The sequence below is a fragment of the Ips typographus genome, linkage group LG12 (genome assembly GCF_016097725.1).
Source record: "Ips typographus isolate SLU linkage group LG12, UJ_Ityp_2.0, whole genome shotgun sequence".
Classification (NCBI taxonomy): domain Eukaryota; kingdom Metazoa; phylum Arthropoda; class Insecta; order Coleoptera; family Curculionidae; genus Ips; species Ips typographus.
The window spans coordinates 6975769-7047857 of record NC_138433.1 but is presented as its reverse complement, the minus strand read 5'-3'; the positions used below and the strand labels follow the sequence as shown (position 1 = coordinate 7047857).

General features: G+C 35.2%; 4 protein-coding genes and 1 long non-coding RNA gene across 5 annotated transcripts; 4 read left to right on the top strand and 1 right to left on the bottom strand.

Annotated features, from left to right (window-relative positions):
• The first annotated feature begins 18489 nt into the window (after window positions 1-18489).
• LOC145736208 (protein CFDP2-like) lies at window positions 18490-18936 on the top strand. The gene has a single exon (XM_081990511.1). It carries the CDS (start codon window positions 18490-18492, stop codon window positions 18934-18936), a length of 447 nt encoding a protein of 148 aa, XP_081846637.1.
• Window positions 18937-44874: 25938 nt separating this feature from the next.
• On the top strand, window positions 44875-45216 carry LOC145736207 (uncharacterized). The gene has a single exon (XM_081990510.1). It carries the CDS (start codon window positions 44875-44877, stop codon window positions 45214-45216), a length of 342 nt encoding a protein of 113 aa, XP_081846636.1.
• A 4911-nt stretch (window positions 45217-50127) lies between these two features.
• LOC145736206 (uncharacterized) lies at window positions 50128-50469 on the top strand. Its single transcript, XM_081990509.1, has one exon. It carries the CDS (start codon window positions 50128-50130, stop codon window positions 50467-50469), a length of 342 nt encoding a protein of 113 aa, XP_081846635.1.
• A 6116-nt stretch (window positions 50470-56585) lies between these two features.
• On the bottom strand, window positions 56586-66437 carry LOC145736758 (uncharacterized). Its single transcript, XR_014180098.1, has 3 exons — window positions 57546-66437; window positions 57336-57486; window positions 56586-57282 (listed from the first exon to the last, which is right to left on the bottom strand). It is a non-coding gene; the product is annotated as an uncharacterized LOC145736758 (long non-coding RNA).
• An 820-nt stretch (window positions 66438-67257) lies between these two features.
• LOC145736205 (uncharacterized) lies at window positions 67258-68577 on the top strand. The gene is made up of 5 exons (XM_081990507.1): window positions 67258-67265; window positions 67323-67501; window positions 67588-67727; window positions 67788-68074; window positions 68122-68577. Exons 1-5 carry the CDS (start codon window positions 67258-67260, stop codon window positions 68249-68251), a joined length of 744 nt encoding a protein of 247 aa, XP_081846633.1. The 3' UTR covers window positions 68252-68577.
• Window positions 68578-72089: the final 3512 nt, after the last annotated feature.

Sequence of the window (72089 nt, the reverse complement as noted above, 5' to 3'; positions counted from 1 at the left end):
GGGGAAAATTCCACATTTCATCAAAATCTTTTGCTATACTCAGCCAATCTTCTTCTTTAGATGGAGGTTTTAAATATGTTTTTGATAAAACATCCCAAATGGCACTTGCGGTCTCCTTTCCAATGGCATGCACTGTAGAGTGGCCAATATGATACTTCCAAGCTATAGATTGCATGGAAGATCCTTGTGAAAAATAGCTAGAAAAATTTGATTACTTCAGTTAAGACTTTCTGTATATACCTGTTGTCGACATGTATTTACTTACTGCAAAGTCATAGCTAGCCGTGGTTCAGGGCATATTGTATCGGGTAGTTTGCGTTTTGTTAAATATGGCGTCAACTTTTCCAATAGTTAGTCAAATAGATTTACACTCATTCGGGTGCACTTAAAAAACTGTTCACTGTCATTATGTTTCATGGGAATAAAATAGCTTTTATAAAACCCTAATTTATCCCGTTGCTTATTTATCAAACGAGTTTTTACTGTTCTCTTTCTTTTTGATTTTTTTAGTAATTAACAACACAGGACCACACCAGCAATAATTATTTTATCATCAACATCCATTTTTCATTTTTCAGAAAATAAAGTAAATATATGGAATAAAGTGACGGGCTTGGCAACATGACAGAATAAAAAATTGGATCACGTCGTCCACGCATGTGTAAAAAAAGCAGACAAGAACAACACTTTTTTTTACCTTACGGAACTGTTAATACTCTGTATCCTTACGTCAAGCTACCGCTTACTTTTTATCTGATACCTCATACTGTTGCGGAACTCTGAACCCGGCTTAACCGTCGAAAAAATGACTTGACGTGACAACTGACGTTGACATCTATCAGCTGTTACAAACCGCGATATTTAAATTCAAAATTTATCTCCACAATACAAAGTGTTACAAATACGCGTGTTATTTACAGACAGGGTGCCCCAGAAACCCGTTTTGAGTGGTTAGGGCAAATTTGACCCTAGAAAATTAGGAAAACACGGTTACATGAGCTACTAGGTCTACTACGATGCAATGCATATAAATTTCTTGAAAAACCCATTTTGGAAATGACTGAATTTTCGTAAGGGTCAAATTTGCCTGAAACACCACCACTATGCCAATGGGTTTTACGATATGTTGGCCACTTAGTGCAAGCAAAAATCGGCCTCAACGATTTTATTTCTACAGTTTTCCTTTGGCTCTAAATTTGACACTTACTGTGCCCGGTTTGTACCAAATATCAGGGCCGTACCTGGCCGATTTAAAAAAATCTCTCAAAGAAATTAGAAATCAGGATTTAGAAACGTTTTCTTGCAGTATTTGATAATAAAACGTATTTTTGAGATTTATGACAGTTATTTTGACAATTATCACGTGACATTTAACTAAATAGTGTTCTGCAATCACGTGACAACTGTCACTAACGTCGAAACTGTCAAACCACGTTCAAAAGTTGTAAAAATCAGGATTTAGAAACGTTTTCTTGCAGTATTTGATAATAAAACGTATTTTTGAGATTTACGACAGTTATTTTGACAATTAGCACGTGACATTTAGCTAAATAGTGTTCTAAAATCACATGACAACTGTCACTAACGTCAAAACTGTCAAACCATAATCAAAAGTTGCAAAAATCAGGATTTAGAAACGTTTTCTTGCAGTATTTGATATAAAACGTGTTTCTCAGATTTATGACAGTTATTTTGACAATTATCACGTGACATTTAGCTAAATAGTGTTCTACAATCACGTGACAACAGTTATTAATGTCGAAACTGTCAAACCATGTTCAAAGGTTGCAAAAATCAGGATTTAGAAACGTTTTCTTGCATTATTTGATAATAGAACGTATTTTTGAGATTTATGACAGTTATTTTGACAATTATCACGTGAGATTTCGCTAAATAGTGTTCTACAATCACATGACAACTGTCACTAACGTCAAAACTGTCAAACCATGACCAAAAGTTGCAAAAATCAGGATTTAGAAACGTTTTCTTGCAGTATTTGATATAAAACGTGTTTCTCAGATTTATGACAGTTATTTTGACAATTATCACGTGACATTTAGCTAAATAGTGTTCTACAATCACGTGACAACAGTTATTAACGTCGAAACTGTCAAACCATGTTCAAAGGTTGCAAAAATCAGGATTTTTTTTTTTTTTTTTATTACTTCTAGATACATCAGCAATCTGCCAATAAGGCAATGAGCTTTACATTTGACAAAGTTAATGAATGACATGTAGAGTTTCACTCCAGTGAGTGATCTCTTTATAAATAGATTCAATTGCTACAACCTAACTATGTTTAAAACTAATTAACTAATTAAACTATTTGAGTACACTATAGTCTTAGTATTACACTTATTGTTGATTAGACCACCCGTTTGGACAGATCAGATGGCAACAGACGCTTCAGTCTGCGCTGTTCCCCAGCCTCGTCCGATTTTATTTGTCTACCTAATGCGTTGGGATGCACTGACAGTCTCTCGCTGTATCTCACACTGTATCGTTGGACAGTTGCCAATACGGACTCCAATGGAATGTCGTGTAATATTATTTCGTTGGAAATGTAGAAAGGCGCATCAACAATCATACGCAATACTTTGTTCTGGAACCTCTGAAGTATAGCGATGTTAGAGTCACTAGCGGTACCCCATAACTGAATACCATAAGTCCAGATGGGCTTAAGAATGGATTGGTAGAGCAACAGTTTGTTGTCCAAAGAGAGTTTCGATTTGCGGCCTATCAACCAGTACATCTGACTCAGTTTCAGTCCTAGTTGTTTGCGTTTTGTGAATATATGTTTTTTCCATGTAAGACGCCTGTCTAAATGCATGCCAAGATACTTAGCTTCTTCTGCTTGTGGGAGCTGACAGTTATTGATTTTTAGTGGCGGACAGGTTTCTTTCCGTAGAGTGTATGTGACATGAACGGACTTCGTTTCGTTGGCTTTTATGCGCCATTTTTTTAGCCAGATTTGCAACTTGTTAAGGTTCAGTTGGAGGTTTCTTGAAGCAGATACAGGATCCGTATGGGAGGCCAAGACAACAGTGTCGTCAGCGTATGTCGCCACCGAAGTCGTCCTTGTTGTGGGTAGGTCCGCAGTGTATAATAAATATAGTATCGGGCCGAGCACGCTACCTTGGGGAACACCAGAATGTATGGGATATAACTTGGTGTATTCGTTGCCATGCTTGACTTGAAAGTGCCTCTCCGATAAATAAGATTCTAAGAGCAGATAGTAACAATGAGGAAATAGTTTCTTTATTTTTATCTGCAGCCCAGTATGCCACACTTTGTCAAAAGCCTGTGATATATCAAGAAACGCAGCGGAACAGTACCGTTTCGCGTTTAGATCTCTGTTGATATGACATACCACACGATGTACTTGTTCTATTGTTCCATGCTTGTTACGAAATCCGAACTGGTGATTTGGAATAATTTTTCTTTCTTCTATTACAGTGTTTAGTCTTTTGGCAAATAATTTTTCGAAGACTTTAGAAAGCATCGGTAGTAAACTTATGGGCCTGTATGACGAAACTTCCTCAGGCTTTTTCCCTGGTTTAGGAATCATGATGATTTGGGCAACTTTCCAGGCGGAAGGAACGTGATTGAGTCGCAATATGGCATTAAATATATAAGTTATTAGTTTAAAACAATTTTCGGGCAACTCTTGTAAAACTTTTCCAGATATTAGGTCAAAACCAGGTGCTTTCTGTGTATTAATTTCGTTCATAATTGTTTGCTTTATGTCAGCGATCTTGAACTTCCGATGACGCACATGTTCGGCTGCACAGGGACCATTTAGAAGGTCAGTTATATCTTTCTCTTCGGTAGGAGATAGTTGAGAAGGATGTGGTGTAAAAACATATTTTAAATGTTTTGCATAAGTCTCGGCTTTATCTTTATCACTTCGCGCCCATGTATTGTTGTCGTTTTTTAAAGGAGTATTGTGTTGTTGTGGTCTTTTTAACCTTTTAGTTGCTTTCCAGAGTGAATATTCTGTAGCTTCTGTTGGTGTCAGATTTTCTAAATACTTTTGGAATTCCTGGTTCCGGTTTTCCTGAATAAGATTTTTGAGTTCCTTGGTAGCTCTATTTAATTTTCTTTTATTGATTTCTGTTCTGTTATATTGCCATTGCTTCCTTAGTTTTCTTTTTTCTGCAAGCTTGTCTCTAATTATTGTTGGGATTTTACCATTAATTAAACGTGTTGTAACTGGTGGAGTTGCAGACCATGAGGCTGTTTGTATATTTTGTGTTAAATTTAATACAGCGTTTTCTATGTCTATTTTACTTTTTAGTGGCACGTCCAAAGAAATGAGGCGATTCAGATTACTTCTAAACGCGTCCCAATTTGTTTGAGAGCTATGCAAAAACGGTTGCCTTTCTTTGTTTAATATTTCTGTGTGAACTGTTAAGATAATTATGGAGTGATCAGAAGATAGGTCAAAACAACTTTCTACATTACATTTTTTGGCGTCGACTCCTTTTGTGACACAGAAGTCTATAACATCTGGTATTTTATGGGTGTCAGATGGCCAGTATGTTGGTTCACCAGTAGACAAACATTGTAGGTTATTAGTTTTTATGGCTTTAAAAAGTTCTCTTCCTTTTGAAGTTGTCAGTCTTGAGCCCCATTCTGGGTGTTTTGCATTGTAGTCCCCTCCTGCAAAAAATTTATTTCCTAACGTTTGGAAAAAGGCTTCGAAATCTTCTTTTTTGTTAAGGTGTTTAGGTGGACAGTATACAGCAGACATAGAAATTGGCCCATGTTTTCCGTCAATAGCCACAGTAGTGGCTTGCAGATAGTCCTTGGAAAATTTTTCACTCTCATAGTGTTGAATATTATTTCGTATAATGATTGCAGTGCCTCCATGTGCCTTATTGCTTGGGTGTTTCGTGTGATATAGGTTGTATTTGGGGATGTGCAAGTAGTGTTTGTCTGTAAAGTGTGTTTCAGATATCATCATAATGTCTATGTTTTCACTATTTAAAAATGTTTTTATTTCTTGGGCGTGTTGCTGAAGGCCATTGGCATTCCAGATAGCAATTTTAAACTTTAATATATCCATTAAGCTAGTTTACTTACAACGACAGTAAGTAAGTTAAGCATGGTGCTCATTTGTTCCATTAATTCACTCATCATTTCTTCGAGTTTAGTGATACTATTTACAGGTAAATGATTTGTTGGCACTTCTTGTTCATTTTGTCTTTGATCACCGTTGACTACTTGGGCATAGGATTTTTCAGGTTGGTTTTGCTGACTTGATTCTATTTGAGTGTGGTGTCCTAGATTTCTGTTTTTTCTTAAAGTCGGATATAGTTTTTGTTGTAGCTGTTTGTGTACTAGGCATCCTCTATAGTTGGCGGGATGATCGCCACCACAGTTAGCGCATTTCACTTTGTCGTCGCGCGTTTTGCGAGTACAATTTTTGGTTTCGTGTTGGCCTGCACATTTGACACATTGAGCGAGTTTCCTGCCATACGTTTTAGTATGACCATAAGATTGGCATCTTATACATTGAGGAACTATTCTTTTTGTGTGTGGAGGTTCGCATTTGATAATGTTGTTGCCCAGTTTGTCAATGTTATACACTTCTTTATTATTTTCTTTTGGTTTTATGTCAACATAAAACATTGGTAGCGGATCTTTTGTGGTGCGGTGTCTAATATTGTGTACATTTACTACTTCATGTCCTTGATCGGCAAAACTTGCTTTTATGTCTTCGGTGTCTGTGGCATGATGCAGTCCTCTTAAAACAAACCGAAATGTTTTTTCACTTTTTGGCCTAAATGTGTGATATTGTGTTTTTTTAGAGTCCAGTTCTTTGATTAAATTTTTAAATTGTTCGATATCAAAGACTTGAATTTTTATTGTTTCATACCCAGTCGTCTTAACGGTGTATTTGCTGTTGGTTATTTTTTTAAGAAGTTCGTGAATGTGTTGAATTACACCTACATTATAAACAGTTACAGGTGGTGGTTTTGGGGCGTTGTTTAATTCAGTTGTATCTTTGTTTTCTTCATCACCATCTTCTGATAAATTGCTAAATTTATTGTTGGTTTCTATTGGTTTTTGAAGCCAATAGTCGCTTAGTCTTGTTTGTTTTCTAGATAGCGCTACTTCGGGACTTCTTAAGCGTTTCTTGTTATGTACAGTAGTCCAGTCTGATTGAATCTGTTGTATAAGAGATGAAGTTGAAGGTTGAACAGGTTGAGATAATATTGGTTGATGTTGGCCTATTGAATGAGGGGTTACCACTGGCTGCGTTAATGGAAGCGCTCCTTGTTGATATTGAATCTGTTGCAGTGTTGTTGGCCCAGATGTATGATTTTGGAGATTAGCCATTTTTGGCCAATCTCTTTATTAAAATTGATCTATTTTCACATATGTTTTATTACACCTGTATTGTTTATTTATATTTTTTCCGCACGACCTTGCCCAGATAAGTCTTTGTTATTATTTAGTTTATCGCTTCGAACACTATTATAGATTATACTCGAAAACACGTCCGCTCTTTATGCTCGACAGAAGTGAACTCAAAAAATCAGGATTTAGAAACGTTTTTTTGCATTATTTGATAATAGAACGTATTTTTGAGATTTATGACAGTTATTTTGACAATTATCACGTGACATTTCGCTAAATAGTGTTCTACAATCACATGACAACTGTCACTAACCTCAAAACTCTCAAACTCAAGTTTGAAAAAAATCAAGCGATTTTTAATTGAACAAGCATTCTTCTCCATTGAAGAATTTACTTCGCTTCAAACTATTGATATTAATACTCACACATTATAGCTATGTATTGATAATGCACCACCCCATAACATAACAATCGCAGGTACTCTAAGTTTATGTTTTGTTTTGTATTAATTTAGTATTATTGTTTAACTTTACCTCACTGTAGTAAAGATTTTATGCGCATTTTATTTTATACAATTACCAAATTTAATGTTGACTAAATGTATACATTTCCGAATGTTTGTAACATGTTGTATAATTAAAAAAAAAAAAAAAAAAATTGTGGATTACAATATTCAAAACAAAATGTGTGCTTTTAGCATTTCTATTTAGTAGAAGTTTGTATAAAAGTTAAGCTAAAAAAAAATCAAATAGTTTGGAGAAAAAATTGAATTTTACATACTGCAGCATGCTATTAAATTAATTTTTACATGTCTTCTAAATCGGAAGTAAAAAATAAAATCCACACTGTAAAACAGCGGATTGTGTTATTTCAATGTGAAGGTCAAGCATGCCCGATAACGACAAAAAATGTGCCGATGCGCTAAATGAAACTTCTAATTGTCGACAAATAATTTTTTACTTATTATGTGTAGTACCAGCTTTAAATAAAAGCATAGTGCAGAGTTAAAAGAGGATTTCGATATGTTTCCACCGGTGAAAACGAACAGTACGTAATAAACCGAAGGTTATTATTTGGTTGCTTGCAAAAATCGCGACATTAGTGGAAAATAAAGCAGATTAATTAGTTCTATTTGACACCGCGTGCCGGTGTGACCGACTTGCTTTATTGCACTCGTCTTGTCGGATCGCCGCGAAGGTGTCGATAAGAAAACTGCTGATTGATGAATTTTAATGTTTTAATATATATATTTTTTTAAATGCACATGATATTTTACCTATATGAAATAACAAGTCGAAATGTTGCATTGGCTAAGAATAATTAAATTTGATTTTACTATGATGAAATGACAACTGATTTAAAAAGTGTCCCAAGATCTTTTTGAATACCCACAGTTTGTTTTGACTACGAATAAAAAATGATACATTTGTAATAAAGTATTTCTGAAGTGATATTTAACACATTCAACACAAACTGCTCGAATGAGACGATAGGACCCACACATCATAATAATGTGATTTTATTTTTACTTTATTTCTGCTGAATTTCAACCTGTTAAATGATTTTAACCTGCCATTTAATTGAGGTGAAAAACGCTAGCTGAGCGTAATATCTTATTATGTAAGTGGCACATAGAGTTTGTTTCTTTAACCGACCCATTGTAATGAGTTTTATGAGTACTAATGTTTCGACTTACATGCAGTTGAACTATTTTTGGTGCATCTGTACGAAGATGTCCAGCTCAAGATTCATGATTAAATGAAATAATTATTGAATTGCCAATGAAAAAATATTGGTATCTTTTATAAAGGAGTAATTTAAATACTCAAGAATTCAACAGAAAAAACAGTATAATTCAATGTTGGTAGGAGTATTAGCTCTCAAAGTAGTTGTTTCTGATTTTTCCCTTCTCAGTTGAGAAGTTTCTGATACAGAAAGGTCTGTACATGTTGAGAAATATTTGTTTTAGTGCCACACAGCAATACTGTTTGCTGTTATCGATGTTAGGGCGGTGCATGAATGTTTCTTAAGGAACAAACCAAAAATACTCGTTGAATGCGAAATTAGTAGCAGGCTGAAATGATTGTGTGTATGCTAAACCTTATACATACGTTTATTAGGTTTTGAAATTGGGTCTTTGAAGCAAATTGATACTAGACTTCTTTAAACTCGGATATAAAAAAGGTCCATATGAAGTAGCTAAACTTGTCAACATTTTCAGGCAACGGAGATTCCTATTCCTGACAGCAACCGGTTATACGTTATCCTGGAAATTTGCGTATTAGTTGCTTTAATCGTTTACCTTAATTCCGTTTATAGGATCGTCTCATTACGAGGTACAATAAGTTGTACAAATTACAAGTTACAAGCCCGATAAAGTCAAAATGCTCATAATTAAGTTATAAAAATGATTTACTTTTATTTGCTTAAATGAATTATCCTAAAGTAGGATATATTTTGTTTTTTTGTGCACATGAAAAAATGCGATATATAGGTACGTACCTAACCAATTGATCATGTAATTCTTTTCTTATGCCGCAGGCAGATGGTGATCACTTTGTTATTTAAGTCATCGCGGTACGAACGTTCACAAAAACTGCGTATGGATAAATATCATTGTAATTCCATTTTGACATGCAAATTTTTAGCATATGAGAATAATTAAGAAAAATGGCCATTGTTATTATAAAATTTAAAAAGTGTACACTTGAGTTTTATATCGTGATTTTTCATTGTATGAGTAGCTGGATTAATTGAAGACTTTATTAAATAAAACTGGGGTAAATACTTATTGAACATTGACAAATAAAGACTGTATTGCACGGTCAAAATGTCAACAGGCTACTTATTACCTATGCTGATTTTTATACTATTTGGAAAATAGTAAGACAATACATGGTATATTATGAATTATACCACACGAAATAAAGAGTTACAAAAATACATCAGCTCTTGGACTAAAGCAAAAGCGAGCATCGCTGATTATTTCTACTTCGTCCGGCTGATAATCCGAATGATGACAAACTTTAGCCTTGATTAAGTTTGGTAAGGCAAAGTGAAACTAAGACAAACAATGCAAATTTGTGGAGTTATTTTTAATATGCCAGAAATGATTTAAGTTAATCATTTAATACTTGCTTTTGCATACTAATAACATATTTTTCTTTTTACAGAAATCAATGAAGGAAAAGCATTTGATTGAGGACATTACATCCAATTTTTGATAAAACAATCTTCTCCAAAAGGATTTGAAGTTAATTAGAAATGGTTAATGTTTCTGTATTTTTGGAAACAGGCAAATACGTTCTACTTTCCATAAAATGAAAACTAGAGCGTCTTATACTTACAGAGTTCAAACTTTTTAGTTTCTGGACCGGATTCCTGATTATTTTTACATGTCAATTCACTTTATAAAGTAATACGCAAGACTGCATGCAAATTAGAATTTGAATATAAGTATATTAGGCCTTAATGAACACATATTAACCTTTGTTCTTGTTTTTATTATATGTAAACAAACCACTTGAGGGAGCCATAAGGAGCCAATGTACTACGTGACGCTGTGCAAAGCCAGTATTGGAAGACCAATAAAGATGACACTTAACCTTATCACCAACGTCAACCACGTGATGTTAATGGAGCCTAAGCAGGAAGGACTATGAAAAGGACATTGCTAGACTTCAGCTACTGGACTATTTGGTGGCCAGTGAAAGACAATGTGTTAAGTCATAGACAGGGCAATTTATGATTGTGTCAAACATTTTTGTGCGAACAATGGCGCAATACAAATCGCAAAATCAAAATTGCGTATATTGAAGTATATGGTGCGTAGTTAAGCGCTCCCCAAGATTTCAAATGTGTTATGTTAATTTAAGGGTTACTTTAATGATTAGGATTACTATAATTTTTAGGTACGACGAAGCGATGACGGAAAATGGAGAAAGTAAGCTTTTTAGAAAATATATGATAAAAAGTAAAATTAAAATCAAATTTTCGCTTACTCCATTTTTCTGATAATATTGTAATATGATGAATTTTATATAAGGTTAGCGTTAACTTAGATTAGTAATTAGAATTGTCAAATGTAGGAGTTACTTCTCTTAGTTTAAACTGGAGGGCCAGTTTCATGGAGGAGGGGCAAATGTCACGAATGAAATAAATCTAATTTATTTCACTCAACGGAAACATTCAAAAATGTGAAATTTATTACTTGAGCGGAAACATTAAAATTGTGGAATGCGGTCAGAGTGCAACTGCAATTATGATGCATTTGCTGAATTGCGAAATATGTGGAATGTTTTCCAAGTACCGAGGGTCGAAAGGTCGTCACGAGTTGTCGGCTAGACGAGACCAGGTCTGGGAGTTTTGATTGGTGGAACCAGTGTCTGGAATGCTATAAAAAGGAAGTTGTACCCTAGAGAGGGGTTCAGTTCAATTCATTCCAGTCAGTCCAGTTTTGTTGTGCACCACGTCGGAGAAGGCAGTACCTAGCCAGAAAACTCCGCTCACGCCACAGAATGTAGTCGTCCTGAATTCTGCAACCCGCACCGGGTTTACAAATTAATTAAATAGTAAACCATATCTTAAACTATAATAAATCGCGAGTGCCAAACCCTCCAGGAAGCTGCCCTCATAATTGTTTAACAAATGTAAGTACAAATTTGTTATTGTAATATTTTGTGCATGTAAAAGGTATTGTTTAAAGTGTTACTTTGGGAATTATGTTTGAAGGTTTTATTCCGATTCACTAAATTGATCAACCAACCATCTTGTCAATTAGTTTTAACTGTCATTTAGTTATTAAATTATATTTTCCTACCAAGTGGTTTAATTCTACCTCTGAAACAAGATCTCGGTAAAGGCGTTTATTAAAGTAATAAACGCACGTCTCGTTTAACTTGTTGGGCCTTTACAATTTAAACGTGACATTATGACAATTACTTCGAAAATTTTTAAAAACATCTGCTAATAATAAAACATCTGTTTTAAGATATAAATCTGAATACTGCCCCAAATTTTCAATGTTCTTGTCCAAACAGTTTGGGCATGGTAATAATCTTCATCACTAATGTTTTCATCATTGAGCTGACTGTAAAATTTTTCTTTGCTTGGTAAGGTTTGGTTTCCTGCAACTTATCTATATGGTCAATGTAATCGTAACAGAAAACACCTTTTCTTGTTAATAGAGTATATTGGTTGTCGGTCACGTAAAATTCTTTTTTTATTTGTAAATCAGCAGGATCCAGTGTGATACTAATTCACTTAATGATGCATTTAAAAATCTCAAAGAATCTACAAAGCGAAACTTGAGATTAGTTTCAGAATTGTAGATCGTGAAGGAAATATCTTTTTCCTTGTTAAGAGGTAGAACGGTAATCCTCTCATTTTACCCAAATTTTTTAATAAAGAAGTGAGAATCATACCCAGATAAACAATGGAAAAACACTTGCGTTAAATATTTTTTCACAAATATGACAATGCCCATTCTTCTTATCATAGTCACTACTAAGATCCATTGGAATAATATTTTTTATTTTAGATTTAACCAATTTTGATAGAGTTTGCATTTCGTTTGAAAACCAATCTAAGCAATCAAGACCTCGATATGTTTTATAAAAAGATCATCATAGTCACACTTGAAATAATAGCCTACAAATGCTGTGTGTTTTTGATAGTGCACTTCATCATTTTGTCGCTCTAAAATCGACTCGAAATCAGCGTAAATTACAAAAGGTGTTGTCTGTTTATAGCAATAATTTTTGAACTCCACATAATCATAAGGCGGAAATGTAATTTGACTAAAATTTTTTTGCTCACATAAAGTGGTATGGTTTTTTAATTTATCATTACTATTAAAATAATTTAAACATCTATCACAAACAAATTTTTTACATCTATATTTATTTATCTGTTTAAATAAAAGCCTAGACAAGTCTTTGATCCAACAATAATGGTATTTCAGCTCCGTCTCATCTTCTTGTATAGCATAATCAGATTTAATGGTATATTTGTTTTGAATTAAAAGTAAATTGACATGTTTTTCTAATTTTTGACTAGTGAGCCTGGCTGGAACGGTAACATAACCCTGCTTTTCCAACTCAAGCATGTACACGTTAATTGAAATTTTATTGAGTTTTTCAAATTTTGGAATATTAGACAGAGACATTGCTTCGATACCATTAGTTTTTAACACTCTTTTATAATTTGGATAAGAAGAAACCCTGTCAGAATGTTTATGTACTGGGAAAAGGGCTGCCATTACACTCCAGAAAAAACATGCATTGTCATTATTTTTAATATTAATGCAAGCTTGTTTATTCGCAATTTCCTGTGGAAGTGGTATGTCGTGTGTATGACGAGCCACCATTTCCAACTTCATATTTATTAATGTTTATTTCTAAACTGACAATTTTTGATAACGCCCATCCACTATCCTTTTCTTGAAATTCCTCTTCCTTCCTTTGAAAAAGTTAAAATTAAAAATCACTGGGTCAAATTTGTACTGCCATCAATAATAAAATTTGAGGTATTAAAATATTTGAATTCAATTTTTAACTCATGCTGCCGTTTAATAATGTATTCACCACAAAATGTGCTATTTACTTTAATCATATTATATTTTTTTTTAAATGTTTGAAATTCGACGCTTAAATAAACCTTCTGCATCAACAAAAAAACCCCCAATTTGCTTATGTACTAAGTTAATTGAAGAGTCGGCTCGAACAACGTTGTAACCCGCAAATTTTATGAAATCGACTTTTCCATGGAATAACGTTGTATGGTACCTGAAGCAAACTGTCTACACATAAAATCTCATCCTCTCTCAAAATTCCCCTTCCAATAAAATATTTTAGTTTGACAGTTGGACAATTTCCGCGTGACAACGTTACAACTAGCAGCGCCACAGGTTTCCTTGGCGTATACTGCGCATAATTGCGGGAGTAATGTTCTCGCCTTCGTTGCAAAATAAGTTGAATCGTGGTAAAAAAACGCAAATCAAACGTTGCTGAGTGGCAGAACATAAAGTCAAAAGTAGCCAGAGATAAAGGAGAAGAGTATTTAAGTAAAATGAAGAAAGTTATACCGGCAGTGGCCCCACCAGAAGAAGTAAGTTGAAAATCGTTGTAACTGTTCTATTTTCGCGCCCGAATTTAAATAATATGTTTTTGCAAGATTTCTATATTTTGTCTAGTATAACCGTGCAAACAGTATTTTGAGTATATTCTCTTTCTTTGCAGAATGTTGTGTGTCGGTATAAAAGGGGACGTTTTGCTGCAAAAGTAGAGGGCAGTAGAAGCATTCAATTTTTTCAAAATTCAGAAGTCTTACCTACAATGAGCAATCTCATTTTCTTGCCTATCAATGTTTGGAGCTGCGTGAACCGTTACGGCCAAAAATAAAAGACCAACCAAATCCACGCCGAAAGTGTACAGTTTTTTATTTTCTTCCTGTTGACAATGATAAGGTACGAGTCTGCCAGAAAACTATCACCGATACCCTTAAAGTTACCCCTCGAAGAATACAGATTTTGGTAGAGAAACTGAAGAATGGAATGGATATTAAAGATTTACGAGGACGTCATACAAATCGGCCACATGCTGTTCAAGAAAATGTCAAACAGCTGATCAGAGAGCATATTTCATCTTTTCCTAAACAGGAAAGCCACTATTCACGATCCAAAACTCATACTAAGTTCTTGTCTGAAGATCTTAACTTAAACAAAATGTATATGCTCTTTTGTGAAAAATATCCAAGACATAAGAATATATCAATTAGGACTTATAATGATATATTTGCGGAGTTGAATCTAAAATTTGGACTTTTTGCGATAAACATTATATTAAATTGTGTGCTGCTAATACTGAGGAAAAGGGACAGAAAATATCGCAAGTTATGCAGGTTCATCAAATGCGTGCTAAAGCAGGGTATGCACAAATAAGTAAAGATAAACAGCTGGCAGAAAGAAATCCCTCCAATATTTTTGTTCTATTCATCGATTTGCACAGGTCTTATTCTGTCCTACTTTACATCACTCCAGTGTATTTTACCAACGCCAGTTGTCAAACTATAATTTGGATATACATGATGCGGCATCAAACAATGCGTTTATGATGCTATGGAACGAAACAGTAGCAAAACGAGGAGCCACATAAATTTCATCATGCTTACTGAAGTATGTAAAAGAACATTTCTCGCCATTGCAAACAGGCGAAAGAAAAGAGCTGATTATATGGTCAGACAGATGTGTAGGACAGAACAACAACTGGAGAATGATATCAACGTTAAAACTTTTGATGGATCTGAAGTATTTCACAGAAGTTCACCAAAAGTTCCTATCAACTGGACACATCTTCCTGCCCTGTGATAGCGATTTTTCCTTAATAGAAAAGAAGAAAAAAACCGAAAAAAAGTTTTCGTACCATTTGAATGGGTGTCAGTCATTGAAAACGCAAGGGAAAGCAAGCCTTTCTATGTTCTGTGGATGCAAAGGAAAGATTTCAGAGACTTAAAAGATTTGGAAAAAGCCCTTTACAAAAATTCCAAATTTAAACTTACGGAATCACTATGGAATAAAATTAGTTCCGATGACCCAAATACGTTGTTCACAAGAGCGACTCATAACGTCCTTCGACCGTGGAATCATTTCCCCATCACTAAAAATGTTGCAAAGTACAAGAAAACGCTCACTGATACTTTAGAGAGTATAGAAAATTTACCATTGGCATATGAGGGACCAATACCTATTTCGGCTGCTAAAAAAGCTAATTTGTTAGATATGTGTCAGTATATGAATCCGGTTTATCATCCTTTCTACGAAAATTCAACAAAATTGCAAATTACAATCAGAATGAATTAATTTTGCCTATTAATTTGTATATATATTTTTCATTTCATTTACATTTTGTATTAGATTTAGTTTTTTCTTCAGTAAGTTGTTTTTTACTATACTCAAGCTTAAAAATAAAAATACTAATAACAGTACACGTTTTTTATTTTAAATACCACAGATTGCGTATTGAAAAATACGAAACTAATGGAAAAACATGGAACAACGTTGTACTTTCACGATCGCACAACGTTTTTCCATTTTGAAGTGAAAATAAAGGATATACCAGTTTTTTGCCCTTTTTAAAAAGTTTATAAAATGTAAGTTACAACGTTGTTCGCGCCGACTCTTCAATTATTAAACCTGATCTTATCCTACTGTTAAACGCTAAAGATACATCTAACCATTTAACTCTATCAGGTCTATCAGATATTTTTTTTCTATTTAAAGCACCACTTGATTGTTTAAATTTTTAAAAAGTATCTTGAGTCTTTTGAAATGTCCTAAATTAGTTAAAAGTTTTTTGTACACACCCACATTTTTTTTGTCCGACCGCCGCAGCACAGTTTGCACTTGTCTAATTGAAGTCGCAATTTTTTTCAACCATGCTGCTATTTCTTCAGGTACTGGCTGAAGTAGTGTGTACGCTGATTTCTGCTGCCACTTTAGTACAATCTGATATCTTCGATCTTTCTGAAATGATTAAAGCATGATGCTGCTTTATATATAAGAATATATTTATGTTTCTAATGCCTATACGACGTGACCAGTTAACAACGATTTTAGAGATAAAACTGCTGTACTCAAAAACTTCAAAATTTGACTTAGCTTGTTTTTCCCTTGCACCCTTCATATTTTAATTATACTTACAAATTTCCGTTATTTCCACAATTGGTGTGGGTGATAAACCACTAACCACTTTCATACCTACAAATTTTAGGCCATATTTTAGCGGTATAAACTCTGCCAAACTGTTTTTAATGGGTGCCGTCATCCGACTAGGCAAAAACACCACGCTGTCAGACAACTCGGCCCGAACCACCTCACCAAATTTTGAATTGACCACTTTTAGGTTGTGCAAGGGATTAAATTGGTTTAATTCAAGTTGTTGAAACTTTAGGAGAGGTTTTTCAACCAAACTGCCGGATTCGTTAATTTTGGTTAGGTTCATGATTTTTGTTTAAGGTAGATAGATAGGTACTTTTGTGTGTAGACTAATGTTTTCAACTCTTGTTGATTGGTTTTATATGCATTTGGGGGAGGGCGGTCTACAACATTTCCGCCTCGCTTACCACATTTCCAATGCAGGTGATAAGAAATTGGAATAAATATGTTTTGCATATGAACTAATTCCCACGCAAGTGTTTATATTATTAATTAATTTAATTCACTTGTGTAAGCCAAGCTTTTACATATCAACTGCGTTTCCCATGCAAGTGATTATAAAGCAAGAGCACCCTGGACATAGGAGATTAACATGGGAAAACGGTTTTGATTTTTTTGCGCCTGTACGGTTGATTTGATTGAAAAATCGTAATAATCAAAATTATAGTACCTATCACGCACTAGTTTTCTGTATTATTTTCAGATATGTAACTTGAGCCCTTTCGTCGTAAAACACGAACAAAAATGAGGAAATTTAAACTTTTAGCCTCCACTGTATAGGCGGTTGTCGGGCAACGGGTAAACAGGTCATTGTTGCTGGTACGGTTGCTCGACAACCGCTTATACAGTGCAGACCAAAAGTTACAGATCTGAAAAAAATACAGAAAACTAGTCGGTGATAGGTACTACAACTTTCATTAATACGATCATCAATCAAATCAACCGTACAGGCGCAAAAAAATCAAAACCGTTTTCCCATGTTAATCTCCTATGTCCAGGGTGCTCTTGGACACCTGGTATATGTATTTGTGGCGAGGTTACAGTAAAATTCTATTTTAGTTTAAGACATGGTTTCTGTTGTTTGGTTGGAGTCGTTAAAGTGCACCAAAATGACGGTGTTTGAAACGGATCAGGTGTCGAGTAAAACCGTTTTGGATGCAGAAAATTGCTGTTGTTTTAAAGAATCGTTATTCCCAATACCACCCCTTCCGTTTGAAGAGCTGTTACTCGCGCCACACGAAATCGAGGAGGAAAAGGAGCAGGTGGACTTTCTCAATTCCCTACGATGTCCTGAAATAATGGATTTTTATTTTTGTAATCATGTAGCTAGATTACATGAAGTAGGTGTGCTTTGTGGGGGCTGTAATAAACCTGCTAATTATGTACTTTATACATGTTTTTTATTTATTTACAACCTTTGTTATATGAGTAAGTAGTATTTTAAGTTGTTCATACAAAGACAAATTTGGACAGGGAATGTCAAAGATGCTTAAACTTAATTGATCAGATTTTTTTTAAGCATTTGAAAATTTATCATATTCATAATAGCGCTGATTTTGAAAAAAATACAACAACCCATTGGTATAACGGAAAGCTCCATTTATAGCTGGAGGAATTCCGTTAAAGTCTTAGTCGAAATATACCCATAGCTTTCTACAGTTAAGGAACATTCATTGATTATACAAGAATAATTATCGCTAAATAAATATATGGTTTTTTCGCTATAGGTGTTGATTGCCCCAATCAAATCGTTTTCAAAGGGAATCTGTAGATCTGATAAATAAAGTTTTCTACTTAGCTTAAAATTTTTATCGTCTATAACATAAATTTCCTTATTTACAATTAAAACTAATTCATTATTAGGTCTTTGATAGGCGGCTGTAATTTTTTCTATTTTAGGTAAAAAAGGAAATACAGAGTAGATAGAAATACTCTTTCTAGACATTTTCTTAAACTGTAAATCCATAATTCCCAGCCCGTGGGTGTTGCTAGATCTCCTATCGGGCGCCTCCCCACGTGTGGATTGGGGCACGCTCTCTAGATATAGGGAGTACCGGGAAAATAAAATACCCGGGGTGAACAAAAACTAGCGCAACGGCAACGTCTGTTCCCAGATTGGGCGGTAGCAAACGGCGTCTGACCCAGAATGGGCGGCCGATATACAAGCCAAGATTTGGCATAAAGGAAGGCAACGGGATACCACCTTTATTACTCTTTCCCAAGACAATAACATGAGTACATTTAATTCAAAATTTTCCGGAGTTATAAATAGTTTCCCAATCGGATCTCCGGGGGGAACGGCTTTAAATGTAACAAATATAAGAACAAACCTGAGGAAACCACTGAAGATAGGAACATGGAATGTAAGAAGCCTATTTGAGGCTGGAAAACTGGCAAACCTCACACGAGAAATGAACAGACTCGAACTAGATATCCTAGGCGTTGCTGAGACCTGGTGGCCTGGTGTGGGAGAGTGCAATGTGGATGGCGGAGTATTCTTCTACTCTGGTAATGAGGACCCAAAACATAGGAAGGGTGTAGGAATCATTATAACTAAAGAACTATTGAAATCTGTCGTGGACTTCGTCCCATACTCGGACCGTACTACCTTATTGAAGCTTAGAGCCAGGCCAAGCGATCTTAATATAATACAGGTATATGCACCAACCGCGGATTTGCCGGACCATGATGGGGAAAATTTTTATGATGAAGTCAAAGAATTGCTTAAACTGACTAAAAAACACGACGTCAACATAATTATGGGCGACTTCAATGCCAAAATAGGTAGGGGCAGAGTTGAGGGGCTGGTTGGATCGTACGGTCTTGGAGAAAGGAATGAGAGAGGTGACCGACTTTAATTTTGCCAAGAAGAAAACATGAAAATAACAAATACATGGTTTCAACTACACCCTCGCCGACTTTATACCTGGAAGTCCCCAGCGGACCGACTACATAATTTAGTGCGAAACCAAATAGATTTCATCCTAATTAACCAGAGATTCGGCTCAACCATCAAGAGTGCCGTCATATATCCTGGGGCGGATGTACCTTCTGACCATGTACTGTTGGTGGCCGTCTTGAAAACTTCCTTGTCAAGTCAAAGAAAGCCAACCACACAACGACGGGTGGCGTTGGAAAAATTGAGAGATCCAATAATAAAATCTGAGATGTGTAATGAGATAAACACACAAATTCAAACAATAACATCGATTATTGGAGAAGAGCCAACGCAATCTTGAACAAAGATAATGGATAAATATTGCAACAAACTCAATGCAAAACAGATTAGGATATAGGACAAAGAGCAAAAAGCAAAAATGGATGACGGATGAGATTTTGTTGTTAATGGACGAACGTCGAAAGCACAAGGACAAGGCGGACAACAACATGTACAAAGAAATTCAGAGACTAATAAGATCAAAGATTAGAATAGCAAAAAACGAATGGCTTAAACGTGAATGCTCAGAAATAGAACAGCTGCAAAATCAACACGACAATTTTAATCTGCACGAAAAGCTGGACGAGAGCGCTGGCATGTATAAAAAAATGAGATCAACTGTAACAGTAAATAATAACAACCAAATAGTCCTCGACAGCAAAGAAAAGAACAATGTCTGGGAAAGGTATATTGAAGAACTTTTTGACGACGACAGACCCCCAGCTGGCACCAATAACTCTCACCGGCCCATCGATCACTAAGGGCGAGATTGAAAACGCCATACGTATCTCAAAAAATAACAAAGCGGCTGGCCCAGATGAAATTCCTTCAGAAATACTTAAACTCCTAGATGGAAGAGGCATCACAGCACTACATAAATTATTTAATACTATATATGAGACAGGTCACTACCCCAAACAGTGGCTGTGCTCTACTTTTATCCCTCTGCCTAAGAAGACCAATGCAAAAAAAATGTGAAGATCATAGACTTATTAGCCTGATGAGCCACACTTTAAAAATATTCCTTAAAATCATACACCAGAGAATTTACAAGAAATGTGAAAGAGACGTAGGCGACTCGCAGTTTGGGTTTAGACAGGGGTTAGGTACTCGTGAAGCGATAGTTGCAACACAAGTGCTTCTCCAAAACTGCTATGATCAGAGAAAGGATGTGTGCCTAGGTTTCATAGACTATGAAAAGGCATTTGACCGCGTACAACACCACAAACTGTGGATATAGACCAAAAGGATATTAGATGCATTGAAAACCTATATTGGAACCAAACAGCGCGAATCAAACTAGGCAATAATATGTCCAACGCCATACAGATTAGACGGGGGGTACGACAGGGATGTGTGCTGTCTCCACTCCTATTCAACTTATATTCGGAAGCAATATTCCAAGAGGCCCTGGAAGACGTGGAAATGGGAATCAAAGTCAATGGAGTGTGGATCAACAACATCCGCTATGCTGACGACACGGCCTTAATTGCTGATAACATACACGATCTACAACAACTGGTCAACAAGGCAGGAGAACAGAGCAAATCAATGGGCTTAAATATCAACACCAAAAAAACAAAGTTTATGATTATCTCTAGAAACCAAAATATGTTTGGAAACTCCACCATAACATTTAATGCAAGGCCCATAGAAAGAGTAGATAAATTTAAATACTTGGGCATCTGGCTTTTTGAAGACTGGACATCAGACAAGGAAATAAAATGTCGCATTGAACAAGCTCGACAGGCATTCCTAAGTCTTCCAAGAGTGCTTACCTGTTCCGATTTTGACCTTAACCTAAGGCTCAGATTTACTAAATGCTACGTTTCTCGGTATAGAAGGTTGGACATTGAAGGCGGCTGCAATCAACAAATTGGAGGCTTTCGAGATGTGGCTGTATCGCAGAATCCTGAAGATACCCTGGCCGGCTAGACTAACAAATGAAGAAGTTCTAAGACGAGTCAACAGACAACGTGAACTGTTTGAATCGATTAAGAAAAGAAAAAGGCATACCTGGGGCATATAATGCGAAACACGAAATATCAATTCTTACATCTATTGATTGAAGGCAAGATCGAAGGCCGCAGAGGGATCGGAAGGAAAAAAATGTCTTGGCTGCGAAATATCAGACAGTGGACAGGGCTGAACGATGTACAGTCGCTGATACACACCGCAAGAAATAAGGAAGAAATGGAAAATGTTATCGCAAACATCCATTAGTGGATACGCATTGGAAGAAGAAGAAATCCATAATCCATATTTGATCTGAATGTAGGATATATAAGTTATAATGCATTATTAAGAAAAACAAATCACTTGGATTTACATCACATATATCAAGTTGCGGCTTAATTTCAGGCTGGTACGGTAAGAGTGGTTGTTTATAGGGTGTGTGCACGGTAGTAGTCTGAGTAGGCTTATACAGGGTGTGAGATGACATGGTGGTAGTTGTAGTTGTTGTTGGAGTAGATTTATTTATCCATATAAATGTAACATAGTTAGTTGAAGTTGTAACAGTTCATTGACATGCATAGCTAAGTATTCTTATTAATCGTATTGCATCAATCGGTTCGCTATTATAAGTATTTTATGTATACACAGCAACCTATATTATATTGTATGAGTAGGCATAATAGAGTACGATAAATATAAGCGATTTATTCAGCAAATATATATTGAATACAGGTAACTTGCCGGAGTATCATTGACTACCTTTACATGGCGATCCTGCTAATTTTTCGTGGACTTCTGATTAAATAGTAAAAAGTAAAAGTTAAAAGAAAAGTGTAGTGCCATTGGTTGTGTTTCGTAATGTATCCGATGCCGACAAATCTGCTTAGGAGCTGAGCGTGGTATAAATGTGAGCTAAGATGGGGCAAACCAAGTCAAAAGATACCAAGCAAGAAGTAACGGAAAATGGCGTAGTTAACTCCAATTTTATAGTACAAGAAGCTGAGTACAACATCACTAAAGACGTCAAAGTGATTCTGTATCTTATTTTCGCTATGTTGGCAATGCTCTTATTGTGGAGAATTATTCGGGCTGTCAAGAAAAATATGAAGAAGCAGATCCGCCGCGACATGGCAGCAGTCTCTTTAGCATCTATAAGAGAAACGTAATGTTGAGTAAGTAAACGGAAGAGCTGTTCCGGTAAGCGTGTGCGCGTATGTACAGTGATAGTGATGTACTGTTTATTGTGCACAAACTCAAGTGTCTTCAGTGTTAAGTTCTTGTGTGTAACTGTGCAAAAGAAAAGTAAGCAATAATTAGTCGTAGTAAATAGTTTATTAAACTGGGTTTTATAATGAAACTTTTAAGTTGATTTCAATTCAGGCGTTTAAAAATTTTATTATAGGTATTATTGTCTATATGACTATTCTGTAGTTACTATCTTTGAACTGCAGTATTTGGATCAATTTGATTATTTTTGATAAATGACTAGTAAAGGATTAACAGAAGTTAAGAAAATTTACGAAGCTGCAAAAAGCTTTTCAAGTAATATCAATAAAGAATCTACCGAGAGACGCGGAAATTTAGACAGAGTAAATAAATTACTTGTACAGATTGGTTTAATCGAAAAAGAGTTAAGCAACTTTAAAACTCAAGTTTTAAAAGAGAGTCAGAGCCCAGAGGAATTATTGGCAGCAGCAGCGCCCTATATAAAAGAAACTGAAAAACTAAATTTTAATTCCAGACAAACACTGCTAGAACGTTTAAAAAGTATCGTTGAAATATCAAAAATGTCGACAAACACCGTAGAATTTTTTAGTTTGGCTAGTAAATTAGTTCCAAGTCAATTCGATGGTAACTCCGAAAATTTACAGTCATTTTTAGATGCATTAACTTTACTTAAAAACAATTGCGAAAATCAACTTGCTAACGCTGTAGCTTTCGTGAAAACTCGTTTGACCGGAAAAGCGCGAAGTCTTATTACGAATGAAAATACAATTGACGACATAATTTTTAAACTTCAAAATTCGATTAAAGGCGAAACTTCACAATTATTGACTGCAAAAATTTTACATCTGAAACAAAACGATAAAGAAGCCGCAAAATATGCTTCTGAAGTGGACGCATTAGCGCAAAAATTACAAACAGCCTATATTACAGAGGGCGTACCAGCGGAAGTTGCCCAACGGTACACGGTTGAAAGTGTTAGTTCGTTGGCACCGTCTTCGGCAAATATTTTTCAGTTTAGGCAAAACAATTTTCATAATGCGCGACGTCACTTTAGGGGCACAGGTCCACGTAATAATAGTTATAACCAGCATTTCGATAGGAGTTTCAATAGATATTCTAACAGTTACAATAGAAATTCTAATAATTTTGGAAACAATAGAGAACAATTTAGAGGCAGTAATAGAAGCAGAGGCACATTTAATAGAGGTTTTAATCGTGGTAACACATCTGCTAGGTACTATAGAGGCTCTAGTCCTAATTTTGTTGGCTTTTCGGAGTCGGGAAACGGATTGGAGCACCAATCGAGCCAAGAAGCGACTCGGTTGGGCGATATGTAACCATATACAGGGTGTCCCACGACGAAAGACCTCGATTGATATTGGAAAAAGTATAAATAGGAGAGTTTTGAAAATTTGGTAGGATACTGATGTGGGCATGCCCAATCCAACTAAAATATTTTCAAGATGGTTGCACTTCCGCTTATACCGGAAGTCGATCACAACTTTCTTATTTTAAATAGAACACCCTATATATTATTACATATTTGGATTCCTCACAAAATTCTGACCAACTTTTGTATAGCATGCCCTATGCCTATCTCTAGCCGTTTTCGAAATATTTGATGTTTTTCCAAAAAAGTGACAGTTGCAACGCTCAACATATTTTTGTACTATGTTAAAACCGTATTTCATTTTGCAATGAAACTTTGGGTTATTGTAAATAAAGGATCGTTTTATTAAACTGAGGGTGCGTAACGACTCATTTGTATACAGGGTCGTCAAAAAAAAATCATAAACTTGCCACTAAAAAAAATGAAAAATCTCAAGTTTTTTAAATGGAAACCCCCATTTTTTATGACGGAATCATTTTGAGCATTAAAAATTACTATAAGTTTCAATTTACTTGCCTATACCTAAATCCAACCCATTTCGTTTTATTTGAGAATAAACATTTTTTTTATTAGGCTGCATGCTCGGCTGCATGGTTGGAATTAGCTGGTACTCTAGTTGGCCATGCTTTTGACACACGGTGATATTGGAGACCTGCAGGGCATGTTAATAACACTAGTTTTGAGTGTTTTGACAACTGCAAATATGCCGTCGCGGTTACGTTATTCAAACCAAGATTACTTAAATCTGTTTATTATTTACGGAGAATGTGATAAAGTTGTGAGTAGAACATGTGAGGTATTTGCCGCTCGTTATCCAGAAAAACCAAAGCCATCACGAAAAGCTGTCAAGCAAATAATTGAAAATTTTAAGAATACGGGATCTGTGAAGATAAAAGCTATTAAAACAAAACCAATCCTTAATAATACAAATGTAGAAATTGCAATTTCTAACCAACTTTTGTGTACAATGTTTGTGTACGGTAAAGCCGTTTTCGAAATATTTGATGTTTTTCCAAAAAAGTGACAGTTGCAACGCTCAACATAACATGCTTTGCAGTTCTCCAATATCACCGTGTGTCAAAAGCATGGCTAACTAGAGTACCAGCTAATCCCAACCATGCAGCCGAGCATGCAGCCTAATAAAAAAATGTTTATTCTCAAATAAAACGAAATGGGTTGGATTTAGGTATAGGCAAGTAAATTGAAACTTATAGTAATTTTTAATGCTCAAAATGATTCCGTCATAAAAAATGGGGGTTTCCATTTAAAAAACTTGAGATTTTTAATTTTTTTTAGTGGCAAGTTTATGATTTTTTTTTGACGACCCTGTATACAAATGAGTCGTTACGCACCCTCAGTTTAATAAAACGATCCTTTATTTACAATAACCCAAAGTTTCATTGCAAAATGAAATACGGTTTTAACATAGTACAAAAATATGTTGAGCGTTGCAACTGTCACTTTTTTGGAAAATCATCAAATATTTCGAAAACGGCTAGAGATAGACATAGGGCATTCTATACAAAAGTTGGTCAGAATTTTGTGAGGAATCCAAATATGATATAATATATAGGGTGTTCTATTTAAAATAAGAAAGTTGTGATCGACTTCCGGTATAAGCGGAAGTGCAACCATCTTGAAAATATTTTAGTTGGATTGGGCATGCCCACATCAGTATCCTACAGTTTCAAAACTCTCCTATTTATACTTTTTCCAATATCAATCGAGGTCTTTCGTCGTGGGACACCCTGTATAGTTTTACTCTGACATTTTCAAATTTTGTGAAAGTTGAGTTAGAAATGACTGGTTCAGTTAGTACGCTACTAGTAGACACCGGAGCTGACATATCAATTTTTAAACGTTTATCAGTAAATCCTGATCAAATAGTTGATTTTTCTCGAGCCACTAGCATCAAAGGTATCACAGAAGACCTAACTAATTCATTAGGTGTTGCAAACACAAATATTTTTATCCAAGGGTGTACGTTACCTCACAAATTTCATATAGTTGATTCTAATGTTCCAATACCATGTGACGGAATATTGGGTAGAGATTTTTTAGTTGCTTACCAATCAATAATAGATTATTCTAAGTGGAATATGACGGTACACTTAAAACACAAAAAGTTAACAATTCCAATTTTAAGCAGTCCTGAAAAGAATGTGTACCATATTCCTTCTAGATGTGAAGTTATTAGAGAGATCGACGTTTTGAAACATTTGACACACGACGTTGTGGTGTTAAATAAAGAATTAAAGCCTGGTGTATACTTAGCTCGTAGTATAGTATCTCAAAAACATCCGCTTGTAAAAATCTTAAACACAACATTTGAAAATGTAACTGTAGACATATCTAATCTTGAAACTATCAGTCTCGATAAATTTAACATTTACAACATAGAAACAGAAAATCAAGATAGACATGTTCAACTCTTAAAAGAACTTAATCAAGATGTCCCAGACTTTGTTAAAAAAGATCTGCTACAACTTTGCGAAGATTATTCAGACGTTTTTGGATTAGAAACAGATAAATTAACATTTAACAACTTTTACACACAAAAATTAAAAGTTATTGACAAAAAACCAATTTATATTAAAAATTATAGAGCTCCCAGAGCACTTAAAGATGAAACAAATCGACAAGTTGAAAAATTGTTACATAATAATATAATCGAACCATCTTGCTCAGCATACAATAGTCCGGTTCTATTGGTTCCTAAAAAATCGCAAACTGATCAGAAAGCGTGGAGATTATGTATTGACTTTAGAGCTGTAAATAAGGTACTTATAGGAGACAAGTTTCCGATTAATCGCATAGACGATATTTTAGATCAACTTGGTAGAGCAAAGTGGTTCTCAGTAGTCGATTTGTTATCAGGATTCCATCAGATACCTTTAGATGAAGAATCGCGAGATTTGACTTCATTTAGCAGCGATAAGGGTTCATATCGATTTACCAGATTGCCTTTTGGACTTTCAGTCAGTCCCAACAGTTTTCAAAGAATGATGTCTATTGCTTTTGCCGGAATAACTCCAGAAAAAGCTTTTTTATATATGGACGATTTAATAGTAATAGGCTGTTCAGAAAAACATCACTTGAATAATTTAAAAAGCGTTTTTGAAACTTGCAGAAAGTACAATTTGAAATTAAATCCCAAGAAATGCAATTTTTTTAGAAAAGAGGTCACTTTTCTAGGTCATAAAATAACAGACAAAGGTATTTTGCCCGATGAAACTAAGTACGATATTATAAACAAATATCCGACGCCGCGAGCTGCTGATGAGGTAAAAAGGTTCGTTGCCTTTCGCAACTATTATCGAAGGTTTATACCAAATTTTGCAACTATCACATTACCTTTAAATTCGCTAACTAAGAAAAATGCTGAGTTCGTATGGTCAAGCGAATGCGAAAGTTCATTTAACCGTTTAAAGCAAGCACTAATTAGTCCTCGCATTTTGCAATATCCGGATTTCTCAAAACAGTTTATTTTAGTTACTGACGCATCCCAACTTGCTTGTGGTGCAGTTCTTTCACAAAATTTTAATGGTCAGGAACTACCTATAGCTTATGCATCTCGTATGTTTACAAAAGCGAGTCTCACAAACCAACTATTCTTAAAGAACTCACAGCTATTCACTGGGCAATAAAGTACTTTCGTTGTTATTTATATGGACAAAAATTTTTAGTAAAAACAGACCATAGACCTCTTGTTTACTTATTCTCTATGAAAGACCCGTCGTCCAAATTAACCAGAATACGATTGGATTTAGAAGACTTTGACTTTGATATAGAATATATAAAAGGAACAGATAATGTAGGCGCAGACGCCTTATCTCGAATAAATATTTCGGATTTGCAGGAAATCAGAAACACGGCTCAAATATTAGCAATTACCAGATCAATGACTAAGACAAACCAAAATTTTAATAAACACACTACTACTGGGGATAAACAATTATCACGTACTGAAGAACCTCAGATTTATGAAGCCCTTAATAATTATAATGTATTGAAATTTCCTTCCTTAAGATTTGAAATTGATAAAGAATGCATTCACATTATTATTAATTATCGCAAAAAGAGCGCTCGTTGTGGGCTTTCAATTACTAATGGCAATTTTTCATTACCGAAACTATTGTCTAAGATGAATAACATGGCTGGTGATAGTAAGTTTACACATTTGCGATTGAATTTAAATGACAAGATTTTCACACGGTGCACCGTAAATGAATTAAAGGAAGTAGGGCATAAAATACTTTCAAAAGTTAAAATTGTTTTATGTAAAGAAAGAAAATTAATCAAAGACAATGACGAGAAACTTAACTTAATCAAACAATTTCATGATGATCCTATGTTAGGTGGACATTGTGGCCAGAAAAGATTATTGAAAAAATTAAGGTCATTTTATCTCTGGAAAAATATGTCACGTGACATCGCTAAATATGTTAGGCAGTGTCATAAGTGTCAGGTAAATAAAGCCGCCGTTAAACACATAGAACCTTTAATTTTGACTCCAACTCCTCAAAAAGCTTTGGACATTGTCTGTATAGATACAATAGGACCACTTCAAAAATCAAATCACAATAACTGTTATGCAGTGACGCTTCAATGTGAACTAACTAAATACATCGTAATACTTCCAATACCCAATAAAGAAGCTTCCACAGTAGCACGAGCTATCTTTGAAAAATTTATCTTAGTATATGGACCTATAAAAGAAGTAAGAACTGATTTAGGAACAGAATACAAGAATAAAATTTTTGAAAGTTTAGCAAAAATGTTAAATACGCCGCATAAAACTAGCACTGCGTATCACAGTCAGTCCATAGGTGGATGCGAGAGAAACCATAGAGTTCTTAATGAATTTATGCGAATGTACATTGATCAAGCTCATACAGATTGGGATATATGGACAAATTATTACACTTTTTGTTATAATACGACTCCTAGTACTTATCATAACTACACACCTTTCGAGCTAGTATTTGGTAAAAGAGCAGACCTACCTGAAATATTCAATGGTTCTCGTGTAGATCCTTTATACAATTTAGAATCGTATGATCAAGAATTTCGGTTTCGGTTGCAGTTAGCGCAAAATAAAGCTCGAGACTTTCTTGAAAAAACCAAACAAAAGCGTAAGTTGCATTATGATCAGCAAACTAGTCGACTCCAAATAAGCCCGGGAGATTTTGTGCTTATAACCAACGAAGATCGTCAAAAACTAGATTCTTGGTTTGATGGTCCGTTTGAAGTCATATTAATTGAAGGTCCAAATTGCATTGTTAAAGACAATAACAACAAGCAGATTAAGGTTCATAAAAATAGAATTAAGAAATATAATGTCTCTTGATAATTAAGTTTAGTTCTAAGTTAGATAAACAGGCCTGTCTGTAAATATTGTAACTATTATAAATATCGAAAGTACACAGTGTAAATACCCTAAATACTGTACGTACATTTAATTTATAGGTATATTATACTATTCTTAGCATTCATCGTGCCGGTAGTGTTCAACGTGCGAAGTGTTCAGTCATTAGTATTCCTACTGTTTTTTATGGTGGGCAGAATCTTAATGGGTGGTTGGTATTATTATTGTTGGTTTTTACTGTTTAAAACACATGAATTATACGCAAATTGGGATAGAAATATATTTAGGTTAGGTTAAGTTAAAGTACCACTGACTATACTTTATGTTATTGCTATAGTCGGAAAAGTAGTAGGTACAGAGAAAATTTTATCGTAAAAGTAACTATATTTTGAGAGTGTATAGCTTTAAGTACTAAAGATTGCAAATTTGTAATTAAATTAACTTTAAACAGTTTTAATTAACTTGGCATCAGTAACCTTTTTTTTAGTAAAGTGCCCTTTGCAAGTGGCCATAGCAAAGGTCATTCTCTAGGAAAAGGAGGTGTAACATAGTTAGTTGAAGTTGTAACAGTTCATTGACATGCATAGCTAAGTATTCTTATTAATCGTATTGCATCAATCGGTTCGCTATTATAAGTATTTTATGTATACACAGCAACCTATATTATATTGTATGAGTAGGCATAATAGAGTACGATAAATATAAGCGATTTATTCAGCAAATATATATTGAATACAGGTAACTTGCCGGAGTATCATTGACTACCTTTACATAAACTTTGAATAGCCAAAATATCGTCGTGGTGTAAGCGTGAATTACCGTTGTAGTATGCATACATGACTGCTGTGGGAACAGCCGAATGTCCTAGTCCGAGCGTATGACCAATCTCATGTATTAAAACCTCTATAACGCTGTGCTCATTTGAAGGTGCTTTATCCGTACCTAGATACCATTTTTCTGTTTAGCCCATTTTCCCTGAATTAAAAATGCATTGTCACTCACGCCGCATCTAGCTTTTTTCATAAATTCTAATGTTTCATCATCAAGAATTACATTTACATTTAAGCTGTAATATTCTTGAAATGCCATTAAGGCATCCGTTAGATCTGTTTGAGCGTTTTCACTTGCACTTGAAATATTAAGATAACCATATTTAGGCTTAATAATCTGTAGCACTAAAATTAGCATCACAACAACAACTGCTAACTAAAACCAAAAACACAATTAAGCACTTCATTACTGCAAGGAAGTTATGAGTGATATGATTAAGAAAGTGATATACAATTAATTTAAAACTGGTTTATTTGTCATAGGTTAGGGTTCCAGTGAAATACTTCAATCACGTTTTCATGGTTTTATTGTTTTGTCTTGTATAAGCTGTTTTTTGTTATTAGCTAAACACTCCCTTATACAATATGTTTCTACATGAGAATTAATATTACAAAAAAAGCGTACAAGAGCTTCAATTTTATCTACAGAAACATTATTAACAGTTATATAGTCGTGAAATACATTTCCAAAATTATAATAATATTTGGCAAAATCCAATATTTTTAACTTTTTAGTGTCTATAAAAAACCAATCAATAATGCACAAATCGCATACATTACTTTCCGTTAAGTACAATGTGGTGTCCTGATTGGTTAACGCAAGAACTTTAGTGTTATCATTCATTAGGTGTGTCGTAATTAAGCCGTTGCAGGATGAAACTTGCATGCTGACGTCATTGCTATTCTTAAAGTAATTGTTTTTAAACCACTGAAGATTGATAATGAGGTGTTTCCACTCACTTTCGGTAAAACAAAATGTACCGTTTGCCACTGGAATCCTTATAGTTGGTTGAAAATCCTTTGACATATTAAGTCCAATACAAATGTAAAATCCGCTACTGGGGCATGCAAAAGTGGTGTTCAGCAGATAACACTCTTGTTCTGGTTGACTGCCCCCATTAAATGCAATGTTTTTATGCGAAGCTTTCTCATACATATTTAAAAGCTCAGTAACATCTTGATCTAATACTTCACTACACATGTTGCTTTAATGAAAATTGAACTTTAGAGTGATAAGCTGTGTGTGTGTTATTTTTTATTAGTTTAACGCCCATGTGCATTATGATTTATTACTAATATCTATCCAACTATTGTGAGATTTGTCATAGGCGGCCGTAAATTTTTTCTATTTTTTTGGTAAAAAAGGAAATACAGAGTAGATTGAAGATCTTTTAACGTAGTTTCATGTTGCTTAAGTAGATCATGCATCTTAACAACTTCATTATTTATCTCTTCCATTCGAGTTGACAATAAATTATTTACATATTCCTTAGTAGTTGCATCATTTTCGTCTATAGGCGGTTTTAAATTATCAAGACTCATTTTCATAATGAGACGTTACCTACTTAAATAAATAATATTTGCTTCTTTAAGTTCCTCAATTATTGATGCGATTTCATTATCATGGGAAGTATTGCCGGCCTCTTTCGATGCATATAACGCGTAAATCGTAGCGTAATCGGTCAACTAGTTCATTGACATTATTCCACCATACATAGTCAACTGGATTTGTATTATAAATCATTTTTACTTCACCACCTTTTTTCTGAGGTGTGGGAGCAGGTAATAGATAATTACGAACAAGATTCTTATATTTAGCAGATGAACTTCCCTTTATTTTCCCACCAGGTAGAAAGTCTGTTCTGTATAAATTAGTCAGATTTACAATTTTTTTATAATTCTCATGGTCGCTGGTTGAAAAATCACTTAGATCTTTGTAAAACAACAAATTGTAAAGCCCCGTAGTTCCTTTAAATCGTGTACCGTTTACAATTATATCACCATTATCGTTAAAACTGAGATCTGACTTTCCTAAAGTCCATTTACCCACAGCTTTATTAAATGTAATGTATGTTTGTGCAATCTTAGAGTAGTCAGAATCAGAAGATTCATAATAGTCATCACTTGTGTCATCACTATTCTGCTCTATTTTGGTTTCATTATTTATATCCTCATATCTCCCTCCTCCTCCTCCTCCGCCTCAAACAATTTCTTAGGTTTTAGTTCGTGATGAGGTTGAACTAGTTGTTAGTGCTATAGTGGTTATTGCTGTTGTTGTTGCGTTAGAATTAAAGTCACGTCTGGTGACACGTGTTCATCAAAAGCATGTCTCAAATTCACATCATCTTGTTTAAACAAAACTATTATATTGCAATTATCTCTGATTAATTGTTTAGATATTTTCGAATACGTTTGACAAATGTAAACAACATCAATGTCATTATGTCGACCCATTGAAAAATATGGACGTATTTTATCCTGTTTTTCACATGCAATATCATCAAATATAAATATGGAATTCTTTTTAGCATTTTGATAGTCAATTAGCTCATCATTATCTGTAAAGGGAAAATACCCCACACCTTTAACATTTTTTAACACTTCCTCCAGTAGCGCATATTTAGGTTGAAAAAGAGATTTTGAATACACATACACATTTTCAAATCGTAATCCATTCACATTAAACAATAACGATAAAAACAGGTTCCACAACCACTTCGCCCACAAATTAGTTGCCGAAAACAGTTATTAATTGTGTGTATTAATGTTAATAATTTGCGATGCTTTACATCTTCAGTTGTTTTAAAGTCTAAATTCTCTATTGGGAGGTCTATGTCTTGCAGCACTACCTCCATTCGTAGAGAAAATGGTTCTTGCTTTAGGTGAACAACCTATTTATATAGCTGCATTACAGAAGGTAACTTCAGTAGTATGCTAATAATCCAAGAGCACACAGGTCCGGGTATTGTCAACTCCTTAATTAACAAATTACCCTTTGAACTACATCTACCTTCCTATCAGTGGTGCGGAAACGGAACTCGTGTGAAAGAACGCTTAGCTAGAGGAGACCCTGGAGTTAATCCTTTAGATAGTGCCTGCAAAGAGCACGATCTTGCATACAGCAAAAATAAATTATTACAAGACATATATTACATAAAGCTGATGCAATATTAGAAAATCAAGCTTGGAACCGTGTTAAGGCGAAAAATTCAAGTTTTGGTGAAAAAAGTGCTGCGTGGCTAATTACAAACACTATGAAAGTAAAAAGACAATAGGGAATGGGCATGAAAAAGGAAGCAAAGAAAACCCTATCATTCAACACCATTTTAAGACCTACTGCCAAGTCGTTGACTGAACTACTTACAAATAAGAATGAATTGTTAAATGATAAGAACGGTAAATTGTTAAGAAAATCATCCTTACATGCTCTTCGTGCAGCGCGTGTTGCTATAAAGAAAGCTGGAGGTAAAAGAAAAATTCGAATTCCCCGAAGCATCCCTTTTGATGATAAATTATTGGGGGGAATATTACTACTTTTACCAATTCTCTCGGCGTTAGGAGCGCTTGGAGCACTGGCTGGGGGTACATCAACTGTCGCCAAGAATGTCATTGATATTACAAATGCAAAAAATATACTAACAGGAGGTAAAAAGAAAACTGAGGAAATTGGGGTGAAAGGCTCGGGACTTTATCTGAAAAAAACGCAACGGGGATTTGGACTATTTAAAAAAACAAACTTCCAATAGCCCTCCCCAAACATGCCTTGAGCAATTATGAAATTTTAAATTATATAAAACAATTGCAAATACCTCATTTTAGAGGGGTCTTTATGCGAGATACGCTTCCCAAAAACTATTGTTACGGTTTGGACCTACTATGCTCTTTCAGAGGCTCTGTGACCTGCTAGGCATTAGGAAGACCCGAACAACGCCGCTTCATCCTCAGTCGGATGGAATGGTCGAAAGATTTAATAAGACCATAGAGCAACATCTCTCAAAGGTTGTTGATCAGCATCAGAAAGATTGGGACCAGCATAGTCCGCTCTTCTTGATGGCTTATAGAGCAGCAGTCCACAACTCAACGGGACAGTCACCATCTAAAGTTCTGTTTGGTCGAGAACTTCGACTTCCATGTGATGTGGTGTTCGGATCTCCAACAGGCCAAAGCACGAACATTGAGAACTACGTTGACGAGTTGCAAGACAGATTACTAAACATCCATGATCTGGTCAGGGAAAGTTTGAATATAGCTAGCGATAAGATGAAAGCTCGTTATGATCTGAGGGCCAATTCGGGAGGGTTCCAGAAGGATGATAAAGTTTGGTTGTTTAACCCTCAGAGGAAGAAAGGCAAATCACCGAAATTAACACCTGTCTGGGAGGGACCTTACAATGTGGTAAAAAGGTTAAACGGCGTCGTGTACAGAGTCCAACGCAGCCCCAAAGACAAGATGAAAATTGTCCATCTGGACAGACTCAAGAAATACCAGGGATTAGATGAAGCGGATCGGGACGATCAGCTTTAAGAGGGGGGCAGTGTTACGGTTTGGGCCTACTATGCTCGATACTTCTGAACGACCACTCGCTTCGGGATGAAACCGATGCGCCGCAATATCTGGCCGGGCGCGTGTTAAAGTAGGCCACTGTTAGGAAGCGCCACACCTGCAAGAATCTTGGAAATGTTGGAAATGTTCGATGCAAATTGCGAAGCGTTTCGCGGTCATTCTAGAACGTGGTTTGCGAATATAAAAGAAGCGGTTTCAGACGGCAGGAGTAGTGAATTTGGGATCGCGGTAAAGTTTAAATAGTGGAATAATTGTGGAATTGTAGTAGTGTTTTTAGTAGCTGAATTAATTATTGTACGGAGTGTTTTAAAGTGTAAATAAATTTATTAATAGTTGAGTTAAACTGACTTTGTGAAAACCCACGGGAAACTCGTAACACTATTAAATATGGGGAATGTGGTATAGTCAACTTAGACTCTTCAGTTCATAAAGGTACTCACTGGGTAGCATATAAAAAACATGGTAACACTGTAAATTATTTTGATAGTTTCGGCCAATTAAAACCGCCACAAGAACTAGTTCGTTACTTTGGTTCTAATGTTAACATATTATACAATAAGGATCGTTATCAGAAATTCAACTTTTTTTGTATTGAATTTTTATATAATGTAATTGAATAAAATTTTTGTTTTGTTCTTCAGTAACAGTTGTCTATAAAATACCCCACAACCCTACTACTGCCAGTCAGTATGTCCTTAATCTTCACTTTAAAAGGACGTCAATCAACTTTATCTCTAGACCTTCCCATACCTATAAGTTTGGACCCAAGTTTCCAATATAGTCTTGCTTTAATTGGATTCCATTCGTATAATACAATACCCAACATCGAAAAAAGCAACAATATATTTTATTATATAGATAACACCAAATCCGCTAAATCCATCAACATTCCCCCCGGAGCTTATGAAATAACCGATATATACAATTATTTAAAAAGCTACTTTCAACAAGGACCAAACACTATAGTTAAAGAAGGAGAGGCAGCGTCTTTCTTGCAGCCAAATAATAATACCTTAAAGTGTGAAATATGTCACCCCACTTTCGACATAGACTTTAGACCGGAGAATTCATTAACCGGATGATGTGAAAAAATAGGGTTTTCACATCGGCTGGTGAAATACATAAATCCGATCTACCTGTAAACATTGTAAAAGTACGAACCATTCATATTGATAGTAACATAACACAAGGAGCTTACTACAACGATCGACCTTCACACACTATCTACGAATTTCCGATAAACAGCGACCCTGGGTTTGCAATTGACGAGGTGCCGCGAAATTTAATATATTTACCGATCGATCGTACTGATATCAGTAACATTACTCTACAAGTTCTTGATCAGAATTCTAATTTAGTAAATTTTCGTGGAGAAGAAATTATTATTCGATTGGAATTAAAAAAATGGTCTTAGTGATCACACCCTATAAAAATCAAGTACATCGTACACCGTCAGCAGTTCCCTTGCGGCACAGCAGGAGTCGAAACCTAAGCGGAACGTTATCTACCGTCAACAGTTTATTCTTATCTTCAATCGGCTATGTTGTCAAGCCAAATTTTAGACCTCTACCGACTTCCTACAAGCGATTCGAATTTCGAACGTATTTGCCATACATAAAATCCTTTCAAAACAATGATATTGTAACATAAAGATTACACTAGGTGCCGTTACCCTAAGTTGCCCCGGTCTCCCCCAGTACCATGTTTGTGTCAGCAAGATTAGCGAATTGGGGTCATGATGTGGGTATAAATACTGCACCAAAAGCACGTACAGACGACCGAACTCTGGGGTCTTCCCCAGAGGGAAGTCACTGACTGATCTGTGGGTTAGTCTGGGTATGCCTATTGTGGAACTTAACGTGGAGCAGTAGGTGACCAAGTGCCACACCCTAGATCAGCCCTAGCAAAGGAAATAGTGTGGGCGCGCAGCTTAAGTTGCCGTTCCAACTTACCTCCCTTTGTTAGGTTCTTCACGTCTTTGCCGGCTCGGTGAATGCCCTCGGACCTAAGTCTAGGGTTCATTCACCACCGCTAAAGCGCTGCCCTCCGTGTATCTTCAGCCTAGCCAGTTTCACATCATGCTCCCAGCCATCTTGGCCATCTGGGGGTAAGATAACTATCTAGACAATAAGGCACAATTACTTAAATAAAGTGGGTTACCTGTGGAATCCTGCGCATTCTTCCCCCTCAACCAACCCTTAACGTGACAATATTATTGAGATAACTGTAAACCGCAATGATGCCTGGGTTCTATTATGCGATGCCAGCTTTGTCTATTAACGGAAAACTATCAAAAATAGCGGGAACGGGTGATGTGAAATTTGTGAATAATGCAGCAGGATTTTTCTTTGATTCCATGACCTATGAACTAAACGGTGTTGAAGTTGAACATGATGAAAATCCCGGAATTGTCAGCCTAATTCGTGGCTATCTGTGTTACAATACAAGTGATAAAAATCATTTAAAAACGGCCAGCTGGAGTTACCTAGAGAATGTGCCAGTAAATACGGATGGTACTTTTTACATGAGGGTACCCTTAAAACACTTTTTTGGCAATTTCCAAGATTATCAAGTAATTATGTGGAAGACACACTTTTAGATTCGTTCGTTCACGAACTGACACTAATAGTGTTCTCGTATCCAAGGATGATACAACATTCACCTTAACTATTGATAATAATGAATTAAAAGTCAAACATGTGGCACCCAATGATCAAACTAAACTTGAGCTGCTAAAATCATTACGTAACGATAAACCCATTCTAATTCCATTCCGAAAATGGGAACTACATGAATTACCTAGCCTTAATGGAGGTTCTACAAAAGAGATTTGGAGTGTGAAAACAACTACAGATGTAGATTGCCCTCGTTACATCATCGTTGGATTTCAAAAAAACAGAATTAATCAAGCTACGAAGGACATAACGCAGTTTGATAATTTGAACATATCTGATATCAGACTATTTCTCAACGGTGAATATTATGCTTATGAGCGATTGAATTTAAATTTTACCAATAATGATTATGCTGACGCCCACTACAACTATGTACAGGGTGATTGATTGAATTTTGACCACCCCCTTAACTTTCTTAATTTTGATTTTAGCGAAACTCGTTAAATACAAAACCAGTAGATATTTAGGTCTACTTTATTTTTAGATAAACAGTTATTATACAGGGTGTCCCAAATTTGAGTAATAAACCAAACTTATGTTTTTTTAAATACGATGACCAACTTTTTATCCGATATTTGAATTCTACGTCAAATTCTAGGCCTAATTGATGTAAAATGTCTGTATCGATATTCAACTGTTTCCGCAGCACCGTCGTTGATTGGTTGAATTTTGACCACCCCCTTAACTTCTTTAATTTTGATTTTAGCAAAAAACGTTAAATACAAAACTAGAAGATATTTAGGTCTACTTTATTCTTAGATAAACAGTTATTATACAGGGTGTCCCAAATTTTAGTAACGAACCAAACTTATGTTTTTTTAAACACAATGACCAACTTTTTATCCGATATTTGCATTCTACGTCAAATTTTAGGAATTGATGTAAAATGTCTGTCAACTGTTTCCGCAGCATCTGTTACTTTAACAATGTTTTCTCGACTATGTGATTAAAGTTTAATTTATTTACTCAAATTTGGGGCAGCCTGTATAATAACTGTTTATATAAGAGTAAAAGTAGACCCAAATATCTATAACTGTTGCTACAACTAGTTTTTTTACTAAAATCAAAAATACGGAAGTTAAGGGGGTGGTTAAATTTCAATCAATCAAGGACTCTGCTGCGAAAACATTTGAATATCGATACAGACATTTTACATAAATAAGGCCTAGAATTTGGCGTAGAATTAAAATATAGATTAAAAAGTTGGTCATTGTATTTAAAAAAAAACATGTTTGGTTTGCTACTTAAATTTGGGACACCCTGTATAATAACTGTTAATCTAAGAATAAAGTAGACCTAAATGTCTACTAGTTTTGTATTTAACGTTTTTTGCTAAAATCAAAATTAAAGAAGTTAAGGGGGTGGTCAAAATTCAACCAATCAACGACGCTGCTGCGGAAACAGTTGAATATCGATACAGACATTTTACATCAATTAGGCCTAGAATTCAAATATCGGATAAAAAGTTGGTCATCGTATTTAAAAAAACATAAGTTTGGTTTATTACTCAAATTTGGGACACCCTGTATAATAACTGTTTATCTAAAAATAAAATAGACCTAAATATCTACTGGTTTTATATTTAACGTTTTTTGCTAAAATCAAAATTAAGAAAGTTAAGGGGGTGGTCAAAACTCAATCAATCACCCTGTACAATTTGCGTAGAGTTTCTTTAATTCAGCGGAAAGGAGGGAAACACTTTTGGATTATGCTGCTTTTAAAACCCACAGTCTTTTTGTTATTGACTGTTCTCGGCGTGAGGATAGCCTAAAATCATCTGTTTGATTGATGTTAAAATAGAAATTGAAGCAAGAGTGGGTATACCCGCATCTACTAAAGCTTATTGTGTAATAATTCAGGATTGTATTATGGAGCAATTACCACTTAGTGAAATTGTTCGCAAAGTAAATTAAATAAAAAAGTTTTTGTTTTTTTCTCCTTCTAATGTAATATTGTGAGGTGTTGTCGCTGAGGGGTTGATTAGGGGTGGTGTAGGGGTTGGAAAGGGTTAGGTTAGGGTTATGGAGATAGGGGGTCTACGGGGGCACGTGACGACATTTGACAAGTGACATTTGACAGGTGGGGGGCTCCAAGGGGATCCACGTGACATCACCACCGACCGTCCTCAATTTCCTGTTATCAGCAAGCGCCGCCGCGCGCTCCACCAACCTGCGCATTCACCACTTCATCAAAATGGTCCAGTATCCCCCTTGCTATACTACTCCGGGTGAAAAAATACGTTAGGTATTGTCATAAACAGGTACCTTAGTTGATAATACCACTTTCTTCGCTTGACATGGTTTTGGTAACACGTTGGGAAATTAGGTTTCTGTATAACGAGCAGATTTCTGCGGGATGAGCGAAGCGAGTAAAAGTACTTTTCCCAACTGGTTACATAAAAATATTTTTTTTTATTAAAATTAACTTATTTTTGGGCCTCTTTGTATATATGCAATTACCATAAAAAACCGCAGATAAAAATAAACATGGACGTGTAGAGCGTCGTTCCAAAAAACAAAACCCTTAATTTTAAATAAATTTGTTCCAACCTACGCGTTCTAAATTAATTTAAGTATAGATTTAGTATTTAGTTTTTTTTTCTCCAAAATAGGTAAATATATTTTTTTTATACAAAAAAATGTGTGGAATGGTTTTTTCAGTTCAAGGGCTGTGGTTACTTTTCTGGGGTCGCTATGAGCCAGGGGCAATGTAGCCCTTATAATTAATTTAAGTATAGGTTTAGTGTTTAGTCTTTTTTTTTTTCACCAAAATAGGTAAATATTTTTTTTATACAAAAAAAATATTAACTACAGATTTATTTTTTTAAATTGTTCTTAAACTTTATGGTTTATTAAGTGTATGGAAGTCAAAAAAAATCCAAAAATAAATAAAAATATAGATTTACATACTCGTCTAATCGGTCTAGTATTTCTCTTTTGATTCTGAGCTTCCAGCAAATCTGAATCACTAGTAGGAGGTGAAGAAGAATAAATCTTTGTTCTTGCGATTTCCATAGTGTCTTCTTTTTTGGGGCGGTAAATTCGCACTCCGGCGTTTTTTCGGTTTTATTTCTTATCACTACAAAATATACATTGTTTAGACAGAATTAAATCAGTAAAAAACTACATTTAGCTTTCATGCCGCCTAACGATATAAGTATGAGTTTCCACAAGAGCAGAAGGACCTTTTTCATTGGGAAATAAGGGGCGGCTCCACTGAAAAACTTTGTCACCATCGACCTTAATTTAATGACTAAGTGTTCGTCCTCAAGAGCGTATCCTAAACAATTATTTCTGTGTAACAATGAACACTTTAGGGCCCAATATGGCAACTCACCAATTTCAAAAGTAAACGAAAAAATGTCCAGGGCATATTTGCTTTCATTGTTCTTCATTACAATGCGTATTACTTTGACAATAGTATACATAACAGAAAGAATGACAATAAAATCTATGGAATCGACTAGGAAAATGGCAAGTTTGCGCATTGCCACGTGTGCTGTGCTATTGCTGCAAAATATAAGTAATAAATATTACGCTAAATAAACAAAATATAAGGTATTACTCCATTTCGAGATTAAGTAAGAGCGTAAAGGCATTGAACGTGCAATGTAAAGGATACATCGTGCGCTCCTCATCCGGAGAGGCTTCTGAGTAGCCTATAATTGATCTAGTAGCTTCATTACTACACACTGATGCTTGTCTACCGATAGATGTTGCCATGTTGCTGGGTGGTAAATAAAACGACTCCATTTGCTCCATAAACACCTAATGTAAAAAATAAAAGTAAAAATTAAACTTGCTTTAAAAGAATAGATGGGGGCGCTAGTCAATAATACACTACGTTTATTTTGAGCAATATCGGTCCGCTTATTCGGTTAAAATAAGGTTGAAGTAATTCAACTAAACCACTGCATTTTTGAACTGCAAAGAAAAAAACACAAAAAATTGTTTTTACTCCAAGAATCTGGAGTAAAAACAAGGTGTATTAACTCTCACAAATAATAAAAAAACAAAAAGAATTGGGTTAGGACTCAAATTTGTATTCTCTTTTTAGTCATTAAGAAATCTTGAAAAAATTTGTTCAGTTGGACAGTGCATGATGAGCGAATCATATCCTGTGAGGGTTCAAGGACGCCCCTAGAAATGACGTTTCAACGTGTGCAGACAACACTTGCAAGTCTCTAACTTTAGGTTGAAAAGTAAATTATTATTGTCATTATTTTGACAAGGTAATTTTCTAAAAAAGATATGTGGATGACATAATTTGTATTTTCAATGGCACTACGGTTGAACTGCAAGATTTCTTTAACTACATCAATAATTTGCATGGTTTGATCGTTTACCATTGGGCTATCAAATATTTTACCTTATCTTGACATTCTCCTTTACAGATCAGTTGACCCCATAGAATTTTCAATCTACCACAAACCAACCAGCACTGAGTTTTTAATACCCTACAACTCCAATCATCCTTTTAACCAGAAAATTTAATCTTGTTTCAACATAGTATTAACACCGAACTTCCATAGATAAAAACAATGGCTTTCAATATTAACTTTCCAACCTTTTTAATAAATAGAATGTATTACAATCACTTTAACAAATACATTAACACAAATTTAATTGTACCTGACCAAAATAAAGAAACTAACATTTTTCCCATACCCTTTTTTGGTTTCACTGTTTCATTACAAATAAAAAACATTTTTAAATGACACTACATTAATATCTGTTTTAAAGTCCAACACAATTCCAGGAATTTCCTATGTAATTTCAACGATCCCACCCCATTAATTCAGGGACCTGGGGTATATCAGTTGTCTTGTTGTATCCCATAGTGTACGGCATCATGTATAAATGGTCTCGCATGTATAAAGTAAGCTTCCTAATTCTATAATTGATATAATTTTGATTTTATTTGAATTCTGCTTAAAACTTTTAAGATTATTATTAATTAATTAACTTAAGTGGCTTCTTTACTTTTACTTTTGGTTTCCTTTCTTATACCGCTACGGTGACGTTTTTGACAGATGATAACAAGACTTGTTCATCTGTCAATTTCAGTTTTGTAAGTCACATGCGTTCGCGTTGTCTTATTATCAGCGCCACCTATAGCTTTTGAAATAGAATATCAACGGTTCATTTCTCGTCACTGTTTACAGCTTATCATGGTAGTTTTAACATTTTTGAATTCCTAATCTTCATTGTCCATTTTGTCCAAACTGCCTGTGTGGAATGATTTTTTCAGTTCAAGGGCTGTGGTTACTTTTCTGGGGTCGCCATGAGCCAGGGGCAATGTAGCCCTTATAATTAATTTAAGTATAGGTTTAGTGTTTAGTTTTTTTTTTCTCCGAAATATGTAAATATATTTTTTTATACAAAAAAAATGTGTGGAATGGTTTTTTCAGTTCAAGGGCTGTGGTTACTTTTCTGGGGTCGCCATGAGCCAGGGGCAATGTAGCCCTTTATAATTAATTTAAGTATAGGTTTAGTGTTTAGTCTTTTTTTACTCCAAAATAGGTAAATATTTTTTTTTATACAATTATATATTTATTATTATTATACAAAAAAAATATTAACTACAGATTTATTTTTTTAAATTGTTCTTAAACTTTATGGTTTATTAGGTGTATGGAAGTCAAAAAAAATCCCAAAATAAATAAAAATATAGATTTACATACTCGTCTAATCGGTCTAGTTTTTCTCTTTTGATTCTGAGCTTCCAGCAAATCTGAATCACTAGTAGGAGGTGAAGAACAATAAATCTTTGTTTATCTTAAAAGTTTAGTTTAGACAGAATTAAATCAGTAAAAAACTACATTTAGCTTTGTCATGCCGCCTAACGATATAAGTATGAGTTTCCCCAAGAGCAGAAGGACTTTTTTCATTGGGAAATAAGGGGCGGCTCCACTGAAAAACTTTGTCACCATCGACCTTAATTTAATGACTAAGTGTTCGTCCTCAAGAGCGTATCCTAAACAATTATTTCTGTGTAACAATGAACACTTTAGGGCCCAATATGACAACTCACCAATTTCAAAAGTAAACGAAAAAATGTCCAGGGCATATTTGCTTTCATTGTTCTTCATTACAATGCGTATTACTTTGACAATAGTATACATAACAGAAAGAATGCCAATTAAATCTATGGAATCGGCTAGGAAAACGGCAAGTTTGCGCATTGCCACGTGTGCTGTGCTATTGCTGCAATACATAAGTAATAAATATTACGCTAAATAAACAAAATATAAGGTATTACTCCATTTCGAGATTAAGTAAGAGCGTAAAGGCATTGAACGTGCTTAAACGAAATAACAGAAGTGTATTGACTCTGCTGCTGTAAAGTTGTTCCGCGTCGGATTGGACTTCAGCCCAACAGTTTTGCGCAATGTAAAGGATACATCGTGCGCTCCTCATCCGGAGAGGCTTCTGAGTAGACTATAATTGATCTAGTAGCTTCATTACTACACACTGATGCTTGTCTACCGATAGATGTTGCCATGTTGCTATATGTGGCTGGGTGGTAAATAAAACGACTCCATTTGCTCCATAAAAACCTAATGTGAAAAATAAAAGTAAAAATTAAACTTGCTTTAAAAGAATAGATGGGGGCGCTAGTCAATAATACACTACGTTTCTTTTGAGCAATATCGTTCCGCTTATTCGGTTAAAATAAGGTTGAAGTAATTCAACTTCGTTGGAATAGATGTTTTGTATATAATGACTACAGTATTATTAGGTGCTATAAATGCAACAAATATGGTCATTTTCAAAAAGATTGTCAAGACAAAATAATATGTGGCAAATGTACTGGAAACCATAATGCGCAGGAGTGTGTATCAAACTGTGTTAAATGTATAAATTTTGTATTGTCAAATGAAAAATACAAAATGAATTTAAATGTGAACCACACTGTTTGGGATAATGTTAATTGCGAAACATACAAACGCATAGAAAAAATCAGAAAAAATAAATTTCTGCAGTAGCAATTTCTAATTTGGTTAAAAATGAAAGTATTATATATTTCAAGTCAAGGGTATCTAAATATTAAGGATGGTATAGTGGTATTGTTAAATGACTGGAAGCCACAGTTAGTATTTTTATCTGAGACTCACGTGTCAGAAGACGTTGAGCACGTTGAATTGGGTGTGGATGGGTACTGTCTGGAGCAGTGTGTTACTGACAACAGGAGAACTGGGGGAGTACTGGTCTTAATTAGAACTGATATTAAATATAAGGTTAAAAGAGTCCAATGTGTCGAGAATTATGTCTGGTTGTTGTCTGTGGAATTTGTAATGTCTGGAGCAAAGTATCTTTGTACAGTTTTATATCACCCACCTCAGTGTAGAAATGCACAGTTTGTTGATTTCTTTGCCGAGTTTCTTGATGATGTTAGTTATTTTGGCGGAACTAACATCATAATGGGTGACTTTAATTTTGATTTGTCAAAGCAATCTTTTTATGGGGAGAAAATATTATCTGAGGTTTACATTAATGGATTTTCCCAAATTGTAAAATATGTAAATGTATGACAATTGCATAAATTCTATCAAGTCAGCCGAGAGTTAAACATGAACATCTCTACAGAAAAAACCAAAAGTTTAACATTTGCAAAAGATCCGCTAAGATGCAAACTGCTTGTAGGAAATGATATTATTGAACAAGTCTCACAATTTAAATATCTTGGAATAGAACTCTCAGGCCACCACGATCCGGTAAAAGACTTGAGAAGTCAAGTGAACAAGGCGACGGCTATATCAGGATGTTTAAGGCAAATAGTCTGGTCGAACCAATACATGCGCAAAGACAGTAAAATAAAAATATATAAAACATGTGTTCGACCAATAATGACATATGGCATAGAAGTTCGCGAGGAAACAACTAAAACTAAAAGCATGCTCAGGGTGGCAGAAATGAGAAGCTTAAGAACTATACTCGGAAAGACCAGAAGGGACCGAATTAGAAACACGGACGTGAGACAGCAATGCGGAGTACAGGACGTAATTAGATGGGGGAGACAGAGGAAAAGGCAATGGTACGCGCATGTGAAGCGCATGGAGGTGAGCAGATTACCTCGCATAGCCCTCGAAGGAAAACCAGTAGGCAAAAGAATACCAGGAAGACCACCAAAAAGATGGAAAGACAGCTGGCAATCCACCTGCCAAGAGCTGATACAGAGGCAACCTTGAAGATAACAGATCGTCAGATCTCAAAAAAGAAGAAGAAGAAGAAGAAGATTATTTTGACAAGGTAATTTTCTAAAAAAGATATGTGGATGACATAATTTGTATTTTCAATGGCACTACGGTTGAACTGCAAGATTTCTTTAACTACATCAATAATTTGCATGGTTTGATCGTTTAGCATTGGGCTATCAAATATTTTACCTTTTCTTGACATTCTCCTTTACAGATCAGTTGACCCCATAGAATTTTCAATCTACCACAAACCAACCAGCACTGAGTTTTTAATACCCTACAACTCCAATCATCCTTTTAACCAGAAAATTTAATCTTGTTTCAACATAGCATTAACACCGAACTTCCATAGATAAAAACAATAGCTTTCAATATTAACTTTCCAACCTTTTTAATAAATAGAATGTATTACAATCACTTTAACAAATACATTAACACAAATTTAATTGTACCTGACCAAAATAAAGAAACTAACATTTTTCCCATACCCTTTTTTGGTTTCACTGTTTCATTACAAATAAAAAACATTTTTAAATGACACAATAATATCTGTTTTAAAGTCCAACACAATTCCAGGAATTTCCTATGTAATTTCAACGATCCCACCCCATTAATTCAGAGACCTGGGGTATATCAGTTGTCTTGTTGTATCCCATAGTGTACGGCATCATGTATAAATGGTCTCGCATGTATAAAGTAAGCTTCCTAATTATATAATTGATATAATTTTGATTTTATTTGAATTCTGCTTAAAACTTTTAAGATTATTATTAATTAATTAACTTAAGTTGCTTCTTTACTTTTACTTTTGGTTTCCGTTCTTATACCGCTACGGTGACGTTTTTGACAGATGATAACAAGACTTGTTCATCTGTCATGCGTTCGCGTTGTCTTATTATCAGCGCCACCTATAGCTTTTGAAATAGAATATCAACGGTTCATTTCTCGTCGCTGTTTACAGCTTATCATGGTAGTTTTAACATTTTTGAATTCTTCATCTTCATTGTCCATTTTGTCCAAACTGCTTGTGTGGGATGGTTTTTTCAGTTCAAGGGCTGTGGTTACTTTTCTGGGGTCGCCATGAGCCAGGGGCAATGTAGCCCTTATAATTAATTTAAGTAAAGGTTTAGTGTTTAGTCTTTTTTTTTTCTCCAAAATAGGTAAATATATTTTTTTATTAAGTGTTCGTCCTCAAGAGCGTATCCTAAACAATTATTTCTGTGTAACAATGAACACTTTAGGGCCCAATATGGCAACTCATCAATTTCAAAAGTAAACGAAAAAATGTCCAGGGCATATTTGCTTTCATTGTTCTTCATTACAATGCGTATTACTTTGACAATAGTATACATAACAGAAAGAATGACAATAAAATCTATGGAATCGGCTAGGAAAATGGCAAGTTTGCGCATTGCCACGTGTGCTGTGCTATTGCTGCAAAACATAAGTAATAAATATTACGCTAAATAAACAAAATATAAGGTATTACTCCATTTCGAGATTAAGTAAGAGCGTAAAGGCATTGAACGTGCTTCAACGAAATAACAGAAGTGTATTGACTCTGCTGCAGTAAAGTTGTTCCGCGTCGGATTGGACTTCAGCCCAACAATTTTGCGCAATGTAAAGGATACATCGTGCGCTCCTCATCTGGAGAGGCTTCTGAGTAGACTATAATTGAAAAAAAAACATTAAAATCAGTCGCGCGAGTAAAACTACCAAGACCAGGAAAAGAACCTTGACGGAGAGACCGCCGGTCGCGGTGTCGGAGAGAGGGGATTGGAACGGTGTGTTGCCACGCACGAAATAAGACGTAGTAGATTCGGTTAGAAGCAGGCGTTTGCGAATAACGTTATCTTTTGTGCATTATTAGTTCGCCCCCCTGCTAATTTCATTTACTTTAACTTTTCACCACAATAGATTTGTTACATTGAAATCTTAGTGCATTATTTGAAATACAGTCCACTACTACAAGCTATAACAAGTCGCAAAGGCCGAAGATTGTTAAGCTATGACAATCACGAGGGTTCATTTCTTTAATCATATTTTTGGTCCAATCGAGCCGAATCATTAGTTAATCCAGTTCCAGTGCTTTCAAAACTCAAGTAAGTACCTACTTGAGAATTGGTCCGAGTACGAATTCAACGGTTCATTTCTCGTCACTGTTTACAGCTTATCATGGTAGTTTTAACATTTTTGAATTCCTAATCTTCATTGTCCATTTTGTCCAAACTGCCTGTGTGGAATGATTTTTTCAGTTCAAGGGCTGTGGTTACTTTTCTGGGGTCGCCATGAGCCAGGGGCAATGTAGCCCTTATAATTAATTTAAGTATAGGTTTAGTGTTTAGTTTTTTTTTTCTCCGAAATATGTAAATATATTTTTTTATACAAAAAAAATGTGTGGAATGGTTTTTTCAGTTCAAGGGCTGTGGTTACTTTTCTGGGGTCGCCATGAGCCAGGGGCAATGTAGCCCTTTATAATTAATTTAAGTATAGGTTTAGTGTTTAGTCTTTTTTTTCTCCAAAATAGGTAAATATTTTTTTTTATACAATTATATATTTATTATTATTATACAAAAAAAATATTAACTACAGATTTATTTTTTTAAATTGTTCTTAAACTTTATGGTTTATTAGGTGTATGGAAGTCAAAAAAAATCCCAAAATAAATAAAAATATAGATTTACATACTCGTCTAATCGGTCTAGTTTTTCTCTTTTGATTCTGAGCTTCCAGCAAATCTGAATCACTAGTAGGAGGTGAAGAACAATAAATCTTTGTTCTTGCGATTTCCATAGTGTCTTTTTTTTTGGGGCGGTAAATTCGCACTCCGGTGTTTTTCCGGTTTTATTTCTTATCACTACAAAATACATTGTTTAGACAGAATTAAATCAGTAAAAAACTACATTTAGCTTTGTCATGCCGCCTAACGATATAAGTATGAGTTTCCCCAAGAGCAGAAGGACTTTTTTCATTGGGAAATAAGGGGCGGCTCCACTGAAAAACTTTGTCACCATCGACCTTAATTTAATGACTAAGTGTTCGTCCTCAAGAGCGTATCCTAAACAATTATTTCTGTGTAACAATGAACACTTTAGGGCCCAATATGACAACTCACCAATTTCAAAAGTAAACGAAAAAATGTCCAGGGCATATTTGCTTTCATTGTTCTTCATTACAATGCGTATTACTTTGACAATAGTATACATAACAGAAAGAATGCCAATTAAATCTATGGAATCGGCTAGGAAAACGGCAAGTTTGCGCATTGCCACGTGTGCTGTGCTATTGCTGCAATACATAAGTAATAAATATTACGCTAAATAAACAAAATATAAGGTATTACTCCATTTCGAGATTAAGTAAGAGCGTAAAGGCATTGAACGTGCTTAAACGAAATAACAGAAGTGTATTGACTCTGCTGCTGTAAAGTTGTTCCGCGTCGGATTGGACTTCAGCCCAACAGTTTTGCGCAATGTAAAGGATACATCGTGCGCTCCTCATCCGGAGAGGCTTCTGAGTAGACTATAATTGATCTAGTAGCTTCATTACTACACACTGATGCTTGTCTACCGATAGATGTTGCCATGTTGCTATATGTTGCTGGGTGGTAAATAAAACGACTCCATTTGCTCCATAAAAACCTAATGTGAAAAATAAAAGTAAAAATTAAACTTGCTTTAAAAGAATAGATGGGGGCGCTAGTCAATAATACACTACGTTTCTTTTGAGCAATATCGTTCCGCTTATTCGGTTAAAATAAGGTTGAAGTAATTCAACTTCGTTGGAATAGATGTTTTGTATATAATGACTACAGTATTATTAGGTGCTATAAATGCAACAAATATGGTCATTTTCAAAAAGATTGTCAAGACAAAATAATATGTGGCAAATGTACTGGAAACCATAATGCGCAGGAGTGTGTATCAAACTGTGTTAAATGTATAAATTTTGTATTGTCAAATGAAAAATACAAAATGAATTTAAATGTGAACCACACTGTTTGGGATAATGTTAATTGCGAAACATACAAACGCATAGAAAAAATCAGAAAAAATAAATTTCTGCAAAGTATTATATATTTCAAGTCAAGGGTATCTAAATATTAAGGATGGTATAGTGGTATTGTTAAATGACTGGAAGCCACAGTTAGTATTTTTATCTGAGACTCACGTGTCAGAAGACGTTGAGCACGTTGAATTGGGTGTGGATGGGTACTGTCTGGAGCAGTGTGTTACTGACAACAGGAGAACTGGGGGAGTACTGGTCTTAATTAGAACTGATATTAAATATAAGGTTAAAAGAGTCCAATGTGTCGAGAATTATGTCTGGTTGTTGTCTGTGGAATTTGTAATGTCTGGAGCAAAGTATCTTTGTACAGTTTTATATCACCCACCTCAGTGTAGAAATGCACAGTTTGTTGATTTCTTTGCCGAGTTTCTTGATGATGTTAGTTATTTTGGCGGAACTAACATCATAATGGGTGACTTTAATTTTGATTTGTCAAAGCAATCTTTTTATGGGGAGAAAATATTATCTGAGGTTTACATTAATGGATTTTCCCAAATTGTAAAATATGTAAATGTATGACAATTGCATAAATTCTATCAAGTCAGCCGAGAGTTAAACATGAACATCTCTACAGAAAAAACCAAAAGTTTAACATTTGCAAAAGATCCGCTAAGATGCAAACTGCTTGTAGGAAATGATATTATTGAACAAGTCTCACAATTTAAATATCTTGGAATAGAACTCTCAGGCCACCACGATCCGGTAAAAGACTTGAGAAGTCAAGTGAACAAGGCGACGGCTATATCAGGATGTTTAAGGCAAATAGTCTGGTCGAACCAATACATGCGCAAAGACAGTAAAATAAAAATATATAAAACATGTGTTCGACCAATAATGACATATGGCATAGAAGTTCGCGAGGAAACAACTAAAACTAAAAGCATGCTCAGGGTGGCAGAAATGAGAAGCTTAAGAACTATACTCGGAAAGACCAGAAGGGACCGAATTAGAAACACGGACGTGAGACAGCAATGCGGAGTACAGGACGTAATTAGATGGGGGAGACAGAGGAAAAGGCAATGGTACGCGCATGTGAAGCGCATGGAGGTGAGCAGATTACCTCGCATAGCCCTCGAAGGAAAACCAGTAGGCAAAAGAATACCAGGAAGACCACCAAAAAGATGGAAAGACAGCTGGCAATCCACCTGCCAAGAGCTGATACAGAGGCAACCTTGAAGATAACAGATCGTCAGATCTCAAAAAAGAAGAAGAAGAAGAAGAAGATTATTTTGACAAGGTAATTTTCTAAAAAAGATATGTGGATGACATAATTTGTATTTTCAATGGCACTACGGTTGAACTGCAAGATTTCTTTAACTACATCAATAATTTGCATGGTTTGATCGTTTACCATTGGGCTATCAAATATTTTACCTTTTCTTGACATTCTCCTTTACAGATCAGTTGACCCCATAGAATTTTCAATCTACCACAAACCAACCAGCACTGAGTTTTTAATACCCTACAACTCCAATCATCCTTTTAACCAGAAAATTTAATCTTGTTTCAACATAGCATTAACACCGAACTTCCATAGATAAAAACAATAGCTTTCAATATTAACTTTCCAACCTTTTTAATAAATAGAATGTATTACAATCACTTTAACAAATACATTAACACAAATTTAATTGTACCTGACCAAAATAAAGAAACTAACATTTTTCCCATACCCTTTTTTGGTTTCACTGTTTCATTACAAATAAAAAACATTTTTAAATGACACAATAATATCTGTTTTAAAGTCCAACACAATTCCAGGAATTTCCTATGTAATTTCAACGATCCCACCCCATTAATTCAGAGACCTGGGGTATATCAGTTGTCTTGTTGTATCCCATAGTGTACGGCATCATGTATAAATGGTCTCGCATGTATAAAGTAAGCTTCCTAATTATATAATTGATATAATTTTGATTTTATTTGAATTCTGCTTAAAACTTTTAAGATTATTATTAATTAATTAACTTAAGTTGCTTCTTTACTTTTACTTTTGGTTTCCGTTCTTATACCGCTACGGTGACGTTTTTGACAGATGATAACAAGACTTGTTCATCTGTCATGCGTTCGCGTTGTCTTATTATCAGCGCCACCTATAGCTTTTGAAATAGAATATCAACGGTTCATTTCTCGTCGCTGTTTACAGCTTATCATGGTAGTTTTAACATTTTTGAATTCTTCATCTTCATTGTCCATTTTGTCCAAACTGCTTGTGTGGGATGGTTTTTTCAGTTCAAGGGCTGTGGTTACTTTTCTGGGGTCGCCATGAGCCAGGGGCAATGTAGCCCTTATAATTAATTTAAGTAAAGGTTTAGTGTTTAGTCTTTTTTTTTTCTCCAAAATAGGTAAATATATTTTTTTATTAAGTGTTCGTCCTCAAGAGCGTATCCTAAACAATTATTTCTGTGTAACAATGAACACTTTAGGGCCCAATATGGCAACTCATCAATTTCAAAAGTAAACGAAAAAATGTCCAGGGCATATTTGCTTTCATTGTTCTTCATTACAATGCGTATTACTTTGACAATAGTATACATAACAGAAAGAATGACAATAAAATCTATGGAATCGGCTAGGAAAATGGCAAGTTTGCGCATTGCCACGTGTGCTGTGCTATTGCTGCAAAACATAAGTAATAAATATTACGCTAAATAAACAAAATATAAGGTATTACTCCATTTCGAGATTAAGTAAGAGCGTAAAGGCATTGAACGTGCTTCAACGAAATAACAGAAGTGTATTGACTCTGCTGCAGTAAAGTTGTTCCGCGTCGGATTGGACTTCAGCCCAACAATTTTGCGCAATGTAAAGGATACATCGTGCGCTCCTCATCTGGAGAGGCTTCTGAGTAGACTATAATTGAAAAAAAAACATTAAAATCAGTCGCGCGAGTAAAACTACCAAGACCAGGAAAAGAACCTTGACGGAGACACCGCCGGTCGCGGTGTCGGAGAGAGGGGATTGGAACGGTGTGTTGCCACGCACGAAATAAGACGTAGTAGATTCGGTTAGAAGCAGGCCTTTGCGAATAACGTTATCTTTTGTGCATTATTAGTTCGCCCCCCTGCTAATTTCATTTACTTTAACTTTTCACCACAATAGATTTGTTACATTGAAATCTTAGTGCATTATTTGAAATACAGTCCACTACTACAAGCTATAACAAGTCGCAAAGGCCGAAGATTGTTAAGCTATGACAATCACGAGGGTTCATTTCTTTAATCATATTTTTGGTCCAATCGAGCCGAATCATTAGTTAATCCAGTTCCAGTGCTTTCAAAACTCAAGTAAGTACCTACTTGAGAATTGGTCCGAGTACGAATTCAAGATTCAGCAAGAAAACACCTTCACGTAAGTCGTTGTGCACGAATCAAATTGCATGTCAAATTTGCAATACATCGAGCCGTTTTCGTCGTTGCAATTACCTACTACATTCTACATTAGCATATTGTGTGACGGGCGTTTCTGGTCGGGTGACTTGGCCCCGAATTTATCAGCAAATCAAGAAATCACCGGGTCTGCTCAGGGTTGGGTCAGATCGAGCGTAATTTTGTCGGGTCGGTACATAATCGTACTGCTAGTTCGGTCCGCGTTCGCGTTTTTACGGGTTTTGCATTTACGTACTTTTCAATTAAATAAAATACTTACTAGACTATTAGGTTAATATTAGGTCTACATTTAAAGCATTTTTGCTTTAACTAGAATTAAGGGTTAAGCTTTTACATTAATTTTAGTAGTTTCTTATTTGCTATAAAATAAATTACCGCATTTATTTAGTACTTGTTTACAAAGATCAACCTTATCTTCGTTTTAAGTGTATCACATTTTAATTTTGCTTCACTATGTCAAAAAAGAAGCAGGATTCTAGTAAAGCTATGGCTTCAGACATAGATAATTTGGAGGTAGCTTTAAGTCGAAAAAGGGATATGTTATTTTCAAGATTGTCGCGTTTTGAATCTTTTTTGGTAGACATTCTTGACGTTGGTCCAAGTAAGTCAAAATTAATGGAACTAGATACTCGTCTGAAAGATTTAGAGAGAAATCTACTTTCAGAATACAATGATGTGCAATTTCAGCTAGAAGGCATTGATGCGGTTGAATATGCTCAAACTGAACAACCTTCATTTGAAAGTAAATATTATCGAGTCATCTCCTCGGCAAAAGAGTTGATGTATGATATTTCAAACTCAGCTAATCCAAATGAAGGTCCCTATCAGCCTAACGATGGTCAGAGGCAGGCTGGTGCTTTAACTCAAGGTAGGGCTGCTAGCGTAAAGTTATCTATGCTTGAGCTGAACAACCCTAACAACTGGACTATACTTGACCCTCTTTGTATAAGAAGACAAACGAGACATTTCCGATTTTCCTTTCCCTCCTGCACCCTATTGGAACAACTTAAACTTTAAATTAAATTTTGATTTTTTTTGTAAATATTACTGTTAATTTTTGTTCTTTATGTAATCGTAACACGGGGGGGCAGAAAGACCAATTGGTCGATAGCCTGCCTATTCTTTGAGAATAAAAATGTAAACCAGCTTTTATTTGTACATTCTGTAGATATTTTCTAAATAAATTGTCAAATCACTAGCTGAGAGTTTTTTTTTACAACAATGGAAATGTCCATCTAGATGTTGATGTGATTATGGGTCTACATCTGTGCTCCTGATAGAAATTAAATTTTTACAGAAAACCAGGCATATTATGAGAAGAGCAGAAACGCAAAAAGGTGAATTTTAATTACTTCTATTTTCATTTTATGGAAAGTAGAACGTATTTGCATGTTTCAAAAAATACAGAAACAGAAATCGTTTCTAATTAACTTCAAATCCTTTTGGATTTTTGTTTTAACAAAAATTGGAACAAATGTCCTCTATCAAATGCTGTTCCTTCATTGATTTCTATAAAAATAAAAATATGTTATTAGTATGCAAATGCAAGTATTAAATGATTAACTTAAATAATTTCTGGCATATTAAAAAAAAATGTGATTGTTGCATTACCACAAATTTGCATGTTGCAATTATTGTTTGTCTTAGGTTTACTTTAGCGGGTAAGGCCAAGTGTGCACGGTGAGGAACACAGGGTGTTTTAGAAAAACGTAGGTATACTTCGTGCAAGTAGTGTGCAACTAGTATATTGCATCAACTACTTGCACGAAGTATACCTACGTTTTTCTGAAACACCCTGTGTTTCTTTTTCTGAAACACTCTTAGTTTTACTTTGCCTTACTAAGCTTAAGGCTAAAGTTTGTCATTATTCGGATTATCAGTCGGACGAAATAGAAATAAGCGATGTACGCTTTTGTTTTAGTCCAAGCGCTCATGTATTTCATGTACTTCTTTCAATAAAAATTTTATATTTACAGGGTCTTTTAAGCATTATATAAACTATACTTTATCATACAAATTAGCTGGGCAACGAGAGGATTGAAGAAAGAATTTAGCAACACTTTGTAGTTTTAAATTAAAACTACAGGGTTCCTTCAAAATAGGGATGAATCCTGGGAGCTCGTAGGAGTCCGAATCGGACTATGCCTCCCAGGACGGCCGTTTTATTAAACCCGCTTCAAAAAAGCGTGGTCGAAAGCCAAAGTCTGAACCATCTCAGCCTACCCCTATTGTACTCGAAGCCATTGAAAGCCGTAAAATATTCATTGTTTCCTGCATTTTACTAGGAGCCAATAAGATTCAGGAAACCTTTGAAGTTCTACCATTGAAAGCAGTAAAATATTCATTATTTCCTTAATTATACTAGGAATCAATAAAACCTTTTTTCTTCGACCAATGAGAGCCGTTCCAATCTGATTATTTCCTTCATTTCACTACGACCCAAAAAGGTACATGTTTTCTTCATTTAACTAAGAGTCATTAAAATTCATGAAACCTTTCTAGTTCGACCAATAAAAGCCATTCCAAATTGATTATGTTCTTTATTTTACTAGGAGCCCATAAACTTAAGGAACGTTTTTAGTTCGACCAATGAGAGCCGATTCAAACTGATTATTTTCTTCATTTTACTAGAAGCCCATAAACTTAAGGAACCTTTCTAGTTCGATAAATGAGAACCGTTCCTATCTGATTATTTTCCTCACTTTACTAGGAGTCCATAAACTTAAGGAACCTTCTTAGTTCGACCAATGAAAGCCGTTTTAAACTGATTATTTTCTTCATTGTACTAGAAGCCAATAAGATTCAAGGAATCTTTGTAGTTCTATCATTGAAAGCAAAAAAATATTCATTGTTTTCTGAATTTTACTGGGAGTCAATAAAATTCAAGGAACCTTTATTGATCGACCAATGACAGCCGTTCCATACTGATTTTTTCATTGTACTAGGAACCAATAATATTCAAGAAACCTTAGTAGTCCCACCATTGAAAACCGTAAAATATTCTTTATTTTCTTCATTTTACTAGGAGCCAATAAGATTCAGGGAACCTTTCTTGCTAGGCCAATGAGAGCGATTCCAAACTGATTATTTCCTTCATTTTACTAGGAGATAATAAGATTCAAGGAACCTTTGTAGTTTGAAACATCGAAAGCCGTAAAATATTCATTATTTCCTTCATTTTACTAGGAGTCAATAAAATTAAAGAAACCTTTCTTGTTCGACCAATGAGAGCCGTTTCAAACTGATTATTTCACTAGAAGCCGATAAGATTCAAGGAATTCATAGTTCCACCATTGAAAACCGTCAAATATTTATTATTTCCTTAATTTTACTACGAGTCAGTAAAACGTTTTTTATTTGATCAATGAGAGCCGTTCCAAACAAGTATTTTCTTCATTTCAATAGGAGCCAATAAGACTTAGGGAACCTTTGTAGTTCCACCATTGAAAACCGTAAAATATTCATTATTCCCTTCATTTTACTAGGAGTCACTAAAATTCAAAGAACTTTTCGTGTTCGACTAACGACAGTCGTTCGAAACTGATTACTTCCTAATAGTTTTATCTTTTACAGATTATTTAACTTTTAAACTATATTTTTACATAAATTTGGGTTTCTCTGCTCTTATGACGGTTTCTTGCAATGTTTTATCTGGAAAAACTGTACGTTTTTGAATTGCTGTAACCGTAGGTTTGCTGTTCTCTTGTATAGAATGACTGCTAGCTGATGAGTCCACTTAACAAGGTATGCTTCTTTCTGAATATAGTAATGTAACACCTTTTAACAATTGTTCTTATAGCCCCTGAAGATGAGCTGCTTCTGCGCTCGAAACATGTAGGGCATTGTATGGTTTAAAAGACCAAATATATTTACTGTGGAGACGACTTTGTGTTATTCAACAAACCCAGTTTACTTCAACTCCACTTTGTGAAAATGGACTACTTCACTCTTCAAAACTAAACATGTTTTAATTGTTGTCGTCATCTTCAGGCTTAGGAGTTTCATCCTTTTAAGGTGTTAAGAGCAACTTGTCCCAGTCAATCGGTGGTCCAAATATTTCTTGTTCAAGCCACAAGCCGTAGTGGCCTTTGAGGTTATCTGACAACTCAGGGGCGCTTCCTAACACACTGTTGTCAACAGGTTTAAATTCACTATCTTGTAAAATAAGATTTATAGTCTTTGAAGTGAATAATGCATATATAGTAAAACTTGCGATGCACAGGCTAATTTATTTAAATATATTACTGAAATAATAAATCAAGCAGTATGTAATTATGTGACTTTATAAATTGGAGTAATAAAACTACCGTGCACTTATGTAAAACGTCGATTGTTAAACTAATCTAGTCCCATGCTCTTGCGTCAATATTGTAACATAAAGATTACACTAGGTGCCGTTACCCTAAGTTGCCCCGGTCTCCCCCAGTACAATGTCTGTGTAAGCAAGATTGGCGAATTGGGGTCATGATGTGGGTATACCGAACTCTGGGGTCTTCCCCAGAGGGAGGTCACTGACTGATCTCTGGGTTAGTCTGGGTACGCCTATTGTGTAACGCAACGTGGAGTAGTAGGTGACCAAGTGCCACACCCTAGATCAGCCCTAGCAAAAAAAAATAGTGTGGGCGAGCAGCATAAGTTGCCTCACCTACTTACCTCCCTTTGTTAGGTTCTTCACGTCTTTACCGGCTCGGTGAATGCCCTCGGACCTAAGTCTAGGGCTCATTCATCCCCGTTAAAGCGTCGCCCCCCGTGTTCCTCCTGCCTAAGGCCGGATCACATCATCGCTCCCCGCCATCTTGGCAATCTGGGGGTAAGATTACTGTCTAGTCACTAAGGCACTATAATCTAATAAAAGTGGGTTACCTGTGGAAACCTGTGTGTTCTTCTCCCTCAACTACCCCTTAACGTGACAATATCTGCTTAAATGTTTTATTTTCACAACAATCTGTAAACCTGATTTTACATACCGTTGCCGTGAGCCCAGTCGTCGTTAAGGCGATGGCAAACTTTTTGATATATGGCACTTATGGTTTTCATGTTGCCACTGTCTCTCCAAATATTTGGTTTGCATCTTTTACAATTTGAGGACGTAAAGTTGCGTCATAGCGTGTCGAATTTTTTAGGTGCGCTTTAGGATCGGTGCTGACTTAAAAACCACAAGCATCTAAATGGAAAGAAAACAGTAAGTCAAATTTAATTGAAAAAATGAGCTGTCAATGTCAAGATAGCATCCTTAAGGTTACGTTAGCATTTTTACGATTAAACGGGGGCCTACTAACGGGGGCCTTTTCAATTATTAAATTCAGTTACAAAACTCACGTGGCTATTTTTAAGCGTCGAATGGAATCATGAAAGTCAGACGTGACTTTTCTTAAGCTCAGAAACTCAACATGTAGAATATAGACGATTAGAACATATTTTCGCTCCTGGTACATGTACGCCCACAATTATTAAGGTCCTTCATAGTGAATTTGCTGTCATAACATTTAATAATAGTAATAATAATAATAATAATAATGATAATAAAAGGCCTTTATTCATAAATAATTACATGTGACATTTTTTTTAAGAAATTGGGTATAACTCTTGCGCAATCTAGCCTAAAGGCTACTCCACTAAACGCGTAACATATCCGTTAATAAATAATATACTAGTATATTGAGAGGAAAAAAGTAAAATAATGCGTTAATTTAGAAAAAAAAAAATCACTATAAAGATAAACTAATAAGGTAAAGATGGGAATCGCATACACAAGCTTCATAGATCGGGCAATAAATGATCTATGCAAATACATATTAGAATAACCAAAGGTTATATATTTACAGATGGAAATATTGTAGATATTATATTTATGCCGAAAATGCGCATGAAACTATTGCTGGATATCCTCAAACACAATGTTGGTGAATTGCTGGACAGGACTATGGATGACATCATAAGAGATGAAAAGCGTGTACAAAGAAGCAAAAAAAATCAAAAAAACATTCACGCAGACTAACTAGCTTCTTGGCTGCTAATAATGAAAAATTGGAAAATACCCCAACCTCCCGTTTCTTTCGCTTTTTCTTAACGTATGGACTAGAATTGCACGTACTGCTAGTACTCTTTCTAAATCCAACAACTATAATGAAATTGTGAATTTTTAGGTACATAGATGTGATTATAAGAACAATGACAAATCTGCATATGGTGGAAGATGAAGTAATCAAGGTGTACGGAGACAATGGAGCTCTATGCTTCTCACCAGCATTAGCAAAATATAGATTTCTAAAAATTTACCTTAGCGGATAAACAGACTAATAAATGTGTGAATTTAAAATGGATAAACCAATTTAAACTCTGATTTTTCGGAGTAAATACTGCGGATGGCCTCAAAGGAAGCGGATAAACAGACGGCGTGGATTGCCCCTTTGCCAGTCAGACTTTTCCCATGACCAGATTTCCATATATGACTTCTATAGGCAGATTAGGACGACATGGAGTACTTCCTTCTCATATGCCTAAAATCAACGGTTTTGAGGCCCACTGTTTCAAACGAGCCAGCATATTCATAAGAGAATACGTCTCGTTGGGTGAAAGTTTAAAAGAATATTCCTTTTCAACTTGGGAGACTTGATGAAATGTGTTCTGCTGTGTTGAGCTTTTGCAGCAAAGAAAAACATATGGTAGGTTATTGAGCGCATCTAAGTTGAAATGTCCAAAAGCACAGAAATTTTTTTAGATATTACATTCAAACACAAAACATTTTTATCCAAAATAGAAAACTTTTAGGAATATTAATAATAAATACAATGAAAAACATGGGAACTACTGTTTATGAGTATTTTGAAGATAATTTTTATGATTTTTTTAAACTTCGACTTCAGCATGAAAGTATAAGGAATATAAATACTAAGCTCACTTTATTCAGAAATGAGTAGAAAACGGATCTGCAGTTGTACTTGACTATAGTACATTTTGCCACAAAAAGATGCCAGAGATCGTCAAATAGCTAACTTTGAATCGTACCCAAATGTTTCAAATGATATGTATTTTGTAACCAAACAAATCTGGACTTCAGAAAAGTAGTTTCTTAGTAATTTCTTTATTGTTTCTGTCTGCAGTGAAGTGAAAAACTGTTTTGCCTGATCACTTTCAATTTGAATCAATATGTATATTACTCCACACTTAAAACGTGAAACCAATAAAATGACGCTTTTATATAAATGTTTTTTTGGAGTCTCAAATTTACGTAAATGAAGAAAAATTTTCCTGTGAAAGTCACTTTTTTTTTAAATCAAATACAATGTGATTGAAACACTGAATAATTATCAGATGAAAAAATATGGCGCGTTTAATCTTTACATCGTCATGCCGCCATGGGGCAAATCGTATTTCGCTTAATATGTCAAAAACCCATCTCATGTGTTTCGGGCGGGCACATCGTGTTGGGGAATTGTTGGAGGGCTATTTGGCTATTAAGTTTCATCAACATGTTAATATGTGGGAGGTTGGCCTCTGGCTGTTTTACTGTGCGTGCCACTCTTCTGGAGCTTAGCTATGAGATGACACTTAGTGATTATTTCGCACTTGTGAAGGCTAACTTGAGATATGCTCTCCCTTTCTGGTGGGCGTGTCCACGTGTTTCGTACTTCAGAAGAGAGCCAGCCGTTAGAGGCTTGGTGGTGCTCTTCCAAAGGCTTCTTGCGGGCCTATCTTTGTCAAGTATGGTCTACTGTCTAATTACTTTACCGGCAATTTATATTTTGGAGACAGCATGGTTGATCCACAAAAATAGAAATGCATTTCTGCAACCCGATCGAATACACGCAACACACAGCTCTTTACAAAGTTGATGATTTTTTTTTAGCTTGCCTACTATATTTTTAAATATTCAATACAATTTTTTTTAATTTTGCATTTAGGTATAGTACTTGATTATGTAGTAGGTTGAAACATTTTAAATGCGTGCTTATGCTTGACTCGTTTCTGTATTTTATTTATTTTGTGCGTGTTTAATTGAATCATATTTCTTAATTTTGTACAATTCGATAGTTCTAATTTTACTTGTATCGTTTATTACTGCCTTTTATATTATTTCATTGTTTTTAACAGTTGGGCAATAAGACTGAACATTGGTAACATCTTGGACAATAAAGCACTTTATCTACATACCACTACAGCAGTAGAGTAGATCACGGTCAAGATGAAGTCGACGGTTATTTAACCTATTGAAAATTCATATTTATTTGTTATTATTGTTTGAAAGGACTTCAATAAGACGCCAACGCTGCGGTTCTAGACGTCGATCCTCAAGTAGGTCCAAAAAGCGTAGAAGTAGATGCAGACCTGGAATTATAATGAAAAACCCTTTTTTAAATCATTTTAATTTTTTGGAGCAAATACTGCGGATGGCCTCAAACGAAGATTGTCATCGAAGGAGCTATATACTGGTAAGACCTTTTTTAAAAACGTTTTTTGACGCGGTCTTAACAAAGTTGCAGTTTAAGCGTAAAATAACAGATCAACTACGTGCGAAATTTTATAAATAGGTCTGAAGCATGCGAAAAAGGACAAAAGGAAGCGCTGCAGAAAAAAGCGTAGCGGGAAAGGCAGCTTTAAACGCAGAAAATCAAAAAAAAAAACGGCTTATCGTAATATTTAATTTTTGGGAGAGAGCACAATGAGTCCACGCATTGTAAACTGCATATGACCGATTTATTAAACAACTTTTTGGTTATACATGTTTTTCTGACTGTAGTGTGTAGTAGATATGGCAAAATTCGAAGTAAGACTCAACAATGTAGTAGAAAAGTAAATGTTTTGAGTACAACAAAGAATCCAACCTGTAACTGGTAGCATGGTAAATTATGGAAAACTAGCCATCTGTTTAATGGTAGATGGCGTCAAAAAATTACATAATGTATCTTACTTTTCTCTTTAATTAGCCTTTTGTTAATGCTTATTTAATCTACTCTCTTGATGCCATACCACCTGCTAAAACCAACTTACCTGTAACATAAGCAATTTAATCTGAGGCCAAAAAGGCAAATGAACCACATCAGCCCCTGAGGCTGGGCAAATGGTGTGAAATTATAGAAGAGTGAAAAAATATTCCTTGACATTTTAAATTTATTTCAGAGTCTTGCTCACTGTACATGATGTTCCAATAAGCCGTGCACACGGCTATTTCTCGGAGACTATACATAGTAGGGCGTCGGTGTGGGCACAAGAAAATGGTGGAAATAATTTTCAACTTTCTAAATCCACCACCGCTAGAAAACGTCGTCTCGATACTGTCACAAACGGAAAATCATTTATTTTAAAAAATAGATTTATTTAACTTAACATATAAAATATTCGAGAATTGCAATGTGTAAAACACGTTAACATCGATTCATAATCACCCGCCGCTGTTGCAAAAAATGCATGCATGACGTGCATGATCATACACCTGAACTATATAGAAAATATGGTGTTCAGGTTTTGAGGTGTAGAGGTAAAAGTATTGTTAATTTTTGAAATTGTCGTTGGTTGTCACATCACAGTAATTGAAAAGAAATATAATTTTGGTTCGTACCCAGTTGTCTCATTAGCTAAAGATAATCAAGGCAGGGTGCATTGAAACAAGGCTTTCTAACGAGCGAACAAGAGAACCTGTACAAGGCGCACCACAAACCATTTAGGTCCTAGCGATGCGGATATATTGAAGAGTCCATACTTGGAAATTCGGTTCAGCTCTAAGTAGGAAGAGTCAGGAGGAGTCATTAGCTATTTGGTTCGGGTACAGAAGGGGCGGTCTACGTCAAAGGCATTGACAGATCGGGAGCAGCAAAAGGGTGCTGCACAAATTACTGCAAGGTCGGGCAAGTACAGGGTAGTAGGCAAGGCAAGAGAAAAGCTGAAAATTGGGATTTAACGAGGTAGGGTGTTCCTTACCTTTTATGGTTCGTATAAGCATTGGTTGAGTTTTTATGACACGTTTCACACACTTATAGATTCTAATCCTGCTTTATCGGACATTGCGAAATTTTATTATTTAAGAGGATGTCTTAAGGGTAGCACAGCTGATGTTATTCATTCATTGGAAGTGTCGACTTCAAATTACAAATAAGCAGGGAGCTTATCAAAAGAACGTTTTGAAAATCGGAAATTAATAGCTGTCAGTCATATTGTCACTGTACAATTTTCCAAATATAAATAAAGTCTACGTACGACTTTATTTTTATTTGAGGAAATTTGTTGATGTAATAAGGAGGACTTAAGGGCTTTAAAAACTTTAGGGTTGGAAGTTGAGCATTGGGATACATTACTCATTTATATTTTTGAAATTAAATTGGATTCGGTAACTAGAAGGGAATACAATTCATTGGATAGTTTTGGTTGCTGTCCCCTAAAACCCGTCCTTTCCAAAGCAGTGTACATTAACTACGTTCGCTTGGATTCGGCCATTGTTATGCATTATTCACATTTCCGAAATATTCTGTAAATGAATCAAATTAAATTGTTGATAGAGCTAAGAGTATTGCCTCATTATAATGGGGACATACGTACCGTGCATCTGCATTTATACAGCTGTCCCCAGATAAAATATTTTACCGATATAGAATACCTGTTCTATTTGTTGTGTTAGAGAGATTCTTGGCAACCACGTAGCTACGGTTGAGAAGTTAAAGTAAGGATGACTTAGTGAGTTGGACGGCATGGTAGAGAATAGCTCTTAAAGATTATGGTGTTTGTGCTAATAAATGTCTCTGTAAAACTCAATGTTGCTTCTATTCAGTTAGACATCCATAACAACCAACCATCATTAACAACCTCCGAGTGAACGAAACGAAAATGGCAGCTAGAAAACGATAATAAAGGCTATCCTCTCTTGTGTTGTTTGATTGAATGTCAAGTACATATCTGTAAATAGTGTAAATATTCTTAGTCAGCGTTAAAACAAACATTATTTAACAGTACCAAATCTACATATACAAACTGCCCCTGTGCCATTTTTAGAACACTGGGGGCCGCAGCTCGCACAGCAGACAGCGAATATTGGCTGAGCTCAAGGAGCAGGCTATGATGCAGGGCAAGGGAGAGGCGTCCAGACACTGGGAATCAGGGCACGGAATGAGCGAGTTATCGGGGACGTCCGAATTGGAAAAAAGTAGGGATGTCACGACTGAGGACGTAAAGCCAAAAGATACAGCAAAAGCTAAAAGATACTACATAAAGCAAAAAAGTAGACTTGAACGAGGCCCAACAAGTCTGCAACGAAAGACGAATGACAGACGCTGCCGGCAACCAAAAGTAAATATGAGGTCACGAAACAGACTGCCTTCGAGAACAGCCTGACAAAAGTCAGCGAGGTCCTGAAGAAAAAGGACATACGTGGGCTGCTGACTAAAAGGGAGACCCGAAGTAAACGAGCGATGGTGGTGTGTATGAACGCCGAACAGCCTGAAGCTGTTAGAAGGGTATGAGAGCGATAAGTGGCAATGGCGGGCAGCTGGCAATAATTGGCCCATGTTTCGGCGGATAGGTGTTGAAAGCGAGACCTCGGGTGACGAGGAGGTAAAAGACCTATCTAAAGGGGCTATTGCAGCGGATTTGTGAAATGAACTAAGATCGGACAACGCAATACAGAGAATAGTAGTCAGGAAGCCGCAAAGGAACAAACGAAAAGATAATGCAGTGGTAAAACTAAACCCGACATTGTTCAAGCATTTGGTAAGATCGGGAAGGGCTAAGGTGGGGTTATTGTCGGTGCGTGTGTAGGAATACCTAGACATACCCATATACTACAAATGTAGTAAGATGGAGCACAAAGCCATGCAATGCGGCGAGGAGGCCAAATGTTATAGGTGTACGGGCAGACTTAAAGCCAAGGACTGCCAAAGACGAGAAATTAAATGCTCGGCTTGCACGGATGCGGGAAAAAGTAAATCGGACCACACGACCAGAAGTCTGGTACCCATTCTTCGTGAAGGCTAGGAACACGACAAAAGCATATAACTATTACAATGGCAAAAAGGCTTAAGAATGCAGTGGTACGCAGGTAGGGCAAGGAGGCACCGGGCGCAATGCCAAAGTGGGACTAGGGAACAAGATATTGTTGTGGTGCTGGTTTCATACAGGAGACCAATAGCTAGGAAGGGTATGCGTGACACAGAGCTGAGACGGCTGCTACAGGAAGAATCTGGGAAATGGGAGAGGTACTAGTACTCAAATACAGCCATGGGAATTGCAAAGAGACAGAAAAGTGAGACATTACAGTAAACGTAACCGAGAATTTTATCAAGAAAGCGATGGATACAGGAAAGGGATACATGGATCCTATAGAGCTTTTTAAGGCAGAAATACTTTTAGTAAACCACTTTACGGTAGGAGACAAAATTCTTATAATAATTCGGTGTATAATGATAATTTAGTAGCAAATAGCAATCATAATGAAAATTAAAAACAGATTAAAATGTATGTTTTCTTGGTGCGGTTACAGCTCATAGAGAGGAAAAATTGGTTGGTCGTACTCAACAGTCAACCTTGAGCCGGTTTCTACAAAGTACAAAAATCATCGGCATCGATGATCAGCGTTCCAAAAGAGTTCATTATAAGATTGCAGAAACGATATACAGGGTGGACCATAAGTAATGGGACATAGAGCTACAGCATATTCTTGACATCAAAATAATACGATTTAGCTAAATTGTCCTATGCCGAAAGTATAATATTAAGAAAGATACAGGGTGTGAAAGTTAAATTTTAATTTTTGATTTTTTATCATATGTTCACGGTCTTTTGATATAAAGCACTGAAAATTTATATAGGGGGGTTTTGCCAGGCGGAAAATAGGATGCTTTTATCTATTTTGTAGTGGCCGATAGGGGGCGCTTCCGGCAACCATTTCAGCTGTTTTAAAAATTTTTTTTTCAACTGGACCAGCGATACTACTTCAAAATATGATTCTAATAGGTATTCTACGTAAAAAAGGTATACTTGTTCTGGGTCTTAAATGTCGACCGTTTTCGAGATATTTAACATTTTGGTATTGCAAAGAGCAACTTTCAAATTAGTAAATTATTTTTTTTTATCAAAGTAAGTTTTTATTTTGCCTATGTAGAACACCTGTTGTCTAAAAGAAACATTTTTCATTTCTAATTCTTTAATTTCTAGTGGTTTAAATTGTTTCATCATTCAGATAAAAAACTGAGAATACGAATGCGATCTATTATTTATTATTTTCGGTCTTTTTGTTGTGTGATGATTTATCTAAAAGGTCTCCCAATTAGTTTTTTTATGTTTTGTACGAATTACATAAATTTTCTTTCACCCTTAACTTTTTAATCTATTAGCATATGGACATGTATGCATTATTAAAATATTAAATATCTCGAAAACGGTCAACTTTTAGGACTCAGAACATGTATACCTTTTTTAATTAGAAACCCCATTAAAATCATATTTTAAAGTTGCATAGCCGGTTCAGTTGCGTAAATAAAAGTTTGAGTCTTTTTAAGCAGCTGAAATGGTTGCCGGTAGCGCCCCCTATCGGCCACTACAAAATAGATAAAAGCATCCTATTTTCCGCCTGGCAAAACCCCCCTAAATAAATTTTCAGTGCTTTATATCAATAGACCGTGAAGAAATGATAAAAAATCAAAAATTATAATTTAACTTTCACACCCTGTATCTTTCTTAATATTAACTTCCGGCATAGGACAATTTAGCTAAATCGTATTATTTTGATGTCAAGAATATGCTGTAGCTCTATGTCCCATTACTTATGGTCCACCCTGTATATGAATATATGTTTAGATAATCAACCATATTGCATAGTAGAAAACACAAAATTTATGAGACTGATATACAGTATTGTTCCTCAATACCATATACCATCTAGAAAGAATTTTCCTGATAATGTAGTTTCTGAAGCTGGGCGACGACAGTCTGAGCCCGCCGCTGATTATCCATCAGTCAAGTAGAACAAGAATTTACTACATGTATGACTCAGGTACTAAATTTGTTTTACCTTTTGATTATTAGAGATTCCCAATTCGTTGTACGTAAGTAACCCGTTGTACCTATTTCTTCAGAAATATTAATTATGTTTTTGCTTATAGGAGAACATGTCACAACCAGACCTGGGGTTTAAAAACGATTGATCAAATTTGATGTAGAAGTGAAGTATGGCCAGTTTGCATAAAACTTTATATGATTTAAAGTATAATTGAAAAAATAGTACTGAATCAAACCGAACATTTTTAAAGGCCGTTTTACACTTAGCAAGTTTCTTGCAGCAGCGGAAAGAAACTTGCCAACGCATGCGCAGTACTGACACAGCTGATCAATTTCGGCAAGTTTCTTGCGCTTGCCGAGAGATCGGTCATGCTCGATTTTTCTTTCGACTTGCCGGCAAGTTTGGTGATTTTTATAGTAACAGTAACTTTTAGATCCTTAGGTTGTTTCTCTTCGTGACAAAGAACTGTTGGGGAGGGGTGAAGTGAAGGGTGAAAAGCTCATTGTGTTGTCAGTCAGTCCCTGTCGTTGTTTAGAATTTTTTTTGCAGTTTTTATTATTCGGTTTGTGGTTTGATATTCAAAAAGCTAAAATGTGCAGGTAATCTAGTGTGTTTTGTATAAGGTATAATTACTCTACTAATAAAAAACATTTCAGCAAAAAAGATGCAAGTTATGACTGGCCACGTTCTGCAGTGCAAACACTAATTGAACTGTATGAGCAACATGGATGCCTTTACATCACTTCAGATGCCAGTTACCAAAATAAAATCTCCAGAGAAAGTGCATCCCATAAAATAACTGAAGAACTAAACTCTAAAATGCTCGCCAATTTGAGTATTTCAGAAGTTAAAACCAAGATTAAAAGACTGAGAACCCAATATTATGCGGAACTCAATAAAATAAAAAAAGTGAAGTGTCAGGTGTAGGAACAGATGGGATATATGTACCAAAGTGGTGGTGTTTTGAATTGCTAAATTTTCTGCAACTGGGGAACATTGTAAATCCTGGGCAAAGCAATTTAGCATCTCAAGAGTCAGGAGCATTACATCCTGAACAGCAGGTGGGTAATATAGTAAATTTTATTAGTACATAATATATTGTTGTTTAATTTTATTATAAGGGAGAACCAGAAACTATATTTGAGGGAACAATTGAAGAATTGGCAGATGCTGGGGTTGGGATAGATGAGCCTTTATTTTCGCCCACCTCTGTACCCACAACTTCAAGGCCTTCATCTTCCCTTGATACAGCAGCCCATATTTTCAAGAGAAAGCGTGGTGCTAGTGCAGCAGCAGCAGGACCTACGCCTGAAAGACTTCAAGCGATAACTAGCTTGCTTAACTCAGCTGCAACCACATTGAAGGATACAGTTGCTGAAGAATCATTAAAACATGGCTCCTTTGCAAGGTATGTTGTAAATCATTACAGTAAACGGTTACTTTTGACAACTATAGGACTATTGCTGAAGAGATGCAGCATATAACCGACGAAGAGATACTCGATGATGTCAAGCGAACAATTTTTAATGCTGTATATGACGGTAAAAAGAAACAGAGGGTTCAAAACCGTGACATGGATATTTAATTTTAATTTCTTTTTTTTTTCCTGTGTTTACATATAATGTAAGGTTGTTTGTTTTCATTTTATCCTGTAATTTTAAAAATACAAAAATATAACTGTATTTTACATCTTGACCTCCAGCTTTTAATTATTATAATGAAACTGCAGGCTTCTGGTAATCAGCAAAAGCAAATAAACTAAGATAAAAAGATTCTAGGTTTTATATTAAATAAACAACATTTTAGAAATTAATGGGGTTATTTAAATTATGTTATCCTGCCATGGAACTCTACCACAAGTATTAAAATATTCTTTAAATTCCTCTCTGACTTGAAGTGCTTCATTCTTTGGTCGACCATAGTTTTGTTTGCTTAAACCATAAACAAATCGATATCTTTTATCAATTTCTAGCTCCAAATTGGTTCCTAAGTACCGAGAATTATTTGCTCTTAAAAAAATGTGAAGCACACAGCAGCACTGAGTAATAAGTGTTGCTTTTTCAGGTACTAAAGGAATTGTGTTAAGTAACACTCGGAAACGATTTGCCAAAATTCCAAAGGCATTTTCCACTACTCTTCTTGCACGGCTCACTCTATAATTATACACTCTCTGCTCTTGAGTCATGTTTCTAAATGGATATGGCTTAAGAATATTCATAGATAATGAAAATGCAGCATCAGCTACAATAACATGTGGCACCAACTTTGATCTGCCTGGCAGTGGTTTATCTTCTGGTCCTAAGGTATTTTGCTGAATGGCTTTGAAAAGGTCACTTTCACGAAAGATTCCACCATCTGACAACCTTCCATTCATCCCAACATTTATGTAGATGAAGTTATATTTGGCATCTACCAGTGCCAACAAAACAATGCTATGCTGCTTCTTATAATTAAAATAAGCAGATCCTTGATCTGTAGGTGCTTTGATTATTATATGTTTACCATCTAAAGCACCTATTACATTAGGAGTTTGCCACATGTTTTCAAAGTCTTGTGCAATGTCTAACCATTCTGCTGCAGTTGAGGGAACCTGTAATGTAATGGTAACACAAACAACAATACTGGGTTGTTTGATACACATATCAAAAGTTACCTTCAAATATTCACTTTTTAATTCCTCATATATTGATTTGCACACAATAGGAATAAATAAAGAAATTGTGCTTTCTGAAATCCTATAATTGTACATCAAACTACGAAAACTCTCTCCTGTTGCCAGGTATCGTAACGTAATAATAAGTTTTTCTTTTGGAGATATTGTTTCTCTCAAAAAAGAATTTTTAGTAATCCTGTGGTGAATTTTTTTAAGAAGCATTGTAAAAACTTGTTCATCCATCCTGAGAAAGTTTTTAAATTTTTCTTTAACGTATTTTAAACGTATGTTTTCTTGATGCGGTTACAGCTCGTAGAGAGGAAAAATTGGTTGGTCGTACTCAACAGTCAACCTTGAGCCGGTTTCTACAAAGTACAAAAATCATCGGCATCGATGATCAGCGTTCCAAAAGAGTTCATTATAAGATTGCAGAAACGATATATGAATATATGTTTAGATAATCAACCATATTGCATAGTAGAAAACACAAAATTTATGAGACTGATATACAGTATTGTTCCTCAATACCTTATACCATCTGGAAAACATTTTCCTGATAATGTAGTTTCTGAAGCTGGGCGACGACAGTCTGAGCCCGCCGCTGATTATCCATCAGTCAAGTAGAACAAGAATTTACTACATGTATGACTCAGGTACTAAATTTGTTTTACCTTTTGATTATTAGAGATTCCCAATTCGTTGTACGTAAGTAACCCGTTGTACCTATTTCTTAAGAAATATTAATTATGTTTTTGCTTATAGGAGAACATGTCACAACCAGACCTGGGGTTTAAAAACGATTGATCAAATTTGATGTAGAAGTGAAGTATGGCCAGTTTGCATAAAACTTTATATGATTTAAAGTATAATTGAAAAAATAGTACTGAATCAAACCGAACATTTTTAATGAAATAACCTCACCTGGCTCAAAGCAGGACGAGATTTCTGCGCTGAAAAAGATGAATAACCGTTTTTGTAATTTTAATTTGATTTAATTTAAACCTAATCCAATAACAATATTGTAATTATTGTTAATAGGAATAGGGTTTTTGTACGTGATGGAATTATGTATGTAGCTTTGGCTAAATAAATAAATATTACTATTAATTTTTGGATGTGTGAAAATGACACTTCTTGCTTGCCTTGTTTTAAATGGACCAATATCTATATTCATTCACTGAAGAAATTAGCGCAAATTAACTGCGACCAAATTTAAAATATAAATCTTTACCAGGGTTTGGTTAGGATTTAAAAAAAAAACATATTACAAATTAACTACTTCCTGTTTAAACCCTTATTGTATAAAATATGTTGTAATTTAGATGTTTTCCTGCGCTTTGAGAAGTTCTTTTGTATTCAAATAGTTGGGCTATTAGTTATCATATTTTATTATAACTACGCTTTTTATGTTAGTATTTGATTAAAAAAAATCTTGTCAGCCCTGATAATGCAGTAAATTAATTGCAAAATATCGACAATACAAGAAAGGTAGTTTTCTATTTTTTCTTTTTTAATTTTCCTCTCTTAGTTTTTTTTTCCACTTTTCTAAATGTTATACATATAAATTATATCTTATGTTAATAAAACGAATAAAAAACTTCTACAGAACAGCACATACTGTTCATGCTAAATAGTTGGGGTGGGTAGGTGTATGTGTCGCACCCAGGCATCATGTGGCGTGGTTCCTTCTTCCATTCAGCTAGAATTCGCTCACCTGAAACTAGTCGATAGACGTACAATACCGGAAGTACCAACTATTTTGGTTCATAGTTTTCATTTATTTGACGTTTATGATTTATTCATACATTTTTTTATTAAGATCTAACTAAAATTGTTGATTTGCGAAACAAAATGCTTCAGGAGGCACCAGCCATTTGTAGATTTTGTATCAGCGAGGAGAACAGGTGTAATAAAACTCCCCCAGTTAATTTATTTCAAAATTACACTTTTGAAAGCCTGACAAAGCGGCCTGAAGAATTCTTCAAGGGTCAAAGCATGTATTTGTCGTTCTGGCGTTCGTTTACAACTCTGGAAAGCAACTCAGTTTACTTTATGACCACTCAGGATGGTGACTACACTTCTGCTAACAGTCGCGATGGAGAGAAGAACAACATAATCTATTAAGGACTCAATTTAGGCAAATTTCAGTACCGTCCATTCAACCCAATCTATACTAGAAAATTTTCCGAAGATCTGGCTGCCGAAAAGAAAAACTGGCTGGATGTATGCGAAATTAAACACAGACAAGATCGAGAAAGATTAAAAAGTTTATTTAGGCTGGAGACTCTGCAAATCCAATGTAAAGATGTAAAGTTTATCATATTATGCTGTTTGGACAAAAGGAGATTAAAACTTGATGGCAACTTGGTTATTTAACCCTTTCCTTCCCAGTGATGCCATATGGCGTAGGTAACTAAATTTGTTAATATCAGGCAGATTTCTTTTCCCATTATTTGTTTTTTACTAAACCTACACTTTATCGTTACCAATAGATGGCACTAGAGTATCAAAACAAAAACGCAGGCATAACCTCTTTTTTTTATTACATGTTCAATTGTCAGTAGTTGTGCGCATAAATAATAGGCGGTTATTTTGTGAGTCTTTTTTGAAGAAACGTAAGTATATAGTTGTAATTTTTGCTTATTTACCTTTAGTTAGATCTAATCAAGAGCTCTATGCAATATTATGGTGATTTCCAAATTGTTACTGTCATTACACGACTTTGAACTTGATGATTCCATATGGAGTCATTGAGCGCCAAGGTTAAAAT

What these genes read in the sequence shown, in the direction of transcription:
- LOC145736205 (XM_081990507.1), top strand. An exon ending in TAAAATGCTCGCCAATTTGA is followed by an intron (nt 67,502 to 67,587) that starts GTATTTCAGAAG and finishes GTGAAGTGTCAG; the next exon opens with GTGTAGGAACAGATGGGATA. An exon ending in AAACATGGCTCCTTTGCAAG is followed by an intron (nt 68,075 to 68,121) that starts GTATGTTGTAAA and finishes TGACAACTATAG; the next exon opens with GACTATTGCTGAAGAGATGC.
- LOC145736206 (XM_081990509.1), top strand. Translation starts at nt 50,128, where the DNA reads ATGACATATGGCATAGAAGTTCGCGAGGAAACAACTAAAACTAAAAGC.
- LOC145736208 (XM_081990511.1), top strand. Translation starts at nt 18,490, where the DNA reads ATGAACAGACTCGAACTAGATATCCTAGGCGTTGCTGAGACCTGGTGG.
- LOC145736207 (XM_081990510.1), top strand. Translation starts at nt 44,875, where the DNA reads ATGACATATGGCATAGAAGTTCGCGAGGAAACAACTAAAACTAAAAGC.